We start from the raw sequence: 72,089 nt of genomic DNA on the forward strand, positions 1-72,089 counted from the left end.
CTTCATCAGTAGACTTGCACAGGTGGATGCTATTTATGCAGCCATTAGGGGCTTTTTTATGAAGGTTTTCCTTGTTAGCCTTGCCCTGTACATGTGCTTGCTAGTCACTGCAGTAACTGCTTTTTCATCAGTAGACTTGCACAGGTGGATGGCTTCATGCACAGGCTGGAGGTTCCTCTCTCTCAACAAAGTTTGCCGTATCCCGGGCAACGTGAGCTAAGGTTTCCCTATTCATCTTACATGTTGGGCAAAGTTCTATGTCCACCACATTCCATGTGGTGATGGACGCTAGAGGCAGCGTGCCAAAGCGAAACTTCATGAATAGAGCTCCAGCACATGATGGCTCTATCATGTCAAGGTGCCTCTCTCTCATTTGCAAGCCAAGTAATCACTGACCCGCGTGGCTCGTTCTCTACTTGGAATAATTCTGGCTTGGATATTTTGGTCATATGCTCTTTTTACAATCATTTTAGCACTGGGCCCAGTAAACCGTTATGAAGCCGACTATAGATGGCTTGTCATTTCAGCTTCTCTAATTACACATACCACCTGAAACCACCCGGATGGGTGTTATTACTTAAATAACATTTAACACCTATATAATTTACTTTAACATAACAAAACAAAACACAATGGGCCTCATTACGACCCTGGCGGAATGGGTTAACAGGTGCCGCTAATGGTGGCGGACCCGTTAAACCTATTCCGCCTCATTACGAGGTTCCCTCGTGGGACCCGATGTGGACGTCTGGTTTCACCAGACGTCCTTACTGGGTCCTGCGAGGGGACAAGGGATCTAACAACGGGCCGGTTGTAATGGGCCCGTTGTTAGGTCCTGCGCCCATTCCCATTGAGCCCTATTGGGGCTCAAATGGGAATGGGGAAGGTCCGGGCCCGGGTTCCCTGAAGGAGGAATTACCAGGCCCTCCGAACTCGGAATGGCCCAGTAATTCCCCATTCAGGGGACCCAGACCCGGACCCGGTTTTGGTGGCAGCTATGCCCTTATTAAGGGCATGGCTACCGCCCAAGTCGTAATGAGGCCCAATGTCTTGTATCACACTTGCAACATGCATAGAACAACTTAAAATAGGTATGACACAAACAATACATTTCAACACAATTAAACTTAGTGTAGCAGGACTGTACTTGCCTTTTCACAGCACCGCATGACTTTACATGACATTATTTCATGTAAAATTGGGTTTAGTTATATAATATAAAGTTACATTACTATAAAAACGACAGCAAAACTAAACAACGCTTACCATATTCAAATACAACATAATGTAGCTTATTACATAGCATAAAACAATATGAAATAACTGAACATAATATAACATTTCAGGAAAGATACCTTTGTGAGTTAATTAATTAATTAATTTAAATTTTTGATAACGCGCCAACTCGCCCAAAGACCTCAGTGCGCACAAGTTAAGCTCTGGCCTCCGATATAGTGCCAGCCTGAAGTTGAAAAGCCTATCAATGGGGTACGGCAGCATAAGCCCTTAGCCCACTTCACCCCCCCCCATAAAGTGACTTGACATGACATGGCATAAAGTCACATACCCTCTAAAGCAGCCTTCTCCAATATGGCCTCCCTCCTCCCCCAGTGTAGGAGAAAGTGGCGCAGAGGGCTCCCGCCTTAAGCAAGTGCCTCAGATCTTTGCCTGAAAGAGGGCCCCCTTCAGCCCTTTGGCTTTTGTTGTGCCAAGACAAACAGATCCCGGTAAGGACATTTTAATGCGGTGCCCTGCCGCTGATTAAGAGCTCCGCTTGTTCCATTAGAAAGGGGCTCTCCTTAATTACCGCCTAATCCCCTGGCAAAGCAGCACTGCTGGGTGCGCGCGACACAAAGACGTTTCCCGCCTGAGCCCCAAAAGGCACCGCCGCTCCAGGCCCCGCCTTCACTGGACTATGAAACCCCGAGGGCAAAAAAAACGCACACACCTACGAGCTGCTTTTATGGGCATTTTCTGTGATGAGGAAATGGCGAGCAAAAACACCCCTCACAAAGGAGAAATCGGGGGCGAGAGTGAGGGGGGAGGGATAATGGGGGCCTGTGTATTTTAAGGATCCACTGGAATGTCTGAAGAACGCTGTGTTACTAGGATTTGCTATAGGGCGGCTTTTGCCATCTGCAAGGCCTCTTGGCGCTTTGGGTCCTGCAAAAGCGGGGCTAGTATTTGCAGATCAGTGCTTGCTTGTTGTTTTATCCCTGCACGCGGCAGCCCGTGCTTGGTGGTGTCCTGCTTGTGCGTGCGCGTGCTTTGTGCGTGCTAAGCATTAGATCGGCAAGCCAGGCCACGTCCCCCTGCATGTGGTTGAGTCTACTGTAGGATGGGTCGAGGTGGTGTGAGTGATAGTGTTGGGGTGTTTAGCGAGTGCTTGATTTGTGGGATGTTTTTTGTGGAGGCAGGGAGGGGGGTGCTGTCGGAGGGTTTAGCGGGGGTTGGTCGCGGAAGCAAGCGGAGCGGTATCTGTAAGCAGCAGAATGGAGTTGCAGAAATTACAGTGGTCTTCAAACTGTGGGACTCGTCCCCCAAGGGGGCCAAAAGAATGTTCAGGGGCCACGAGGCTCTTCAAAAAGACAGTACAGTGACTGCTTTCAATGGAAAATATAGCAGCTAATGCACAAGGGGATGGGGGGGGGGGCTGTATCACTATTTATTCTCAATGGGGGCTCGAGGACAAGGTGGTGCACTGCATATAAAAGTTGGAATACCACTGCAGTCCAGTCAGGTTATGGACACCGTGTCAGTTACCATTTTTGGGGCCAGGGCTTGCCTCCATTCTATACCTCAGATCGCTGTGGTTTAGCGCGGACTAGTGCATCGCTGCCGGGAGCATGTTCCCACCTATATGCAATACAATGGCTCTCACTACAGTGTTGCGGGATACCGCCGGTAATTCTGGCGGGATAGCGGCAAAACTGCCTTACCGTTTCTGCCACCCAATATCCCGGTATTACTGGGATATGACAGGCGGCGGAGATGCCGGTAAGGTGCCATTCCATGGAGTACCATGGGACTCAATAGATGGGATTGCCGGATTTGCCGTTAACGGCATTTATTTGCTGATAGGGGCCTGAACTACTGGCAGGTCAGGCCTGCCGGTAGATCTCTGCCCCCATCGGCAAACTTGTGTTTCACCGGTCTGGAAAAAATGTTAGTGCAGGAATTACCGGGAATTTCTTCCAGACCGGGGAACTCACAATGAGCCAAATGTATTTTTCTTTGTTTCTTAAATGTATTAACAGATAGTGCTCGTAACGCATTCTGGGAGATCTTTTCGTGGGGGTTAGGGGAGCATGACACAACGTCCTTTCGTCGCAGGATGTTTTTTCGCGGGGTTTTTACCGCACATTTTTTTCGAAAAAACCCATCGAATTTTTTAGAAAATGTGGGTCTTGGGGGGGGGAATCCTGCGAAAAAACATCTCGCGATGAAATGACATGGAACCGGTGAGCATAACTTGAAAAAGGCATGTCGCGCCCAACACTGACATACAACCATTCAAAGCTACAGAACCCGGTTTGAACAACAGGGAATGTAAATAATATGCTTAATATGCGGTTACAGGGCCCCGGCGTTCTCAGGCTCATTTTGAATATGATGTGGTGTTTTGGCAACCTTGTTTTATTTGAACTGTCAGTCACTGAAGAAGCACGTATAGAATTGGAGCGAAAGGCTAATGATGATTGTGTTTAAAGACACACTTGATTGCAAGACACAATGAGTGTGATATTTTATGTTATGTTGATTGGAAGTTGTACATTACACATCTGCCATGGCCAGTGCATCCATCAACCAATGACCTGGTAGGAATTGCAGCTTTGACCCCCCCCTATATGTTGACACTACGGGGAGCAGCCGTGAATGGTGGCAACAGTCAGCGTGGAGCGCCCCGTCCTGATGTGTCACGGGTGTGATAGAAAATATTTCAGCCCGGGCACTTATTTTTTAATAAATTGAGCACCGACCACCAGGGTGTCGCCAAGGCCATGCCATATATGGGCCCATTGTGGACTCCACTGAGACCTTTGCACACTAACACTCTCAACTACCATGTTCCAACACACTATACGCATGCCAACCTGGTATTTAAATACCCCTTTCTGCATACCACAAAGATCAAAAAGCTACACCCTTGCCACCAACTTACCTATCCCATTTCTGCCCATTGCATTCTTGCAACATGGGCACACAAGGTGCCTCTGTGGACACAGATACCTCAATGCTCACAACACAAAGCACCTATGATATGATATGATACGCCATTTCCTGAATTGCCCTAACTCCTGGCTGCCCCCAGCACTTGCCTTGGTAGACCCTCCGCCCTAGAGGCTCGTACTTACACGCAACGCGGCTCCAGGCCATGTAGCACTCACCATACCATGCACTTCATCTGTGGCTCACCCACGAGCACAGACACTCCAGCACTTAACTCCTCTGCCCTCTTCCTTGCTGCACTTGCACGTTCTGAATACTCACAAAGCATAGTAGGTCTGTACTTTTTCCTTTTTCCCTCCACTGTTTTTAATATATTTGTGTTTCCTGATGTGTTTCACTACCTTGTTCCCTCTCTCTGCCTTGTGGGCACTTTGAAACAGTATGTACTTGTTGTATAAGCGCCTAATCAGAGAACAATACATAAATAAATACATTTATAATGCGCTTGCAAACAAGTGTTTCTAGGTGCGACAAGGCCACGGAGGAAAGACAGAGGGAGGACAAGACAAGCGATCTTACTAGGCCTTGTTTCATTCAGATCGTGCAAGTGCGAGAACGAGAAGTACAAGCGGAAAGGCAGGGGGGAAGTGCAAGAGAGAGAGGAGGGGAAAACAGGCCCGCAATGCTCTGAGTCAGCACGGCTCTGGATAGCGCAAGGAGAACAAGGGACTGCACGGTTACAGTTACAGCCCCTAAGTGCCTCGTAGACCCGGAAGGAGTGCAAGGGAGACTGATCAAGAAAGAGCCTGGTACCCAGTGAGACTCTGAGGGTAGCGAAGCAACCAGTCGTACAGCAGACGGGTAGGTCAGGTAGGTCAGCAGGGGAGGAAGAGAGAGAAAGCAGAGGAGAAGAGGAACTTTTTGACCTGCTTCCGAAACTTCAGGTGGACCGACTCACGTTTGAGTGGGGCAGGGAGGCCAATCCAGAGGGAACAGACCCACCCGCAGTACACAGGCAATTTTGAAGAGCAACCATAAACATAACAATAAGCCTTTCTTGCATTTTCTCCTAGTTTAATGAAACTCCCCACCCCCTTTTTCAAGATTCGTCAACGTATCAAGACACCATGTAAATGGCAGCGGAGGACAGTATAAAACCCAGCAACATAACATATTTGGTGGCTCTGCTGTTATTGAATGAATTGGTCTTTCTGCGTTGCATTCAATATGGTTTCACCAGAATCCTTTGCATTAGTGTTCCATGAATAAGGGTGTTTGTTGGCAGTGCAAAGTCAACTTTGCACCAGTGAAAAGTACTTTGCACCATGCAAAATATTCCATGAATCATATATCCTCTACCGGCCTTGGTCTTGTGTACTAATGATCCTCTTCTCCGATTGGTCAGTGCACTGAAGTTACGTGCACAGGCTTGTAGGAGACAGCGCCCTGGCTAACATCTGGGAAAAGGGAAGCCAACACCCTGGGAAATGGGCAGCTCTTGCCAATTAGCAAAGGTTCGATTGCAGTTTGGCATTGTTCTCAGTCTGGACCCGCGTCAACGTCAGAATGTCCGCGGAACAAAGGGAGTGTTACCACGAAGACACTGCGATGTCAACCCTTTGAGGGTAGGGATTTTGCTCAACTCCTGCTTCGCAGCAATTCCTTCCAGCGCTCCCAGAAAGAGAAGGTTGCCTGAAAAAAAAAAAGAACTAGAGACAATTTCAGTTGTAAGCATGTCACACGCTAGGAAGTAAGTGGTATAAGTAAATGCCCCCATTGTCGCCCACCAACAATATGCCCATTGCGCGCCAAAGTGCTTTGATGCTTTGTTCGGCGCGCAGGCCTGAGGATTATTAGCTATTGATCGGCGCACTCTCCCCTGTGATGTGTCACACAGATCCTGACAGCTCTTCCTGGCAGAGCCAGTAATATGCCCTGATCCACAATGGACGCCTCATTAAAAACCCTAAGATGGCTGAAGTCCCGTTGAGCGCCATTTGATTGTGTGCTTAGTTCAAGATCCCAGTGGTTGGCATTTTTGAAAAATCTGTAACCACTTGATCCTGGGACACGATTAAGTGCTAATTCGAAGCTGCCTTTCTAATCCCACTGGAATGGTTTACCGAGAGCCAGATGAAAGAGTTTGGGCCAACCCGGAAATCAGACTTCCAAAGAGTAACGCCCAACGGACGGGGTCCTGGAGAAGCACCAGCCCAAAAAACTCAGGCACAACGCTCAAAATGCCCAATTCCCTTGCATTTGGTAGTTGATAGAATGCATAGAGAATCGTAAAACTATTATTTCCACAAAACCTTTTCGTTATTATAGACAATGATGTTTTGTTTTTGTTTTATTTGTTTGTTTTAAATACTGAAGCAGGCCTGGGAATAAGCCTGCGAAACTTGTGGAAACTGATGAAAACATTAATCAATACGGTTATTACTTCAATATATTAGCAAGAATTCACCCAGTGCTCAAGTTAAGGAGACAGAATATGATTTAAAAAAAAACTGCTGCCTTAAAGGAGTAGAAGGATTAAGTAAGCCAAAGAACACAAACAGGTATTATAAGGGTTCTCTTGGAAGGGACTGTGTTTCCCCTCTGGCGCCTTGAAAATCAACTATATATACATAATTGATTAAAGAAAACACGACCACTTGTCACATTTCTTATTTTTACAGATATTTACAATTGCATAAAGGACTAAGGAGTGATGTGTTCTGGAAAGTGCAAGCGCAACGTTTTTACCCTGAGCCCCTCTCTATTATTGCTGGTACCCCCTCAAATGCTAAAACGGATTGTATTTTCTATTAGAAGGGGTCATGATGTTCCATTTTTAAAAAGCTTCGCGCACCCCCTCGACAAAGCTTTGGGACCACCTAGGGTGCTGCGCCCGAATTTTGAAGCCAATCGATCTGGGGGGAAAGGGGGAAGACCACTTGAGACACCGTGAATCCTTGGGTTACCTTTGACTTTTCTCCAGTCGGCATGGCATCGGCCCACCACCACTCCCTTTGCCTACGCCGTTCCTTGAACCCAAGACTATAAACCCATTCATTACATGTCTGAGCGCCCAGGGTCAGAATCCTTGCTGAGTAACTAGACACCTATTGGGTGCAACCAATCCATTGCGCTCACAGGAACCAGTGAGAGAAGATAGCCCCCTGAGCCTGGAGGGGTGGTGGGGACGGCCAGCCAACCACAGCCAGGAGTGTTGGAGGGTACCACTGAGTGGAAACCAGGTGAACGCTGAGGACATATTTTCGAGATACTGTTGAGATTAACCAATGTACTCACCAATCCACCCCGCTCCTGCTTCTCCGACACATCCCACAACCACTTTACACGACTATGGGCTAGCCAAACTACACAAACACACAAATGCCAGTCATTCATTTCCGTACTCAACTAACTTCAGAGACATTGGACCTAACCTCAGACGGAATGTACTTGTGAACACAATCCCTAAAAACCAAACACAAATGCACACCAGCACAACTCCCTCAAACATGTAGATAACAACCACGCCACTGGACCCTCCAATGGCTACAACAAACCGGTGCGTACGATTATACATCCACCCAATCCGCAAGCGACTCACACAACCAACATAAACACCAGTACACAACCGAGGCAATGAGCCTCACCCTCACGTTTATCACAAGTCGGGACGCTCAACCAACGCGCACACATGACAGCGCACACAGACACCAGATTCTCCTTTTTCTCAACGTATCCTATCATTCTATCCTCACTAACACAATGTATCCTATCATTCTATCCTCACTAACACACCCTGCCATCTTTTCTTGCAGAGCCAGGTGAGCGCCTGGAGACCGCCACTGGGTGGTAGCGGTGCACGGTATACATCAACACGACATAACATAGCATAACATCAGAAAAACCCAAGGCATCACAACGGGTACAAAAGACATTGCATCTCTGCGGAGTGTGAGGACTCAATCACTACTAAGTTAAAGTATGAGAAAATAGCGACCAAACCACAAGCAGTATTTGTTTCAACACAGAACCAGGGGTGGAAGTGGGACCCAAAGAATGTCTTGGTACGAGAGAAAAAAAGCGGACTTCACAAACCAACTGTGATTTGCCATCGGATGCGTATACTGTTTGGGTAGCACACGGGAGTACCCGGAAAGATACATTTATGCCTTTGCATGCCGTATTTCTAAAAAAAAAGGGGAAAATGTTCAAAACATAATCCTCTGTGTTTGTTATTTTGCAAAACCTCGTCTACAGTAGGGTGGGCAATGGACCGCCTGGAGACCTTGGCACTGGCCCAACCAAACCCAGTTTGGCGTTGATCTGCGAGCCTTAGCATTCAGAACTCTATATTTAAGCATTAGCACCTCAGGACATCCATAATGTACCTACAAAGTTCACCTTAATGGGCAGTCCTAATGGCGGGCATAGCCTGGTAGCTAAAGTTATTAGGTCCCATCTGGGGAAAAAGTTCTCATGGACAAGATGTTAGGAGACGAAATTGACCTGACACCAGGCAGTAATGGTATGGTGACAAGAACAAGGGCCTGATTCATGGAATTTTTTGCAAGCTGAAAAGTGACTTTGCAAAACAACTTTTCCTGATTCATGGACCGCTTTGCGTGTTATTCCGGACATTGCGCAGACCGTCACGTCTTTGCGTCAAGTCGAACGCTTTGTGCGAGACTCCACGCAAAGTGTTGGATGGACATATGCAAATAAATAAATAGGGGGCGGAACATGCTTTATCCCCATTCTCCCGGCAAAATGAGGAAGAACGTGGACTTGTTGAGGGATGGGCCATGCAGTGAAATCGCACGCCCAGTCAAGCGCAAACCTAAAACGTGCAACTTCATGTCAGGAAAAGTCACACCCAAAGCTTGTGAACTCACTGCTACATGATAGGGCCACAGAGCACTCTGCGTATAGGATCCAATGTGCAAAGGTAAAGTCTACATGGGAATGTAGGGGTGACGACACGTAGTTGAGGTGCAGCTTGGAGTTAGGGCTGATCATATGCAGATCAGCAGGGTGCAGCATTGAACTACGGGGGTTTGCATGCTGGTTTACCGGCTGCTGCCTTGAGTTACGCAAAATGGTATGCAGATTATCGGGGTGCCGTTTTGGTTTACGAAGGTTCGTACGCAGTGTCGCCGGGGTGCTGCCTTGGTTGTGGGAGAACAGCCTGCAGTATTGCCGGGGTGCTTGATGGTGGGGATAAGGTAGGCGCAAAGTTTGGTATATGTCGCTGGTTTTAGTTTGTGTCTGGGCGTGTTGTGGGCATTCTGGGCATATGATGCCCTTTTTGCCCCCATACTGGGCAACCTAGAAAACTATGATTCGGCCTCCATGTTGCGTGTAGCCTACCAAGATATGATGTCCAATGCTGTTAACAGCCTTGGCCCCCAGAAAAAAGATTGGGGAAAACGCAATCATCAAAAACGTGGTACTCCACTGAAATTCAGAGATTAAAATGTGATGAAAACAGAGCATTACTTCTCTGGAAGAAGACTGATTCTACAGAGGATAAAACCAACTATGGCTGTGCAGCAGAGGCACCCAAAATCTGCATGGCAAACAAATCTTGCTAGGGTAAAAGAATCAAAGAGGCAGCCTCCGACACAAAATTGGTGTACTTCCATTCAGAAATCAATGTTGCTTAAAACTGAAATAATTAAGAGAACCTACTAAAAAGGTCATGAGTTCTGTCATTCCACGACCCCAGTTGAAATTTAGGGAGAATGACGGAGCAGAAATATTGGTTATTCTTGAAAGAATCACACCTACAAAATTTAGGGATGACATCTGCCTGGCATCCTTTGCTACATCCTGTGCCGTACTACTCGTACCTCTCATCACTACATTTTCAAACATCTCCTCTCAAGGGAGCCACGTTCCTCCTGAGATCAAACAGGCATGGATCTCCCCCCTTTTGGAAAAGTCCATCCTGGATCCTAACCAGGCAGGCAACTATCCCCCCATTGCCAATACACTGTTCTTACTAAAGATTCTGGACAAAGTTGCCTATCTTCGAATCCAAGAATTTCTATGCCATAATAACATCTTAGGTCCAAAGCAAATAGGCTTCAGATGTGCTTACAGCGCTGAGTCCACTCTATTGGACCTTAAAGCAAACATCACGCAGCTTTTTTGACGAAGGAAAAACTGTTCTCCTGATGCTTTTGGACCTGACGGCGGCGTTTGATCTAGTAGATCATTCAATTCTTGTAGCCAGACAGCTGGACTATGCCTGCTTCTCCATCGAGGCTTCCAGATGGGCCTGTTCATTCTTGACGAACCGGACAGCCAGAATTTACCATGAAGAGGCCATGGCTGATGGATACGTGTTATCCTGTGGAGTGCCTCAGGGGTCCTGTGTGTCCCCCACTTTATTTAACATCTTTACCCACCCGCTTTTGGCGTTGTTGGACGCAAACGACATGGTGAACGCCAACTACACCGATGACGCACACAGTGCCTAATACCACTCACAAGCAATTATAGCCACAACACCATTACAATTAACAACGTCTACAACCATATCTATATATGGATGATTCACAATGGGTTGCCAAAACAGAGATTATGATTCCTGCCACAGCACCCAACATACATAAACTGACAGGGCACTGCCTACCGCTCCTTATGGTCGCAGATTGCTCTATAGCAACTCTTCCTAAAGTGAAGACTCTCTGAGTCATTATTGATCAAGAGATCAGCATGAAAGCTCACATCAGCAGCGTTGTTTCAAGCACTTCCTATTATAACAAGCTTCTTGCTCAGCTCAGACCCTTGCTCGACCCCTCTAGCTGTGCCACTCTAGCTGATGACATTATTGGAACCCGCCTTGATCAGGGCCAACTCAACCCAACCAACAAACTGAATGGATTACGTGTCTCAAGTCAAATTCAACAGCCGACTCGTTCCTAAAACTAGGTTTAATTTACTGAAACTAATCATGGTCCAGGCAGAAAGGCAATAGAGGCATGACCCTCTTCTCTCCCTGTAGTCTTGTAACATGAATGCAACATAACCTACTTCCTTTTGGTGTGCAGAAAATGTAACTACCAGTGAATGGTGGTGAATAGAAAGGCTATAGAGGCAACGGATTGATGCCTGTAGTAATGTTCTGCCAGAAATTCTGAGGATATCATTCATAATGTGGCGACTAACTATAATAAACCCGTCATCATTCTCATGTGAGGGATTTTGTTCCATAGGAACGCTGCAAGATGACAAAAGTATGCTACCTGAAAGGTTTTCTTATTATAACGAACTAAGGCAGAATTAAGGCTTCCAAGGAACAGATATGAAAGACATGACATGCAAGTTGGACAAAGGGAAACAGATATGAAATATGCAAAGAACTGTGTGTAAACAGAATGCTGAAATAGGTTATGTTGCAGTTATGCTTACAGTTATTTGCATATGTATAGACTTCACTGTAAGTGAAAATACAGAAAATGACATCACAGGGAGTGAACTCAGTATTTGTAAAGAGACAATGACCATTAATGTGCATATGTAATTTGTATAGCGCCTTTCACTAGAATGGTCACTATGCGCTGTAGGTTGAATGCCCTCAGAGGGTGGGTGGGACCGGCGTCCAGGTATGGGAAAAAATTCAAAGAGGTGCTAACATGCGTGTGTGCATATTGGCCAGTACGATGATATGAGAGGTGGCCAAGTCCCTGCAAGTCACCAATGTCGAGCTGGCATGTGTATTGGTGGTGATAAGTGATCTAGAGAGTTATGTGAGAGCGGTAGAGAGATTATGGGGGTCATCACGGGTTGGCCGGTTTCCCGTCGGTAAATCCACCAGGATAAATCCCCTCGCAAATAGCATTATGGCAGCCCAGTCCGTCGCTGTTGGCGTCAGATCCTGAGTTGCGGAAAGGCTGTAAATCCTCATTTTATTCAGTGTCCGTAGGACTCTATGGGGCATTTTTGGCACATTTACCATGGTGCAAACTGCACCTCTCTAAATGCGCCGAAACCTCCAGCTCAAAGCTGGAGGTGAATCTCCCAACTTTCTGCCCAATCTCGGGATTGGGTGGAGTGGTAATGCCATGGTAATAGCGTAACTGCCACATTTTTAAAGCTTTGCCCAACTCCTGATAAGGCCCAATGTGTGCAGCTACTTATTGAATTTTTCTCGCAAATTTTATCTGCATTCTTATGGCAGAGCTGTTGTGCAAAGTGTCTTCAAGTGGTGTACAATGGCTGATGCATGCGGGTCTGCGACTGTGCCTTCGGCTAGTTTCCCTATGCATGTAGAGTGAGAGGATAGATCTATTTTCTACATTCTAAACAGTGAACCAGGCTTCATGTGTTGGCTAAGCATACTTTAGAGGTTACATTCTACATGATCTTAGGTTCAGTACGAGGTTACTATCAACATTCTTCGAGATTCCACAACTGGGTGTACTCCACGTTCTTTCAGATTCAAAACTTGACTAAGGTTTTTCATTTAACTTAGACTCAGTGCTAGAATCTTCAATTAGCTTACATTCCATAAAGACTAATCTGCGGTCACCTAAATTCAGTGCAAAGGCTACATTCTAAGTTCGGAAAAAGGTTTGTGAGAACCGAGTGCACCAGCGCACTGGATATTTAATAATGTAGGATATTGGATTACGTTGAGTAAATAGAGCAAAGAAATGAGAAGTCTTGTCACTTCGGTTTGGTTTTTATTGCTGGTTTGTTGACACGCTAAAGCCTACACATGTTTCGACCCCTCAAGGCATGTGTTTGGGGTTCAATAAATGTGGGTTGGACAATGAGCTCCTGTGTGGTGACTCTGCTGAGTAGCAAGAGGTCAGGCCAGCAAGCCTTCTTTAACAAGATGAGTGAAGGAAACAAGTAGCATGAAGTAACGATACTAGATGGGAAAAGTGGGTAGTAGTGTGTCTGCCACTGCCCTCGGCATTTGGATTATTGCTTCCAAATACACTTTTAATTATGTTCACCCTCCTTGTTTAATGGAGTAAGTAGCTCTTTAGCCAAGTGGTAACATGCAGTGCCCCTCATATCTGCAATAATGTTTGAGTGATAATAACTGATGTGGTGGCAGCACCCTGGCTTTTGCATCTGAAAAAACTCTCACATAGCTTCAAATGGCTCCAAATGGCGACTAAAATCTATATCTTATCTCAAGGCAAATTAAATCTCTCGCACCCTTTCTAAACTGTCAAGTGCATTTATGTGATGTCTGATTGCTCTTTAGGAACTTCACATTTTCTTCAGAATCTGCAGAATCTTATTTTTAACATATTTGTCACACTTCGCCTCGAATCTCACCTGTTTATCCTTTGAAGTCTTGTTGTTCGGAGGTTTTCCTTCTTTCTGGTGGTCCGGGACTTGTACAGATACGGGCGAGCGTCCTCTGTCGCCAGTGTGCAAGTAGGGTACCAGTTGCGTAGAGATGCAGGCATTCAGTATTCCAGGGGGGATTAGGTGAGTATAGATCTGAGGCTAGGAAGAGATTGGGAACCAGGAATGAATCGGGAAGCTCGCAAGGCCTGCAGAGAAGTCAGAAGGATAATTCCACAAGCGGTAAGTGGGAACCAGGACCAAAAGTACCAGGAATTAAATGGGAACCGCTAACTAGGGGGAGCACGGGAGTAGAGGAAAGTTAGACACACACTTGCCGTAACTTCGGAAAGGTAGCGTTGAGATGCACAGAGCCGCGGGGCCACGTCTGCTTTCTAGGAAGTGGCAGGTCAGTTGAAACACTAGACAGGGAACTTGGTAACGGTGTCGGCCATGTTGGAAGTATACTAGAAAGGGTTTTACGTTGTTTGATGGACCATGTAGTCCAGAAGGGGCGGAAACAGTGAATCATGACAGCATGTGCCCTCTTAAATTGTGATCCACCAAGTTTACCTGGATGGGTTAGATGGAATAGAGCTGTCCTGGTGGTTTGAGAATAGTGTTTAAGCAAGGACGTGTGAAAAACGGGATGGATTTTCTTCCAAGATTCTGGTAATTGAAGTCTATATGCCACAGGAGTAATGAACTCCTTAATCACAAAGTGTCCATAGAATCGTGGAGCCAGCTTGTCAGGTCGTAGGTGTCGAGGCGAAAGTCTAGAGGAAAGCCGGACCTTGTCACCGATGACCAAATGCTCAATCCAGGAATCAACCGAAGGAACCAGGGTGGAGTGAGGCAGGAGTTTTTGCAGAACATATGGATGGAGTCCTTGACTGCAAAAGAAAGGATTGTCTTAATGGCAGAGTGGTCTGAGTTCTTGTATGCACATTCCGATACTGGAATGAAAACGGACCAATCATCCTGAACCTTGGAGGCAAAACATTGTAGTTATTGTTCTATGGTCTGATTTACTCGTTCGGTTAGCCCGTTGGTCTGAGGATGGTATCCTGAAGACAAGGCACGTTGAATACCCAACATTTGGGACAAGTACTTCCATAACTGAGAGATATATTGAGGTCCGCGGTCTGAAATGATTTTGGAAGGGAGGCCGTGTAGTCTAAAGATGTGGTTCAAGAAAATACCTGCCATTTCTCGTGCCGATGGTAGCTTCTCCAAGGGAATGAAATGGGCCATATGGGTAAACAGGTCAATGGTAACCATGATGGTTGTGAAGCCTTTGGAAGGAGGTAATTCTACAATGAAGTCAGTGGCAATTATCTCCCAAGGTCTATCCGGCATTGCAGGTTGATGAAGAAGACCAGCTGGTCTTTTATTGTCGCACTTGTTCTGACTGCAGACAGCACATGCTTGGATGTATGCTTTTATCTCATTGGCCATTCTGGGCCACCAAAAGCTTCTCTGGATGAGTCAAAGAGTAGCCATAATGCCCTGATGCCCGTAATGGAAGATATCATGACAGAGGTTTGTTATCTTGGTTCTCAGCGTTTGTGTAGGTATAACCAGACACTTATCCTTGAAGAGGTAACCATCCTTGGCAATGAGAGACCATTTGTTAGTCTTGAGGTATTCATTCCAGAGTTCAGAGAGGGGGGTCTCGGTGCGGATGTTATCCAATAGAGAGTTGGCCTGGGCAATAAACACAGATTCGGTAAACATCTTTGGAAAGGCACGGGCTTCATCAGGTTCGTAATCAGGTCGTCTGGATAGTGTGTCAGCTATTATGTTGGTTGTTCCGGGTACATGGAGGATGTGAAACTGGTATTGGGTGAAAAAGAAGGCCCAACGGGCCTGACGACTGTTTCTACACTCCAGTGACTGAAGGACCTGTAAATTCCAATGATCAGTTCGAACTTGTACAGGAAACTTTGCACCCAAGAATAGATGACGCCACTCTGTAAAAGCTTGCTGGATGGTGAGCAGTTACTTCTCCAGTACTGAGTAATGTGTTTCACTAGGATTCAAAGTGCGAGACAAATATGCAATGGGATGTTCTTCCTTGTCCTCAGATTTCTGTTATAGGACTGCCCCAGTGGTGTAGTCCGAAGTATCAGTTTCCACCAGGAAGGGTTTATTGATGTCAGGTTGAGCCAGGATGGGCCTTTGAGTACATTTTTGTTTTAGTTCTTGAAAGGCGGTCTCTTGATCCGTTGACCAGTTGAAGGGTATGTCTTTCTTCAATAATGCCACTATAGGTTGTACTATGGCTGAAAATGTAGGGATGAATTTCCTATACAAATTTGCAAGTCCCAGGAAGGATTGTATCTGTTTTACTGATGTAGGAGCAGGCCACGAAAGAATAGAGTCATTCTTGGCAAGATCCATTTCTATTCCTTGAGGACTTAAAATGAATCCCAGATAATGAACAGTGAGGACATGGAAGATACACTTCTCTGGCTTGGCCAACAGTTTATTCTCTCGCAAGCATTGTAACACCAGAGTCACATGTTCGTGATGTAGTATGGTATCACTGGAATAAATCAAAATGTCCTCCAGATAGACAATAACAAAAAGGAATAGCATGTCAGAAAAGACTCTGTCCATAAAGCGTTGAAAAACTGCTGGAGCATTGGCTAGACCAAATGGCATCACTAAATATTCAAAATGTCCAAAGGGTGTCCTGAAAGCAGTCTTCCACTCATCACCTTCCTTTATACGGATCAATTGGTACGCGCCACTCAAGTCAAGTTTGGTAAAGATGACGGCACCCCGTACTGCTTCCAAGATATTAGAGATGAGTGGAAATGGATAACGGTCCTTAAGGGTGCATTGATTATGACCCCGGTAGTCCAGGCAGGGTCAGAGTTCTTTGGTATCCTTCTTGGGCACAAAAAATAATGAGGCACCCACAGGTGACTTAGAAGGACAAATGTTTCCATTGGCGAGGTTGGTGTCCAGGTATTCTTGTAGAGCTCTTTTCTCGGGTTCAGAAAGTATAAACATCCTTCCAAATGGTACAACTGTAGACTTCTCAGTGTTGATAGCACAGTCTTCAGGACGATGGGGAGGTAGTGATTGAACAATAGCTGATGAGAATACATCTGAAAATTGCTTGTATTTCTCAGGTACCTGGGTAATGGTGGATAGACAAATGGATGATTGTTCGGAAGTCTGGGTTTCCGTGGATATAGGTAGCATCATATTCTGGGACAGACAATGGGATAGACAAAATTCTGATCTGAGAAACAAAGAACCGGTTGCCCAGTTGATATATGGATTGTGCTTTTGGAGCCAGGGCATGCCCAAAACCATCGGGTAATGAGCTACTTTTATTATGTCGAAACGTAGCGTCTCCTGGTGGTTGTTTATTGACAGTAGTAATTCCGTGGTTTGCTGGGTTATGGGTCCAGAAGATAATGGTTTCCCATCTATTCCTTCAACAGCCTGGATGATCTCTTTAGGTTCTCGGGGTATATGGTGTTTGATAGCCCATTCATGGTCCAAGAAAATACCCATAGCACCACAATCCACCAGGGCCAGGATGGAATGTTTCTCTCTATTGACGGTTGACAAGGATACCTGAAGTATCACCAAGTTGTTTGAATGTGGACAGTTCATGTAAGGAGAAGAATCGGAGCATGTTTCTTTCTCCCGAAGCTCGGCTCCGTTCAAGATCGGGAGCTGGCGTTTCCCGAACACCGAGGTGGGGCTATTGGACAGTTTCTGACGAGGTGTTTATCAGAAGCACAATACATACAGAGTCCAGTGTTGATCCTACAAGTCCTTTCCTGTGGTGAGATAGGGCCCCGCAAGGAGCCAAGTTGCATAGGTTCAGGATCTGGGGAGTGAGGAGTGGTTGTTTCTTTAGGGCTAGGATAATCCACAAGAACCTTTGGTGGTAATGTACATGTTTTTCTTTTCTCTGCCTTTCTCTCTTGAATACGGAAGTCGATTTGTAAAGACAAATCTAACAGAGCCTGGAAGGAACCAGGACGGGCCACTCTAGCTCATTCACCCTTGATTTCATCATTTAACCCACTCCGAAACAAGGTAAAACATGCCTCTGGGGTCCAATTAACTTCCTTAGCCAATTGCTTAAAGCGGGTTACATAAGACAACATATCTTGGTTTCCTTGTTGGAACTCCTACAGCTTCTCCTGGGCACTGTATGACATGGCCGAAGGAGGATCTATAGAAGATAGTTATTTTATACATTATTTTGTTTTGGGTGTTTTGTATAACCCTACACATATCTGGGGGCTTCTTATCCGATTTTAAGTTCCCTGTGGGTTTTCTGCGTGGCTGGTCTGGCGGTGATTGACTGTGCCTTCTATCTGCAGTGCTCTCCAGTAGCCACTCTGCCTGTTATGAGCAAAGACCAGGCAAGTATGCCCCTGGAGAAACAGCCAGGAAAAAACCCTTCCAAATAAGGGAAAACCCTTATCCGGAATATCAGGATGTATTGGAGGTTAAGGCTTAACGTGATATTGAGAACAGGATGAAACAAGGGCCCAAAGAAAGCAGCACGCTCAACAGAACCGAGAAGCAAAAATGAAGGTCCAGAGACAAGTCAGCAGCACGGTCAACAGAACCAGGAAGCAAAAATGAAGCTCTAGAGACAAGGCAGCAACACACACAGCAAACAAGGAGGCAGGGATAACACGGACAACAAGGCACAGGAAGAACACAAGAAACAAGGAACAGGAGGGAAGTCCAGAGGGACCGCTGAGCAAGTGTTTACCTAGCGTTGAGAGGCGGCGTGTGAAGGAAATACAGTGAATGAGCAGCACGCAAACCGGAGGTGCTGGAAGGATGCCGCTTCCAACAACTAGACCAGTTACTCCACTTCCTGGTCGACGCGTACAGCACCATCTTGGGAAGGAGCGCTGAGTACAGCAAACGGGGGGAGAGGTGCCAATCAGACCAGACAGACCAGGGGCGATACCTCATGATAGTATGCCCCTTCCTAAACCTTGATCCCCGGTTTTGCTACGATGTAAATGGTGGAAGTGGCGTAGAAGAAGTTGGGCATTGATTTTAGAAAAGGGTTCCCATGTTCGTTCACTAGCAGGATAACCTTTCCATTCCACAAGGTACATCAAACATCCACGTCGAAAACGGGAATCACATATCAGTGAGACTTTGAATTGCAATTTTTGTTTAGTGAGAACTGGAGAAGGGACTGGGTGTACAGAAGAAGCAGAATGGTAAGGTTTTAGAAGCGACACATGAAAACTGGGTGGATACTTTTCTGTGATAAAGTTAATACTAGGCGAAAGGTAACTGGGTTAATAATCTTTTCGATGAAAAAGGGTCCAAAAAAGCGGGGAGAAAGCTTTGAAGGACAGGGATGTTTTGGCAGATATTTCAAAGAAAGCCACACTTGATCTCTGACTGAATAAGTAGGGACTGGTTTCCTACGAAGGTCGGCAAAACATTTACTTGTTTTCTGAGCCTTGATGAGATGTTCTTTAGTGGTTTTCTGATCAGAAGTCAAATCGTTAATCCATTGTTCTATAGTAGGTACATGAGTTGTGGGTAAGCCAACTGAAGGAAACACCATTGGGTTGAAACTCATAGGTACAGCGGAACAAACTTATTTTCAGAGAAGTATGGATGGAATTATTGTAGGCAAATTCTGCTGCTGGTAAAAGGGAAACCCAGTCGTCATGTATCTGTGTAGAGAAGCAACAAAGGAATTGTTCTAGAGTTTGATTCACTCTATCTGTTATCCCATTAGTCTGACGAGGGTAGCCGGATGACAAGGTATAATGGACATCTAGGAGTTTGCACAATTCCGACCAGAATTTTGACACATAATGCGTCCCACAATCCGAAATGATAGTGGAGGGCAATGTAGATGGAATACATCCGTAAAGAACACGGAAGCCATTTCGGTGGGGCTAGGTTGTTTAACAAGTGAAGAGAATTGTGCCAATCTAGAAAATATATCTATCATGACCATAATGGTATTACAACACCTAGAGGTGGACAGTTCTACAATAAAATCTGTTGCAATCATCTCCCATAGCCGGGAAGGGAGAAAAGGTTGAAAGAGCAGTCCCATAGGTCTTTCATGGGAGGATTTATGTTGGGCACAAACACAAGCGTTTATATGATTTTACAGATTAGGTACATTTATCTGAGACAACCCAGCAATAGAGACGTAGAGACTATGAGATCAGAGGCAGGCAGAGTGAATGACAGCAGTGTGCACACTCATCTATTGGCCCCCCATTGGCAGCAACACTGCAAATGACTCCCTGGAGTGGCCTAGGAGATGGGAGTGGCATGCCTGTGTGCCTTCCACACTATATCCCAAAAAGTGATGGGTGGAAGGCTTTGAATAAATCTTAAACAACCACATTCTGTCGAAAATTGAATATTGCAGTGCCCTCTACTTAGGGACCAGCCAAGGGAATCTGAATAAACTACAAATTACCCAGAACAATGCCATAAGGGAAACCCTAAACATTCCTAGAAGCCACCACATTTCCGAATCCAGATCTAACTTACACTGGTTTCTTTTCAAGCAGAGAATCTCATTGAAAACACTCGCCCCTATGCACAAATACCTAACCAACAAGGCCCCCCCCTACCTCTGCAACCGGCTCTCCTTCCATTCTTCCACCCGACCTCAAAGAACTGCCCAGGTCCATAGCCTATCGATTCCAAGGTTCAAACTTCAAAAAGCAGGAGGCACAAGCTTCACTGTCCTTGCTTCTAAGCTGTGGAATTCCCTCCCTGTCACCATCAGATATGAGGACTCATTTAACACCTTCAAGCTGAAAACGAAATCATGGCTCTTTGGTAAGAATTGAGGCCCTCCTACACTTTGCGCTTTACGCCATAGCTTCACAGTCGCCTGCCTTGTCACCGACTACTCTGTTACTCTGTTAAATACTTCTAGTTTTCTATGACTATCGCTCCTCTTCTCTACTACGCATCCACCCACTTATCTCTGTGCGTTGTACTTTTTTATACCTTACCTTGTTAACTACCATTGTAATTCTTGTATATTTCTTTGTTTGCTTACTACCCATGTATATAACTATGTATGTATATAATCTATGTATGTATGTATATAAGTTCAAGCTGCGCCCTGATGCCCCCGGGCCGGATGGTGCGCGTTACAAGTAAACAAATACAAATACAAATACTGGCACTGCACCAGGCAACATTCCACAACACCGTTTATTAGCCCGTCTGTGCCATTACAAAAGGGGTCCAGCCATATGCAGATCAGTCAGGTACTGTCATCAATTGGAGCAGCCCACCCCGAACTGCCAGGCAGGGTCCCTTCTGCATGGAAACACTAGCAACCCCAGACATGTTTTAGCCTTGTTGGGCCTCATCAGTGAGGTGAAGCTTGGTTCCCTACAGCGCAGTAAGCAGGTAGGCAGCATCTACGTCCATCAGTGCATCATGTCAGAATGTGGTTGATCAGGTGACTCCACAGTACCAATGGCAACTTTATGTCAATCCCAGGGCAGGTCGTCACTGGATCATGGCCGTCGTCACCGGTCAGATGACCGCCAAAGCAGCTGGTCTGCCCACACTAAGGTAAACATGAAAGACCACCAGACTCTGTGTAATCTTTAGAAGTCCAGTTCTCACAGAGGTGACACAACCTTCCACACACACCTTTCCATCACTGGCAGTAGGACCAGTGTCAATTGGGAAATGCTAATCCAGACATGCTTGCGTCTTTCAATTGAGTGACTTGTAGCTCATGCTTTGTTATGCAAAAAGCAAAACTAGTAGTCCCAGAATGCAAAGAAAAGAAAGAAGAGAAATGAGGGAGCATCGTCCAAATGACACGGGGTTGCTCTTTCCTGCACCTGTAATAGTGGTATAGAGGGGCAACCAAGCACAGATGTCCATTGCTTTATATGGTCAGCCTTGCTTATGCTCAATGCACTTTGACAATGGTATCTATCTATCTATCTATCTATCTATCTATCTATCTATCTATCTATCTATCTATCTATCTATCTATCTATCTAAGTTCTTGTACACCACCATTCACCCATAGGCATCAGTGCGCTGAAGTGTGTAAGTGATCAATGGACATGCAACTCTGATTTTACTCATCTCGTTAAGTTGAAGGGTGTTAATATTTAGAAGGTGCATTTATATTTCTGTTTGCAATCAAATGTTTTTCACTATCCGCTCAAAGGAATTCTAACATTGAAACCACACCCTTCTAAAATTCAAATCGATTTCAGCCATACCCCAACGATTCACTTTTCCCTCCATCTCCTAAAAATCTACGTAATCTAAATACTTTTATCAGCACTACAAGTGTGGAGCGTGAGTGGGTGGCATAAAGCCTGTGCAGCTTCTGGTAGACTGGGGATTGGTCTACCAGGATGTAGAGTGGCATGGTCTGTTGCTCAGGGCTTAGCCTATTTGCATACCCACAATTCTTTGCAAAATTATAGCAGGTCATGTTTTAATTCCAATATGAATAAATACATTCCTAAAATAGTTCACCTAGCACTTACACATGTTTATTTCCATTTAACAATGTTAAGATCTTTGCACTACACAATTTCTTGAAGTCATCCTGATATTATTAGGGTCCTTTGATGCTGTGCACCTGCACTAAAAAAACACCTGTTAATTCAATAGTAAACCCTAATGGGTTATAAAAGGCCTGTGGTCTTTTTTTAGCACGGTGGATGATTTCAGAGTGGTAGTTTGTCTCAATGGAATACTCTGCACTACCGGCGTGCAATGTGAGCGTGGCGATGGCTGTTTCACCATGCAGTGCTCTTCTGGTGTAATTACTACTAACCATGACGACAGCTCGTGATACATGGTTTACATTTTGAATGAAACTGTTTTGACATTATCCACAGGCAAAAATGAAGAAGGGATAAAGAAACACGCCAGATCATCTAATGTCCCGGTCTATCAATGGCTATTCATGATTAATCAAACTCTTCAGTGTCTGAGACAGCCATGTACCACCAACGTACTGTAGACACCTTTAGACCCTGGTTAAACATGGCCTGACGCTGGGCCATTTACCGTACGTGTTTATCAATTCTTAACCTAAGACAACCATGGTTTGTACATGAAGTTTGAAATGGGGAGCACACAGACTCAGTGAGATGTTATCCTTTGTATTCTGAATCAAAGCAATATGTGGGGAAGGGAGAGTATGTCCGTCCAGAATTCCCATAAGGAGTCATTCTAGGATCCATCCACTTCTGCAAGTTCAGTGGTTAACCTGAAAGGAATGTACCTATTTGGCAGAGTTGAACATCTTTCCTATACCAACAAAACTGGTCACCATCACTAGGTCAATAATTGGGTCTAGATTGGACTACTGTAATGCCCTCTTTGCTGGGACCTCTGGCAAAAATCTAGCCAAACTCCAACTGGTTCAAAACAACGCTCTTACGGCTGCCACAGGCATCTCACGAAGGGACCACATCTCGGAGGTTAGAAGACTGGTCCATTGGCTCCCAGTCAAAGAAAGTATTGTGTTCAACATCCTTGCCCTGATGCATAAATGAGTCAACGACCTGCCCCCCCCCCACCTGGTCCAAAGAATCTCCATACCCAACCCTGCCAGGCCAACCAGAGCAGCCTACACCAACAGGATCACTGTACCGAAAACCAGCAGAGTCCGTGCGGGTGTGACCAGCTTCCCGACCATGGCCGCCACTCTCTGGATGGAATGCCCTCCCCTCTCACATTAGAGCTATTGACTCTCACTCAGCATTCCGCAAAGCCATCAAAAACAAGCTCTTTGTATGACATTGCACCTGTTCCTTTATCTATATGCCGATAGATATGCCTTTTATGCCAATAAGTAACCTGTACCAAGAAATGCTGTTGTTGGGCTATATTCCTATAACCCTGAATTAAGCCTTCTTACGCTCACAGCGCCTCAATGCCTGAGGGCTGTAGAGCGCTATGTAAATAAATAAATAAATCTGTATCAATAAAAGGGAGTCCCCAAGAATACGGTCATGGCTTCAGGAAAAGAGAAGAGTGATGGCTGGAAGGATCTGACCATATGCTAATCAGCCTTGGCGCTACCCCAAAAGGTGCAATAGTGCCTGAAGTGCTAAGTCACATCTCTCCTGCATGAGACCCAAGGCAAACCCAGACATGTTTCAGCATCATTCGGAATCATCAGTGAGGTGTAACTTGGATCTTTAGGCATAGCAAGCTCAGGAACGTCGCCTGGGCATAACCATCCCACGCAGGTTGACTCAAGCAGAACAAAACAGTAATGGCTGAAAGGTATTGAATGAATCATTATATGTGGCCATGCTCTGGGCAACCGTCCGGGCCAGAGCTTCTCAGAATTCCATGCCATCACAGAAGGGGAAAGACTGTGAGTGAATCAGGCTTTGTCCAACCCCCGAAAGGATGTGTTTGGATGTCCTTGAAATTAAGGATTCTTTTGGTTGGTGAAGGATGGATGTTTGGGGGTGGGGAGCACTGTTATCCCACTTTTGCTAATTCCACCTTGAAAAGAAGATGGAGTCTTTGCTGGTGGGTCATTGGCACAGCATGGGGCTGAGAAGAATGTAGATACAGTGTGGGGGTGCTTTGATGCGAGATAGAGTGCGGGTATACCGCAAAGCAAGATACAGATGTTACTGTTACCGTACGTAAATATAACTAATTGGATCTAACTTGAAAGGATGAAAGGGTGGATGTACAAGGTGGCATTCAAACTGTTACACACAGCAACAACAGGTGGTTAACTCACTGAGGCATCTTTTAAGCAGCACCAGGTAAATATTCATCTTAAATAATGAAGGATCACTGTTGCAAATACTTAAACATCTATTGAAGATCAGTCCAACAAATACATAGAACTATAGAATGATATTATGCACACATAAGTATAATCAAGTCCACTGTGCTGTCCATCCGGGTGTGACAATTTAGTTTCTAACTCGTCCCCTACCCTGCCTTGATCATCCTCTTAATGTGAATGTCCATTTATTTACAGAGTACCTAATACCAGTATTATGTATGTCTTTGTACACACTCTACATTTTTGTACTGATTGAAAGTGAGGAATGAGGAGATAACGTGGTTTATCAAGGAACATGCCATGAAGCCAAGAGGGCCTTCTGGTCTTAAAATGCAGGTCTTATATTCAGCCATGCCAGCACTCTGCACTAGCTATAATAATCCTATGATATCTCCCCTCGTTCTGTCCCAGAACATTTCTTAGATCTGGTAGCAATCGGTCCTCAATATATTCAGAGACACTAAACCTACGTCCGAATTCGGCCAGAGAGCATAATTAACCACATTTGAACAGGGGGAAATCATCTTACTCCTCAATCCCTTTTTAAATCATTCTCCTCACATGAATGCTTTTAAACATTGGGTCACAGGATGCCCTTTACAGCACATTTCTCAGAGGAAAATGGATTAACAATTAGTCCTAATACATGTCATATTCTAATGCTACAGATGGCAGCTCTGCCCCAATACTTATGAGCACACACTTCTCCATGGGAAATCATGTATGTGCCCATCAGAAAATTGTACTCATTATGTAAAGTCCTTATTCTAGACTGGATCAACAGTAGACAAAGATATGTGCCGCCTTACCAAAGAAGTGTCTGATACAATATTCCATTTCCACAGTAGAGTAAATGGCAATCATAAGTCATGTGCCAGTAGAAATGATACCAATTCTAGAGTATGTGCCAAAAGATACAATATCATTGTAATGACAGTTGTAATAGTGCCAGGTTGGATTTGTCCAGATAAGCATATTTTCATGTTAGTTTCAACATTGTCCCAGTCTATTATCATGCCAGTATCATTTGTTTCAATTGAGCTGGAAGAAAATACATTAATGAGACATGAGCAGTTTCACAAACTGTGTGGTCCTCTTACATATTAATCCTGTTATATACTTAGTGCACACGTTAAACTTAAATAGTTAGGCATATGCGAGGCATATAAATTGCAAATAACATGCCTGTAAATTGTTGTATTTTAATTATATTGATGTACTGTGCACAAACGAACAATTACAAATGACTCCTCAGTTGTTTTCCATGCAAGTCTGGCCTACGACCAGGTTATCATTAGTTTATGGCACACGCAAGGAGACTGTAAACTTAGATTCTGGCCTGGGATCCAGTGGCTGCTTTGTTTATATAAATAGCCCCTGATGTTCCCATAAATAATAAACAATGTTCTAATACACACCAAGCCACCGGGTGCTCTCCTAACATGGCATCCGGGCAAGGGCACGGTCAGGTATTCTCGGGGAATACGGTAAACATATTTACGAGGGATATTATTTTTAATCCACAGGTTATGTTAATGTTAATGTTAATGTTAAAGGACATCTGTACCGCGCACTATCACCACCGTAGTGGTCCCTTGGCGCTCTGGCGGCTCTGAAAGAGGAGGGGAGGTTGAGTTAGTGGGAGGAAGCAGGAAAAGTGCAAGAGAGCAGCGATGTGCTGTTGACAGCCTCAGCCCGGTGGGTCCGTTGGCTGGGCTTGGGGTGTTTTGTGGTCCGTAGTCGTTGTGTGCTGTTGTGCAAGTCTATGTGTGGTTTGTTTTGTTGTTGCATTGTTGTGAAGTTTGTGCGGATTGCTGCATTTTAGGTTTGTGGTTGTGTTTGGTTAGAGTTTGAGAGGTGTATGCAGAGGTATGGAATTGTTAGTTGGTTGGTTAGTTGGCATTGCTGTCCTTGCGATTGTGGGATTCCATCTAGGTGCGGCACCTGCTGACAGTCACCTCTCTATCTAGATTTGACGCAAGCTAGGGTCATAATTCTAAGTGTGGCGCATGCTAACAGTCACATTTCTATCTAGACGCGACGCAAGTTAGGTTCAGAACTCTAAGTGTGGTGCATGCTGAGAATCATATATGCTAATAATCACATTCCTGTCTAGATCTGGCGCAGATTAGGCTTCAGAAATTCCATCTAAGTGTGGCATATGCTAACATTGCAATTATGGGATTCCATCTAGGTGCGGCACATGCCGACAATCAACCTTCCATCCAGAAGCGACAGAAGCCAAAGTTCCGAATTCCATACGAGTGTGGCACATGCTAACAGTCACATTTCCATCCAGATGCAACGCAAGTTAGGTTCGGAACTCTAAGTGTGGTGCATGCTGAGAATCATATATGCTAACAGTCATATTTCTGAGATTCCATCTAAGTGTGGCATATGCCAACAATCATAATTCCACCTAGACGCGACGCAGGCCAATGTTCACAATTCTATCCAAGTGTGGACATGCCACATTCACAATTCTAATTAAGTGAGGACATGCTACCATTCACAATTCCATCTAGATGCGACGCAGGCCAATGTTCACGACTCCATCCAAGTGCGGACATGCCAACATTCACAATCCCATCTAGATGCGACACAGGCCAATGTTCACAATTCTATCTAAGTGTGGAGATGCTAACATTCACAATTCTATCTAAGTGTGGACATGCTAATATTCACAATTCTATCTAAGTGTGGACATGTTAACATTCACAATTCCATCTAGATGCGACGCAGGCCAATGTTCACAATTCTATCTAAGTGTGGACATGCTAACATTCACAATTGCATCTAGATGCGACGCAGGCCAATGTTCACAATTCTAAGTATTATGGCAATCTATGTTATTGGTAGGTAAGATAGAGTGGCAGGGGTTTTCGGGAGTAGAGTGATTGCTCTACTCCCCACCCATGCCACACTCACGGTTTTTGTTGGTGTCTGTTGGCTGCTGGCTTCCTTGGCGTCCCCTGCAGACACCTGCAGACACATCTTGGAGCCGCCAATGTCGGAGCTGCCCTTTGCCTTGGGGCCCTTAGCCACAGGGGCTGCCGGGCAGCGATCCAGCCAATGGCGGGTGGAGGGAGGGAGCACGGAAGAGAAACCAAATAAGCGGCATGCACGTGTGCTGGGGGCTAGGCCCTCTCCAGCATCCACAGAGCCTATGGCCAATCAGAGCCAAGGGGAGGTGGGACAATGGAGGGAGAAGCTGCAAGGCAGCTCCGGAGCCCGCGAGGCTCCAGCTGGATATTCCAGCGCCATGATGATGCAGGGGGGCCAGGGGACCGCATCGAAGCGCTTACCTTGGTGCCTGGATTACAAATGGCACGGCACGCACGTGTGCTGGGGGCTAGGCCCTCTCCAGCATCCACAGGGCCTATGGCCAATCAGAGCCAAGGGGAGGTGGGACAATGGAGGGAGAAGCTGCAAGGCAGCTCCGGAGCCCGCGAGGCTCCAGCTGGATATTCCAGCGCCATGATGGTGCAGGGGGAGCCAGGGGACCGCATCCAAGCGCCTACCTTGGTGCCTGGATTACAAATGGCACGGCACGCACGTGTGCTGGGGGCTAGGCCCTCTCCAGCATCCACAGGGCCTATGGTCAATCAGAGCCAAGGGGAGGCGGGACAATGGAGGGAGAAGCTGCAAGGCAGCTCCGGAGCCCGCGAGGCTCCAGCTGGACATTCCAGCGCTATGATGGTGCGGGGGAGCCAGGGGACCGCATCCAGGCTCTTACCTTGGTGCCTGGATTACAAATGGCACGGCACGCACGTGTGCTGGGGGCTAGGCCCTCTCCAGCATCCACAGGGCCTATGGCCAATCAGAGCCAAGGGGAGGCGGGACAATGGAGGGAGAAGCTGCAAGGCAGCTCCGGAGCCCGCGAGGCTCCAGCTGGATATTCCAGCGCCATGATGGTGCAGGGGAGGGCCAGGGGACCGCATCCAAACGCTTACCTTGGTGCCTGGATTACAAAAGGTTGTATAAAGAGAGCTTCTGGGAAGAGGAAAAGGAGATCACATGGAAATTTGAGTAAATAGATAAACAAGTCTCCCAACTTTGCAGTTTCCAAGCCACAGTGGTTATACAGTGTATATTTATGCAGGCTCCCTTGCATATCCATACATTCGGTTTCCCATCGCTTTTTCCTTACAGAACTTGGATTTCTGGTGAGATTGTGAATATTAGTATTCAGATGTATCAATAGTTTATTACATTTACTGGAAAGCTTGTTTAGCATCTTACATTTGCTGATTGTTCATTAATTGAGGTCCAACCATTGACAAGCGCATCGTCCATGGGGCCGGACCACGTTTTCTGGCAGAAATGTTCTGCACTGGCACAAATTAAGGGCTGGGAGGTGGCAATGGTCCAGATGGTGGGACCTAGGCCTGCCATGTCTAGCGAGGTGCAGCCCAGTGATCTAAAGAGGGGTAGATCAAGTCTGAGCACAGGATCTCAAGAATCAGGGAGCAGCATAGATTCACATGGCTCTAAGAAGAAGCTGTGCAAAACTAACACGGGCCACAAAGGGCATAAAACTAAGAAAGACTTGGAGGAGGAACTGGCTGTAACAACGGCAATCATCGGTCGGGCAGAAAGCATGAGCGACAGCCCAATTTCAAGTGAGGTACTTCCCGGAATGAGTATAAAGGAAATGTATGCTGCTCACGAGGTGGCCAGTGCAGCCCCCAAGGCCATGGAGTCCGAGTTGTTACCCAGCAAAGAGTTATTGGGTGAGTGCATCCAGGGCTTAAAAGAAAAGCAAGATTTGCTACTGGATTGGGTGCAGGCAGGCAATAAAGACAGAGGCGCAGACACTAGCCAGGAGAGCAACGCTTCTCCACCGGCGTGCAATGGCATGGTAGGAACTGAGGGCCTGAAGGCGGGAGCAGTTTGAGATCACATCGAGGTAGCAAAGAGAGTGGATAGGGGAAATAGCACAGTAGGAGGGGGGAGTACCAGCTCTTTGGGACAGAGTAGCGGGACAACAGTATCCACCAGGCCATTAGCAGGGCTGGATCAGGTGGGACCGTCGCCGAGCCTTGTCGATACCAACTATGTGAATTGGCACATACCCTTGGCAGTGAAAGAGCAGATATGGAACAGGTCATTTATTGACATATTTTTCCTGCTTGAACACAAGACGAAGGGGTGCGACACTTTACAGACATGCAGAGGGAGTGAGGTAGTAAAAGCAAGCAAACGGGTCAGACCTACAGAGAACGTGGGGAACTGGCTAGAGGCATTTAAAATGCTAGCGCACGGCACGGTCGAGAAATTCCCGAAACAAGGGCTAGCCCTCTTTGGGTACAGGAATTACATCCTTGAATAGTACAGAATGTTTGGGGGATCGGGATGGTTACTAAGAGACCAGAGATTCAGGATGCACATGGCCAGTGACTCCAGCCTTCAGTGGGAGCACAAGCTGATTGAGGAGTGGTATGACCCGAGGGTGGGAATAGAGGGTATAGAGCCGAAGAATAATCCACCAGGGGGCAGCGACAAGATGTCTGAGAAAGGTGGGAGCATGACGGGAGGGGAAGGGCAGAACAGGCAGGGTTCAGGAGAACAGCCCCCCTCCTCAATTACCGGGGGCCGCATGAGGCAAGGGGCTACGGTGCAAGGCAGATGGTCTCTGGGAGGACTGGCAGGATACGGTATACAAGGGGCAGGGAGCGCACAGGGGGGGCATAGTGGGCAGGACAGGATCAGAGGGGAGAGGGGTTCAAGGTACTTGGAGGTCCTCGAATTAGTGTAGACATTTCAATGACGGCCAGTGCACATTCGGGCATTCATGTCATTTCCTGCACGTATGGGTCAGTTGTGGTAATGAAGAACACAATAGAAAAATGTGTAGCAGAGGAGCTAGAAATGATAAAAAAGGAACAGATGCCGGGGGTTCTAGGAACTAAGGGCGGCCTGCCAATAGGAACCAGAGGCAGCACTAGTTAGGGACCAGGGTATGTCTCAATAGTTTAGGGACTCACATATATGATGAGCAGGAAACAGTTTGTTAACAGATGTATCTTCCTTTGTCAGGGGGGAAAGCTGGCTGGCGGGACAACGCATGCAGTCTTCCACAACATGATAAGTCGTGGGACGGCAAACTGCGGGGCATGTTAAAGTTACTTGTAGCAACTTTAGGGGGGCCGGAGTGGAACAAATAGGGACAAGAGGACCTGCGGGTTACAATCCAACCTGTTTTTTAAAGGCCCACCCCCAATCCAAGAGGAAAAGCTGTAAGGGTGGCTGTCTAAATACCCCTGAGTGACTGGACTTGTTGTCAGAAGGTTTCCTAACGGGCTTTAAAATACCATGCAGGGAGCCGCTGCAAGAGTTAAGGTCAAAAGACCTAAGGTCTGCTTATGAACAGCCAGCAGTTGTGACTGACAAAATCAGGAAGGAAATGGTCATGGTGAGGGTGGTGGGCCCATCCAGGGAACATCCACTAAAAAAACGTAATCATTTCACCACTGGGGGGTCGTGCCTAAGAAAGAGAAGGTGAAGTTCCGCCTGATACATCACCTATCTTTCCCGAAGGGGAACTCAGTGAATGACTGGCTGAAAGGGGACGGATGCTCGGTCCATCATGCATCATTTGACGAGGCAATGAAATTAGTGCAAAGGTCTGGGAAGGGGGCCCTGTTGGCAAAGGTAGACCTAGAGGCAGCATTCCGACTCTTCCGGGTGCATCCTGAAAGCTTTCACCTATTTGGTTTCCAGCATGGGGAGGACATCTTTATCGACAGATGCATGCCCATGGGTTGTGCAATTTCATGGCGTTCAGCTCATGCCTAGAATGGATAGTGTGTGAATTAGTGCAAGAAGGGGGTCAAACACATTACATGGACGACTTCCTAGGTGATGCTGGGTCGGACGCGTGCAATAGGCTTCTGGTGGGCTTCACCGAATTATCCGCTGCACTAGTGGTGCCACTGGCATGAAAGAAAACAGAGGGCCCCTGTACACGACTTGCGTACCTGGGTATTGAAATATATAGAGTGGAAGGGCTGACTAGATTGCCACTGTAAAAAGTCACTGCATTCTACAAGAGCATAATATCCGTTGTGAGCCAGGAAAAGGCGAGCCTGAAGGAGATACAGACATTATTAGGGAGACTGAACTTTGCAGCCACAGTAATACCGGCAGGAAGTATCTTTGCGCGCCGTCTAGCGGCAGCTACAGCAGGGCTAACGGAAGGGTGGCACATGATTCGTCTCAAGGCAGGCTTAAAAGAGCAGTTACGGATGTGGGGTGATTTTCAGAAGAACTTCAATGGTGTACGATTATGGCAGGCGCCCTGGGTTCCATGCGACCAAGAGAAATCATTTACTGATTCATCAGGTAGATACGGTTTCGGAGCGATCTTGGGCCAAGCATGGTGTGGGGCTGATTGGCCCAACAAGTGGGTGAAAAAGGGTTGGTGCAAGAACATATGTCTTCTGGAATAATTTCCCGTACTGGTTTCTCTATGTACTTGGTTGGACAAACTGACTTGTAAAAGGCTTACGGTATGGTCCGACAACATGGGTGTGATCCATGCAATCAATAACCAATCAGCACAGTGCTCAACCACGTTAAGCTTGGTAAGACGTCTGGTGCAGGTAGGACTCCATTGTAACACAGATCTGAGGGCCAGACATGTGCTAGGCATCCACAACACAGCAGCTGACGCTCTTTCTCATTAGCAGAGGGTGAGGTTCAGACCGGCTTGGCCTCAGGCAGAGAGGGAAATGACGAAGTTCGACGAGGGACTGTGGGGATTGGTGAAGTTGAAACAAGAATGAGGATGTTGGCAGAAGAAGCGCTGGCAGGGGGATCCAGCGAGAGATATAAAAATTGTATCAAACTGTTCGAGGAAGTATCACCGAAATCTGGGGCACAAGGGTGGGAAAACAGGGTGAATGTCTTCAAAGTATGGGCTAAAGACAATGGTAAAACCAAGATTTGCGTAAAGAACCATTTGGCAGCAATGGCATTTCATGTACAACTCCGGTGGGTTAGAAGATCCAACCAAGAGCTTTCACATCAGAACAGCAGTGAGAGGCTGGGACACAGGGAGGACTAGGATTAAAGGTGACAGGCTACCCATCACATTAGGGACATTAAATTTTCTGATGGACAAACTAGAGGGAGTTTGAAGCTCAAATCACAAAGTAAGGTTATTTAAGGCATGCTTCTTGCTGGCATTCTTCGCAGCACTAAGGATCAGTGAGTTGGCACCCAGATCCAAAACCATCATAGTGATAGGGCACTGTTGGGGAAGGACATAACGATGGAAGGGTAATCGGTCAGAGTAAGGATAAGAAAATCTAAGACTGACAACGCAGGAGAAGGCAAAGAACTGGTTTTAAACAGGTTGGGAGCGAACAGGTACTGTCTGGTATCACTTGACTCAGTATCAATTCAAGAAAGTACTTCAGATGACGCTGCCCAAGCCAGAACAACCCAGCGGGAAAAAACACTTTACACTCTTTTAGAATTGGTGCGGCAATAACAACACAGAAGGAAGGGCTAGGGGAGGACGAGATAAAGAATATGGGGAGGTGAAAATCGGACAGGTTTACATTATACATCCGGCCAGGCAAGTCAAAGTAGTAGAGGGCATGCGAATGCAAAAGGAAAACATATATATATATATATATATATGCACACACAAACACGTAATAAAAATAAACAACAACCAATAAAAAATAATAATAACGTTTTATGTGCACAAAGGCCCTTGGTTCATCATTAAGGGTGAAAACAATGGTACGGCGGCCATTGGGCTGCCCTGGGGGAGTGAATTGAAGTACACAATAAAGGTTGGGAATGAATGAGTTAAGTAATTGGTTCTTATTTATTTTCTCCTCAGGGGTGACAGTGGTGTTTGTGATGGCCACTCTTTTATAACAAGAGCGGCCCGAGGAGCCGGTGAAGGAGAGTGGAATCGCAATCTGGGGCTTGAAAATACAGAGTTGCACTGGTTGGGGAAGGGAGGCATGTTATGGGGGCAGCTGGAAAGGGAAGTTAGATACAAAGTAGAAAATTACGGGGCACCGGACATATTGGTCAAACACCTGGGGGGAACGATTAAGTGGACATGGGAAGGAAGGGGTTGTTGCAACAAATGAGAGGTACACTGGTGAGACTCGGTAATATCCTACGCATCACGGAACTAATATGGTCGGAAATTATACCACGGCAGAATTGGAAAAGGGCACACAGCCAGGGAGGGGTGGAGGAGTTGAGGCAGAAGTTGAATTTAGAATTCAAGACATTTCTAACGGGATGGGCAATCGGTTATATAAAGCACACGTTCATTACACTAAGGACACCAGGATATTTTGCGTTGGCCGGGTTGCACCTCTCAGGGTAGGGATGGGAATCATGAGAATGGGCACTAGGGAAGCGCTGGAAAGTTTGGGTTGCAAAAACATATGTAGGGCATGAAGTACCGTACAGTAACTGGTAAAAAACAAGGGGGTGAGTGGTCGCCGCAAAAGAAATTGGGGGTAAAGTATAAGCCGGCAAAGAGGACAAGGGGAGGCGGGGTAAATGGCAAAAATTGACAAAGGAAGGTAAATTGATCTAAGCCAATGCCACTATCCAAAAATAGGCAGGTGGGGGAACTCTTCGGCACCAAAAGCCGTCGAAGAATCGTGGCCGGGGTCTATGCAACTAGCGGCAGGAGTTGACAGGCACAAGGTAACAGGGTGCAGGGGAATCCAGTTAGTCGGGAAAAGGGGTAAGGGGCCCAAGGTACGGAAAAGCGACGCAGCAACTTGGGAAGTTGGTAGACGACTAGTGGTCGGTTAACATGGGGGAGCAAAAGAGGAGGAGAGTAGGGGGGGGCTGGGAACGAAGGCAGACATGAGTAGACAGAATGGAAGGAACCTAAGGGATGGGGGAGAGGTCTAGAGACCCGGGAACACAAGGAAACATAGGGGAGGACAACTGGCCTGGGAGCATAGGAGAAGGAAGCTACAACATCAGGGGGGGGGGGAGCCAGCAAGCAGCCCCCAGGAGAACGAGGAATAGTCAACAGGGGTAAGGGAAGGGGGCAAGTGCAACGTGGTATGAAGGAGAACAGGAAATCAAATGGGGGCATGCAAGATGGTAAGTTAAACAAGCAACAGGGAGCGAGTACTAGGCCGGGGAACCGGGTGGAAGAGCACTTACACCGGGTCAACAGGGAGCAAAAGGGGGGGCAGGCGACAGGGGGGAAAAGCTGTGAACGATTCTGCACCTGGAAAAAGTAGTAAAGTGGAATCGGCAGCAATGGGAAGCCGTTGCCGAGATGGGGAGTGTTTGAAGCTTGTCGGTTAATAAGTGGAAGGGCGTTGGCTGCGCACAACGAAGTCTGCCTGCCATCAAATGGGGAAGTGTAAGGGTTTTCAGCTCAGAGCAGAATCCTGAGGCTGTATTACCAAGTAACGGAGCACCTGTAAGCTACCTCCCGCTTAATAAAAGCAACTGAGGCCTGTCGATCCACAATCTGAGTCAGTGTGTTATTTCAGGGGTGGGGGTTCTGGGTGGTTGTCAGGGCAAAGGTGGGAAATATTTGGAGGGACACACAATAAAATGACATTGAAGTGGAAAGTGGACAAACCGAATGCAGGGCCCCTGGGGTGGGCCGGTGTGGGGTGTTGCGGCTATGCAAAGGACAGAGCAACATGGCACCTAGTGCTTCACCAAGGCCACCCCTCGCTTTGGATGAGCCGACGATGATGGCAAGAGATGCCTCAGCAAGTCCAAATAGTTTAATTTGAATTGCTATTCTGTGGAGTTCTCAAATGATCTGCATTCCCCCCCTTCTATTCATCCTCTATGTGAGCCCACAGGCAGCAAACACACGAGCTTACAAAATAAATGTGCAGATGTACTCGGATTACAGCAAATGGCAGTGCTGATTGACACATGCAACGAAGAGGCAGTGCATGATTGACACATGCGGCGAAGAGGCAGTGGGCCTCATTACGACCCTGGCGGAACGGGTTAAACGACGCCGTAAAAGGCTGCGGCGCCGGTCCGCCACATTACGAGGTCCCCTCGCGGGACACGTTAAGCACGCCTGGGAAAACCAGGCGTCCATACCGGGTCCCGCGAGGGGAAGAGGGAGCAAACAACGGGCCATCTCGTTATGGCCCGTTGTTTACTCCCTCTCCCATTCCCATTCAGACCTATGAGGGCTGAAATGGGAATGGGGATGAACCGTGTCCGTGTCCTCAAGTGAGGAATTACCAGGCCATCCGAACTCGGAATGGTCCGGTAAGTCCTCATTCCGAGGACACGGACACGGATGCGGTTTTGCCAGCAGCCATGCCGCAAATTGCGGCATGGCTACCGGCATAACTTGTAAAGAGGGCCAGTGCATGATTAACACAAGCGACAAAGAGGCAGTGCATGATTGACACTTGGACTAAGAGGCAGTGCTGATTGACACATGGGACGAAGAGGCATTGTTGATTGATACATGCTACGAAGAGGCAGTGCACGATTGACACATGTGACAAAGAGGAAGTGCATGATTGACACATGCGACAAAGAGGCAGTGCATGATTTACTCATGCTATGAAGGGGCAGTGCTGATTGACACATGCAATGAAGAGGCAGTGCTGATTGATACATGCGATGAAGAGGCAGTGCATGATTGACGCATGCGATGAAGAGGCAGTGCAGATTGACACATGCAAGGAAGAGGCAGTGCATGATTGACACATGCGACGAAGAGGCAGTGCATGATTGTATGAAAGATGACCATATATGGAGGAGGGACATACAAATAACCCTCAAAGGGTTCAAAAACAAACTTAAAGCTCTTGGAATTTGCAGATGTTGGGGCTCATTGAGACTATGGCATTGCAAGAACATGCTTTTATTGAAACGCTGTACTATGGGTTTGGCAGTAATACATAGGAGGTACTTCCACAACCTAGCTGGAGATATTTCATCCCCATTAGCATCACCAACTGGAGGAAATACCATAGCTAAATTAGCACAAGAAGTCATTCTTGCAAAATCCTCAGGGATTCCCGTGGCAATGCCATCTAACTTGTGATCAGGCAGATTTTTCCCAATTTCAAGTGGCCATAATGGTAAATGAGCATGGCAGTAATTCTTGAGTAAAACCCGTAGTGAAGCCCATTTGCCTCTCTTGACATGGCCAAATGCCCTGTCCCCGCCTCCAGCACCTGTGGCCAATGTCATCAATGATTAGCAAATCATGGGCTGTGCTATATCATATGATCATCAAATCAATTTGCTCAAATTAAGCATCACTTCCTAGTCATCGAGGCGCACTAATCTAGGCCTTTACCTGCTCAATCAGAGTGTACAATCAGATGCTTCAAAGGCCACCAACACATGGAAGCCAGGGTAGTTTTTGGGCATATTTAAGTTAGGCATCATCCCGCCCAGGCATGGCTCTCCAGGCTTCTGTAGCTCGTCAGAAGAATAAAGTCTTTATACAAGCAGATAAAATGATTCTGTTTGAGAAGCCTTTTGTGCACCTTGAAGCATCACATTTATTTATTCATTTATTTGTAGGGTGCCGAAAGCCTGCGGGCATCGGGCGCCAACGTAAAGACAGCATTATATCTGCTAGATGGAATTACCAATAAAGATCTTGGAACTAAATAACCGGACAGACTCAAGGAATATGGCAAAGTACTACTTTAAACATGGTATAAAGTAGGGCAATCTGGTGAACAAGGGGCTGTACTCCACCCACTCACACCCAAACCTGTTTATACAAATGTTTTATACTCCAATGTACGTCAGCTATGACGTCATCCTATGTGACAAACTATAAAACCTATTGATGGGAGGGATTGGTTAGGGGAACATATGTCCATACAGTTTATGTAAATGTTAGTAACACCATTGGCTGTTTCCTATCTATTTGGCACGCCTTAAACCACCTCCAAATACGTATAATACTAATTATAGCTGAAAAATGGCAGCAGGTTGGCCTTTCCAACATTGCATAGCATGCTGCTACATAAATCCTCTGATTGGTTGGCATGATTTCCCAACCTTGGTCTTTCAGCTCGTTAGCAGCACGCAAGCAGAATGCGCCCCAGGTGCACAGAGTAATGTCAGACCTCCCCACTTTCCCAATTAGTCCATCATCTCCCATCAGTCCGGATCTAAGCCAAGGCTTCTCCTTTGCAGTTGACCTTGCAGCTGTTCTTTATTCTGAGTCTTTTAAGGGAGTGTAGGTACACCATAATCTTCATCTGGAGCTGAATGAATAGCCCTTGTTTTCGACTTCTGAGTCACGTGTGAGGAGACCACTAATTTGTCCATTTCTACCTTTTATTTACTGCTATTTGATTCAATTATGCTGGGTGTTATTACTTCTCTCTGCCACTACGGACTTGCTCACTCCACCTTGCATAGGCTTTCCACACTTTTATTTTTTCCAATACTTGGCTTTTGCAAATGTTTCCCATTTACTTAATCTAAGAGAAATATGTCCTACGTACATTAATTATCCTTTTGACTCCCCTTGTGCCTTGCATTCCTTGACGTAGCATCCTTTATCCAGTGTCTCCCAACTCTGCACCCCACGGTCTGTCTCTGAGGGAGCTTCATTGGTTTTAACCCAAGTCCATCTTTCCATCATGGCCGCTCTAGCCACATTATGTTTTTATCCGCATCAAGCTTCTATATATCTTGTCTACCCAGCGGTCTGAATTCCCTGCCCCCTAAAGCAACTTTTGTCATGGTATACGATATTTGTATAGCAACTAACTGTGCTTGACATTACCTTGCAGCGCTTTAGGTTGTCTCTGAGTCTGGCAGAACATGATCTGAATATACATTTTTTATTTTTAATTTTTTTATTTTTATTTATTTATTTGTTACACGCCCAGACCCTCGGGTATCACGGCGAGGTTATAAGATAGCTTAGAAATTAGTCACATTCAAGCATTGCATTAGTTGCATTACATGATATAGGTTACAACATATTCACAACAATATACAGTGGCCTAAGTATTTACAACAGTATCCGATGGAAGGGGTCCTATCTTTGGGTGCTAATATTGGTTGAATAACCAGGTTTTTAGCTGTTTCTTAAAGATCGTGAAGGAGGATGCTTTTTTGATGATGATAGGTAGGGTGTTCCAGTGTTTGGGGGCTAAAGTGGTGAAGCTGCTGCCCCCTGCTCTTGTGGTTTTGAATCGGGGGGGGTCCAGGAGGAGTTTGTCGTTGGATCTCAGTAATCTTATGTTAGTTTTAGGATGCAGAGTGTTATTGAGGTAGATAGGTCCTTTTTTTGTAATGCATTTGTGGGTGATGCATAATGTTTTGAAAATGATGCGGGCTTTGATGGGAAAATGATGCGGGCTTACATGGCACATTGAATGCAAATGGTAATTTTCTATAATACTGGCAGAGACGGCCAGTGTTATATTTAGAGGTTGTATGTGTTGTGGTGTGTCAGAGTTTCTATATCAGTGAATATATGATTGCTGGTATGGGTCACATTTGGCTGGGGACTCAGCTAAAATAGGCACGGCGCACTGCAAAGGTGGAATGACTACCTATCTATCCCAAGAGGGCATTCCTGCAATTGAGGGCTCTGCAATGTATTTATTTTGCAATTTGTAAAGCGCACCCATCCCGAAGGCATCTGGGCGCTGTTCTTGACAATGCAATGCTTAGGATGCAGACTACATGCACATTTGGTGAGAATTATGCACACAATTGGCCAAAATTACATGTTTAAATGTGACATAACTTGCATGCATACTCGGCAGGCGCAAAATCGGCGACACAAAAGCAGCAAAAAAAATATGTTTTAAATGTAAAAATCACGTCACACTGTTCCATTGCATGGCATGCAGACTCAAGACCGGTCATTGCAGAGTGAGAAGCATAGGAGCACAGCTCAAGCATAGACAACTACCAGTACATAGCCGACCCACTACTTCCACACCTACTCAACAAAGAGCACAGCACATGCTACTCTTTCCACTTAACTGTTCCCTATAATTTAGCATTTATATAGCGCTACGAACCCTCAGGTATCTGAGCGCTGCATATTATTACCCTCAGTGTGTGGTGCTCATGTATCGACCTCGGAAGGATGAAAGGCTGAGTTTGGCCCTCCCAGGATTCGAACCTGCATCAGCAGGCTCTACACAGATGTCAACGCGAGGGCTCTACTCGCTGTGCTATCAGACCAAACAAGCAAGTGCGAGTTATAAGACCAGGTGGCAGGATAACCTGGAAGGTTAATGTTCATGCTGCCAAGAAAGGAGAACAACAGACAGGACCTCACCCTAGAAGAGTCAACTTTGATCATATTTTAAGGAAAAATACTTGAAAGGATCATATCAACATTTGCAGCAATTTAAAAGCAGTTGACAACATAACACGGTCAGATGTATTTATTTATTTATTTCAGATGCATAGAACAGGTACAGAACATGCAAGTGTTGGCGTCCCCATTTGCATACACGTCAAATGCAGCACCTGCTAGCAGCAGGAACAGAAACCTTAACGAATTAACATGGGGGAAATCAACCTGTTTATCAGGCGTTTCGCGGTTCTCGTCTGAAGAGCGATAGGTCCTGCAAAACACGTAAGACTGTTCACCAGCAAACACAATAGCGCACGAGAGGCTGCACGGAGTGCGCATGTGTATAGACAACTACGTCATTCCACAAATAAAGCAAGGAAACAGCCCTGCATTGTGGTTCCACCTGGTCCTTAATTGCTTAAGAACGCCTTGGTCCTGACTCGTAGTAGTGGGGTCGGCGGAGCTCCCACCACGGTGAGAGAAACCGTAGGGTGTGAGGGGGTGGTGTTTATTCGGGGAGGGGAAGTTGTGTTTTTTTTCATTAGCCAGGGTACAGAGCGATTACAAGGAAAGTCGAATTTCTTGTCTTAAAGGGGAGCAAGGGAACAACCGTAGCAAAAAAAGAACAGCACTGCATGTGTGATAGAACCGAGGGCTTGCCATACTGGGTCTTGGCATGCGGACCCACCATCCAAGAAAATACCCATTGGTGTATTAGGTACAATATACTTTTATACAATAGGGTTATGTCGCATGTACATATATTGGGTGCTTTGAGTGCATGTGAAGTTATGCAAAAGCGTTATGCAATGTGTTTTACAAAGAGGGACTCAAATGGGACACACACAAAGCATGTTAAGTATAAATTAGGCACAAGGATTGTGCAGATTTTTTGGTATAGGGTACCCACATTTGAGTTTACCTCTATCCAGACTCGGACTGGCCTATAGGGCAATAGGCCCATGGCCGAACCAAAAACACATAGTGCTGGGGGTCAAAGTCGTCCTCTTTTTTTTGGCCAATGTGGGCCCGTTTGATGAGTTAATTCTGTTAACTCGGTGGCTAGTAGTGTTGACCAGTGTTGCTGAATAAATATTCTTTAAAATACTCAATTTGCATCACACTTTATCAAAATACCTCTCCCTTGGGTACTATTCAAACAATGTTCACAAAAGAAATGAATTGCCATTTGCAACTGTGGGCCACTTTTTCCATTGGTGCTCGAGACAATTGTCTGGCCCAGTCCGAGCCTCCCTATCAGGTGAAGATGAGGCCAGACATCTGATTCCACGTGGAATGGGGTGAGCTTGGACCACGAAAAGTACCACCAACTCCTACCATAGCTCCTCGTCCATTCTCTGTCTCTCTGCCACCAGCCTCCAGACGTTATTACTGTCCACCTATATCACGGCCACTCTAAGGAAATGGCAGAGGCTCAGCCTATGACCTCAGCTGCCACGGGGGCTATTTCAGGGCGCATGAACCCCACCGCCTCTTAGGACACAGCTAGACAACTTACCGTTTGGCCAGGTCCTCTGACTAAAAAAGAACTGTACTTTCAAATAGGGCACATTTTTGGATTTAAAAAACTGTCAGACAGGGGCTTCTTGGACACTTCAGTGAAATAGGCAGATTAGAAAGCTTGGTAAACCAACAGAAAAAGCCACAAACTGATTGAAACCACAAAACACACCATGGCATGGGCCACTACTTATTCCAGAAACCTTTAAAATTGAATAGACCATTTTGAAACAATGGCATTTTTTGAGAACAACTTTGTACACGATGTTTGCAATAAAATATGAAAAAAACCTTTCAGAGATAGTTTGATCCGTGCACGGTGTATCAACCAGCCACAATAAGAACATGCTTAAGTCATAGGCCCCTACCCATGTTGACACTGAAGCTCATTTTCCCTAACCAAGAAAATAAATGATTGAACTTAAACATGAGTCATTCAACTCGGAACAGCAACAGTATCCGAACTGTCAGCCCGAAAATGCACTTTACTGCATCAGCTGCCCATGGTATGACATATACATCAGCATGACCAAATGCCCTGTGCCAATCTGCATTGGGGAGCATCGCTCTAAGATTCGCCCAAATAATCCCCAACCGTTTCTGGCCTCACACTTTTGGGGCAAACAAAATGTGGATAGTAAACTTACATGGACAGCCTGAATAATAAACTTACATGTATCATAACAGACTGTTCAATATGACAGACTATCCAGTCAAAACATGACTCTGCCAACCAGAACAGAACTGGATTCTCCGACTCTGTAGCTACCATACTGGCCTCAACGAATGTGTAGAATGGCCAGTATTGTTCATGCAACATTCAAATTCTTGACATTTGGTCTGCAGACCGTGTACCGTTCTTTGATGCCAGGTGTGTCTGGGTGCTGAGCCATGTGGGGAAGGCCCACATTCTCCACGGGGCTTATTAGGGTATAGTTCTCTGTTTGGAATTCCTTTGTCTAACTTTGTAAATTACCTAAAGTTTTGATGCCTTTCCTGGATTGTAGGTTTTCTTTCTGCTAACTAAAGAACTTGCACTGAAGTCTCTCTGTAGCTGAAACTCATTTCAAAATGTATTCCACTCGGTAGTAGTTAGGGCTAACATGGGTACTTCTTAAGAACTCCATTATCGTATTGGGTGAGTGCTCTCAACTAAAAGTGTGCAGCACTGTAGACTGATGGCAGCTTTAGGTATTGTTTTTGGCTACACTATCCTGTCTCTTTTAACCGTGTTAGTACCTGTAGTGGGTCAGAAGATGATGACAGACTTGGAACGTACATTCTGAAATTATCTTTATTTAAAGAAAATGGAAAACACCTGAATTTCCCTATGCTATGGGTTTCCCTACCTAAACAAATTAACTAGGGTGCTCGTCAGTCGTCTGTGAGTCCAAAAGGAAAGTCTATCTACTGTCCAAATGTTAACTTGACCTGACCTTACCACTAGCAAAACAACTAAGGCACAGGACTCCCTTCCCCCGTGGTTCCATTAAGTTCTCTTAAGACAGTGGGCCTCATTACGACCCAGGCGTTAAGGGTTAACGCCGTCGTTAACCCTTAACGCCTATTCTGATTTTAACGGCTGCTCTCAGCAGCCATTAAAATCCATGGCGCTAACTTGCCATGATGCTAATTACGCCACCGTAATTTACGGTGGCGTAATTAGCGCCTTCCCCACTCCCATTATGCCCTATGGGGCAAAAATGGGAATGGGGAAGGGAAAATGGGAAATGGGGATTTACCGCCCCACTCACCTTGGAATGGGGCGGTAAATCCGCCATCCACCATGGTGTAAACGTAGTTTACACCATGGTGGTAAAGTTGGCGCAATTAGCGCCTGGGTCGTAATGACCCCCAGTATATTTATTACTTCTTGTTTATCGGTTCACAATCTGGAAAATCTGTCTTGATTGAATGCCCAATCTTTACGTTGATTAGCACCACCAACACGTATCCAATTATCAGTGTCACTCTTCTTTGGTATTACCAACGCCTGCTCATGGTTCTAACTCGTGTTACAAACGTATGCCTCACTGGGATGAGTATGAGTAACCCAGAGATGTACTAATTGACCTTTTCACAATTGACCTCGGGAGGACTGGAGGCCAAATCTTTGAATGTGCACAGATGTGCATTGATGGCCCCAGTTACCCATGCCCCTGTGGTTGTGTGTCCTTAATTCCCAGATCTGTTCTTACATTTTCCTGTAAACCAGCTGCTCAGATTGACTGTTTCTGAGGTCCTGTGACCTGCTCGTATGGACAGGGCCCTGTGTCTTTGTCGATGCCGCTGTCTCTCCATGATGGAAGAATCCCTTGCTGGGCTCCTCTTCTGCTGACGTCTGATGTTGCATGCTGGAACCCCAAGCTTGCAGCCTCTGATACTCTCCTTTTTTTCTTACAACTTTATTTAAATCGGTTGCAAACACAGTGAAGATTCCAGCAATGGAATATGGCATACATTCATGTAAAGAGTAAACACGGTTAGGACTGTCCCTTCCGCATCACCCTTTACCTCCTCTCCTATTCTCTCTGAAGTCTTGTTCAGCCCTGTTGGAACAGCGACTCTGCCCTTAAACATCTAGCAAGAGAGATCTCGCCATTTGCGGTTTACATGTCTGCACCAGGAATTTTCGGTCATACTCCAAGATAGGGGATCAAAAGTCTATGAACTGATGAAGTATCCCCTCTCCAGCCACTGTGACCTTTTCTGCACCAAGATGTTCCAGATCTTAATCCACCATAAGGGTAGCAGAGGGCCTTCAGGAAAATGGCTCCATTATCAGAGCAAAGAGTAACGGGGAGAGCGGCCACCGCTGTCTTATTTGCATAAAGGCCCAGTCAACTTTATCGAACGCCTTGGTTGTGTCTAAAGTTAGCAGTGCCAATTTCTAGTGTACTAAGGCCGCTATTTCTACCAAATGTAGGGTTTGACGGATGTTGTCTCCAGTGTTTCACCTCATTATAAGACCAGTCTGATCTGCATTGATGATTTTAGGGAGGACATCCGCTAGCCTGTTAGCCAGGACTTTCGAGTAAATGTTAGCGTCATTTTTAAGCAACGAGATTGGTCTATATGAGGCACAATCTCTGGGTCTTTCCCCGGCTTTAACAGCAGGATAGTGGTGGATTCTTTCATAGAGGATGTTGTACAGGCAGTGTGTTGGAAGGGGTTGAACAGATCTGTGAGGGGAGTCTCCAGTTGGGCCTAGAACAGTTCATAAAACCTGGGGTTGAATCCATTGGGCAGATTTAATTACTGACTCAACTTACTTTGTGGTGATCAGTAATTCAATGACTTCCCTTTCTGCTTCCGAGAGGCCATGGAAAGCAGCCCCCTCAATATGTTGCCTCTGGGCAGTTAGGACACTGGGGGTGTCCAACATAGTGTCAATCAGGTGGGACGCTGCTAGCTGTCATTTTGCGTTTTTCGGCATATTGGATCGTCTCCTGTGGGTCTCGTGAGCTCACTATTGTGCTCTGCCACTGGGTTTTTGCCAATTTTTTGAACTAAGAATTTGTTAGCTTTATTGCCCTTGGCATAGTATCCCTGTTTCGTTTGAAGGAGGGTCCGAGCGGTTTCCTCTGCATAATGGGCCTTCAATTTATCATGAGTGACCTGCAAGGATCAGTGCGATTTAGGAGCCTTGTTTATGTTTTTGCTCTGCTTCTGTGACCTCCTTTTCCAACTGAGCCTGCGTCTCCAAACTATGCTTCCTGTAAGCAAACCTGTTTGCTATAAGCTCCCCTCTAATTACCGCTTTCATTGCCTCCCATCTGGTAGCTATTGACGTGGGCCCTATGGGATTCTCCCTAAGTGCCATATCATTCATAATTGGGTCATAAATCCTCCACCGAGGCCTAGCGGGGGGCACAGGGTCGTGAATTTTAACAGTTATAAGTATCAGGTGATGGTCTGAGATTACCCTAGTTCCAATGAACACCTCTTCGATGTATGACAGAAGTTGGGGGCTAGCAAATTGGACATCTCACCCTCCAAGAATCAACTACCCCCAGGGATTGACTAAGTGGAGCGTTCCCAGTGGAGTTTTGAAGTCTTTCGATGTCGGTAGGTGAGTTTTATCGGCATGGGGGTCTGGGACCCCATTAAAACCATCCTCTATTGACACTTGGCAGTCAAGGAAGGGGAGTAGGTTGGACTCAAGATCCAATAGGAAAGGCTCCTGTCCCTCATTAGGGGCATAAACAGAGATCAGGGTATACAGTTGACCATATAGTCTACCTATGACCCCTACATACCGTCCCTCTGGACTGTTCATCATCGCCAGTATTTTACGAAGGAAATTCCCACCGCTTGCAGGATCACTGGTTTGCCTTTTTTAAATCCGCTGGTTGCCAGAAATTGTCTTGGGAAGGCTCTACTACGCATGTGAGGAAAGTCAGCCACAATCAAGAGGGTTTCTTGGAGAAATACTACTGAGCTTTCCAGGTCTTTCAGGTTCTGTAGGGTCAGATTTGCATTTGGCCAGGGAATGTAGGCCCTGCACATTGAGAGTCACAAATTGAAACTTCTGGTGAGAGGGAGGGGGTTTCATATTGAGAATCTGCTTCCACACTTGGGGAGGGGGGAGCCGATTGAAGTTTAGTTGTCATCTGGTACCAATCTCACCACTGTTATTCGCAGCAACCAGGTGTTTAACTCTTTAAACCAAACTTTGTATTCCAACTATGAAACAAAAATGGTGGTGGGCTTATCATTACACGCCTATCCTGGCGTAGACCGTGTGGAGCCCGGCCCCATCAATTCTAGTGCTGTAAGCTGCCGGTTCGCTTAGACCATGGGTGTGCTTTGGAGGGACTTCACCGGGGATCTCGCGGGCTTGACTCATCTGTTGCAGGGAGGTTCTGGGTTTCCACCCTTTTGCCACTTTCACCCATGTGTTGCCACTTATTTTGGGGCAACCCTTTTCGCAGGTATGGGGGAATTTGCCAGAGAGTTCCTGCTCGTGTTACGGTGACCATTTCCCAAGATGCCTTCTGCTTCCTCCAGGGAGCCAATTGTCCATGTTGTACCATCAAGCATAAACTGTAGCATAGCGGGGAGCAACCAACGTTATCAGACTTTACAGCCCTGCAGGAGTGTTGTTAATGGTCTTCGTGCCTTTTGCCTTTGCACTGTCGCTGCCACTAGATCTTGATACATCTGTAGTGGTGCACCCTGGTATGATAAGTCTCCTTGTGTTCGCCTCACAGCTATGATCTCCTGTTTAGTTGTAAGGAAGTGGACATGAGTAATTACGTCCGGCGGAGCCTTTGTGGATGATCCCCTGGGGCTCTGAAGCCTATGGGTGTGGTCCATTAGTAGCATTGCCTTGTCCAAATGTGGCAGGAGGGTTTGGAAGAGTCTACTCACATAGTCACTCAAGGCTTGATCCGGGATTGAGGAGGGATCTGGTGTTTCTACGGCCTCTATTCTCTATATCTCCTTGTTCATATGCCACACATTTGCATTTCTCTTCAAGTGCCTGGATTCCGCGCTGTGACTGCGCCACCTTTTTGATTGTTTTGTGGATTGGCCCTCTGCCTCTCTGAGCCGTTGTTCCAATAGTTCTGATGAATTGCCATCGGGCAAGTGTGTTATTTGTATTAGATAATACAATGATGCAGGTAATTCCATCTATGAAAGAGAAATCTGCAAATCAGAGACACCTTTCATAAGCTTCATGCCAAAAGCATAGTGTGTACTCGAGCCCTGCTGTGTCAGTGTCCTGATTGGCAGCACCTGCTCTACTAGTGGCGCAGAGCAGGTTCAGAGGCCACAGGTGCCCTCTTGACAGCTGCAGTGTCACCCAAGTCTCTGCAGCGCTGGGCCTCAGTGGAGTAACTTTGCTAAAAATGTTTGGGGGGACATAACATCTAATTGAAAGGGGCCCCTGCCAAATGAGAGGGTCAAAATGGTGTGCCACAAAGGTTGTCGGGGACAAACACCCTTGTCCCCCGCTAAAACTACGCCCATGCCGGCCTGCATTTAAATAATGCACTCCTGTTCCAAAAACTACATAACTCAAGATGTTGTCCTGATGGCACATCAAACTATAAATATAAGGCACCACTTTATAATTATAATTGTTGATTTATACTGCGCTTAATACAAGAAATTGGTTCTAAGTGCGAAATCGGGATTCGAATCTGTGTTGCGCTGCGTCGTCTTACTTCTAAGACACACACATTGCTCCTGAGCTATCCCCCCTCACCTAAATGGAAAAACAAGAAGTGCAGGTACTCACCAGTCTAGATCTAAGTTGGCGGTATATTTTGCCCTCCAGGATCTCTAACCATTTCCTTCTTGATTTGGGAAGAGTGGTGATACCTTATAGTATACCTGGAACTATACTAGTCCTGTATATAGAGATTAGGCCCTCTATATACAGCCGTCTGTGTTACTTATGAACCTTTTTAAAACTAGCCATTGCCTTAAAGAATTGGTCATGATAAATTCACCATAAAACACTTGTTTAGGGTGAGACTTGATAGGGACCCCAAGATAGATATAGCTCTCCACTACCTCCAGGTGTACACGGTCTAACCTCCAACAGAATGGTCCTTTTCTCCAAGAGCTGGAACCAATTATTACAATCTTCTTTTTTGCCGATGTTAATTTTTAAATCATTGGGCCTCATTATGACCCTGGCAGTAAGGCAACAATGGCACGGGTAGTGCTACCGGCGCCGTTGTTGCCTCACCGCCTCATTACGAGTTCTGCTCGCGGGGCCACCCTGTACGCCTGGTCAGACCAGACGTGCAGAGCGGCACCCGCTAGTAGAACAGGATACTAAAAACGGCCCCGTCATTAACGGGACCATTGTTAGAATCCTCCCCATTCCCATTGAGCCCTCCGGGGCTCAAATGGGAATGTGGATGTACCAGGTCCGGGTCCCGCAAATGGGAATTACCGGGCCCGCAAAGGTCGGAATGGCCCGGTAATTCCCATTTTTCGGGACCCGGACCCGGGTTTCAGGGTAGCCATGCCGCTAAAAACGACATGGCTACCTCCAAACTCGTAATGAGACCCATTGTCTTTAGTATAAATGGACAGTGCGTCATTGGGGCAACGGAGACCGATTGGGGTATGATCCAGCAGCACGGTGGCATCAGCATATCCAAGAAATGCTACTGGATCGCACCCCGAATTAGGAGGAAAGTTACGCACTACTCAAATCGCCAAGGCCAGGTCGGAGATATACAAGTTAAAGAGTGGTGCAAGAGCACATCCCTGTTTCAAGCCACAGTTTGTTGTGCTAGGTTGAGTTACCTGTCCTTTCTGATTTAAAAGCACCCTAACTGAGATAACCATGTGTAGTGCTTTGATGAAATACAATAATCTGGCATCGATTCACCATGTATGTAGTTTCCCCCAAAGCCCAGTGCGAGGAACTAGGCCGAATGCCTTGCTAGAGTCAATAAAACAAATATACAATTTCTTAGCTTTAGGATGCGCTGCCTCAGACATTAGGCAATGCAGAGCACAGATATTCAGGGTAGTTGCATTTTATTTTCTAAAACACGTTTGTAAATTATGCAGCGGCCCTTTTTCCTAGCGCAGGGGCGACACGCTGGTCATGGAAGCAAGACCACGCAGAGCAACAGAGGTTTGAATCCCAGATGCACGCTTAGAAACCGAACTCAGGTAGGCTATTAGGTGCGGTATAAAAAAACAATTAATTCATTCATTTAATTAACCACTTCAGTAGCATCATGGCATCCATCCTTTGGCTGCTATCCATCATGGCCAGGTGCCTTTAATAATCGGGGTTGCTCCTATCCCCCTTCTTAAAATGCAGGAATTCATATGGACATCTGCCAACTACCAGGGATCAGGCCCGCAGCCATGATAAATTGCAAAACAATGATACGTAATGACAGCATTGGGTCATGACAGGTAACAATTATAGTCATCTGTAGATGTGGTGAAAGATGATGTAGCATATTCCCTCACCAGACTCTCTACTTACCGGATCATCGCTGCTGGAGGAAAAACCAGCTCCTACGCGCCAGACCTCGCGCTCGATCCTGGAGGAGGCGGAGCGCCCTTGCGCTCACGTGACAGGTCACGTGTCTCTTCTGCTGGCCCAAAGAGGAGCACAACCCGGCTGAGCGGCGCATACTCCCTCACCAGACTCTCTACTTACCGGATCATCGCTGCTGGAGGAAAAACCAGCTACTACGCGCCAGACCTCGCGCTCGCTTCATGGAGGAGTCAGAGCGCCCTTGCGCTCACGTGACAGGTCACGTGTCTCTTCTGCCGGCCCAAAGAGGAGCACAACCCGGCCGAGCGGCGCATACTCCCTCACCAGACTCTCTACTTACCGGATCATCGCTGATGGAGGAAAAACCAGCTCCTACGCACCAGACCTCGCGCTCGCTTCCTGGAGGAGGCGGAGCGCCCTTGCGCTCACGTGACGGGTCACGTGTCTCTTCTGCCGGCCCAAAGAGGAGCACAACCCACCCTTGCGGTGTTAAGCCCGACGGGGTAAAGGGCGCCGGCTGTTGTGCGGCTGTTTGGCGCAGTGGGGCCGCAGAAACTTTGCTAGCTTGCTTGACACCGACCAGAAAATGATCGCTCAATCAAGTCATGGTGGCCCCGTCTTAAGGCGTAAGACCATTCAGCAGCGCCGGATGCAAAATCCTTGGACTGCCCTCAAGCCTGACGGCTCGCCCTCTACCCTCAAGAAACCAAAGGTAAGCGAACCAAGTTGCTTGCTTTCATCTACTGCCTTTAATGACCTGCAAGTAGCCTCACTAGCTACTACGAACAATCTTGCACCACTTAACACTTCTGAAGTTACAATCTCTGGCACCGAGTTAACCTCACTATCCTCAGCTGTACGAGAGCAAATATCCATGACGACGGCCACGTCCGGTTTGGCGGACACAACCCTCTTGCCGCTCAGTACACAGGTTATTCCATCTGACATCTCCGCTGAGTTTCCTGTAACGTCAGGAGAAATACTAGACGCAGTTGCAACAACTACAATAGATAACTGCCTGATTGGCCATCAAGAAGAGCCAGCGGCAGTGTCTAATCTTTCAGTCCATTTAGAAGCCACTCACAGCACAAAATTCCAACCTCAAATGCGTTTACTCTCCTTAAAAGACTTACCTCTGATCTCTCGCTTACTATCGACTGAATCTCCTCCTTTGACAAAAACACTTACAGCGCAGTCGTTACTAACCACCGAGACTGTTGACGAATTTTTCTCACCATTTGACTTCACTGATGCCGAATTAATGGAAGCTTCTCAATGTGACGAGAACACTGAGCCACAAAACAATTCCCCGAATACCGGAGTTGAAACTGAAAAAGAATTGGATGTTGTCGTTGATAAGCGGCAGGTGACCATATTAGCTGAACCCACTCCTACTCCTACTCCGACGCATACAGTCCCAGACGCTACCCAGCCTCAAATAAATCACGGGAAAAGGAGCACTTTGCACCATCCAATTGCACATGTTCACCGGTCACTGAGCTCATCAACCTGTCACTTAGAGCCAATAGCCTCGTTGCAAACACCAAAAAAACAGCAAATTACTATAAATAAAAATGACATGCAACGAAACATGATGCGACTAGATGACACCCCCTCCATTTTGTCAAAAAACAGATCAAACTTGCGTTCAACGCTCTACGTTGAAAGAGCAGGGTGCGACCTTACAGTATCAACACTGCAAACACCGAGCTTGAAGCCATACGCATCTCAAACCGGAAAGAAACAAGCTAGCACGCCAATAGTTCCATCTGCTCACACAAACTCAGTACCTTTATCAAAAGAGAACATCTGTGCTGCACCAGATAACTCTTCTTCATGTAGCGACCTGCAGTCAGAGACATTAAATAACACACGTTCTTCTATCGAAGAAAATCCAAGAGGCAATTCTAAACCTAGTCTCTCCTCCGCCGCTGCCATGCAAATCTACAACAATGTTTTAGCAGCTTCCTCAACAGCCCTTCTTCCCTTTTTAAAAATGTACAAATCCCTTCACGAGTCCTTTAAAGATCAGACAGTGCTCATTATAAATATAAAAACCAAGATGGAAAAATTTGAAGCAGTCAACGAGGCACTACAGACGCAACTGACTCACGAGGCCGAACAAACATTAAGATGGCAAGAGCGGCTGAGTGATCTCGCCGCACGTCACCATTGTCAAAATGACTCTTTAATGGACGGGCTACTGGACGCAGTAAAATGGATGAGGCATACAACAGACAATGGTAAAGTTTCAAACTCTGGTGCCCCTTGGTGCTGTCCTGAACCTCACTCGACAACTATTAGCGTGACACCAGAGGTTGTCACCGTGATCAAGGATTCGTCATTGCAACTCACGGAATTCAATAACATAAGGAACAACAAATCGCACTCGACAATCAAGCTTCCAGCAGTGGCCGACATTTCAGTAGGGGTGTCATCACAATCCACAAAAGGAGTTGCAGAACCATCACCCTTGAACGGAAAGTTCGCAGACAACTTTCAAAAATCAGTTGCCGATCAGGCGGATGAACCGACACCTCTAAGACCTCAAACTGCAAAAGGAGTAGTTGCAATTCAAAATCTCTCGTTTGGAATCTTTTCAGGTACCTCCAAATCAATACAAGTCAAGAAAGCAAAGAATTCCACTCAAAAAGGAACACAAAATGTTAGCAATAAGACGAATACAAGCACAAATAATCCTCTCCTGAAAAGGTCACTTTCTAATGGCTCAAAGAAATTTATAAGAAATCTGACATCCCCTCCACGCCCTGTTACCACCAAAACAAGTGCACTGAAATCCAAATTGGAAAAACCGCAAGATAAGCATATCTCCACCAATGATTTAGATCGCTTACCAATTCCATCTGTTAAGCGCAGACGTGAAGAGTCAATCCTCTCAGAGGACTTGTCTTCAAACACTTCAACCACCTATGCAACCTCTCTACTTACTCAATTGACGACGAAGATTGTATAGCAACTGTCATCAGTCTGGCTGACGATTGTCCGCGGCCACGGCGCAATACACATGGCGACAAAGCGGCGCGGAACTCATCTAAACATTCGTTCAAGCCTCAGGAATCCACAAGTCCAAAGAATAAACAAAAAGAAAGACCGTCGTCATCGTCCAATATGGCTCAGCACCCGAAACCTTTAATAAAGTCAACTTCAAAGGTAGTTGAGTCTCCTGCTTCAAAGCTTAATCCGAAGCAAACTGCAGCGTACTCGACGAAAAACGCTCAATCTGAGACCAACTCAAATAATCGAGTACCTGGACATTCAAATTCACGATGGTGGAAATTGGAACTAGAAAACATCCTTGAAGAAAAAAACGATGTAAATCTGAATCGTGCCAATATAATGAAGCTGCTGCACTATATTCCAGCTCTACGTATCATATCATCTGACGACATAGCAATCGTCGAATACAAATCAGAACGTAGATCTGATTGGGTCATTCGTCACATGAAATCTAGACAAGTAGCGAAACCACTGCCTGATGCCAAAGATGACCTATTATTTTATGGATTCGATCTAACGATATGTGACGAGCAGTCTTCATCCAATACTGTCAACTCAAATTCTTCCAAAACCACCGGCCGCAATATGTCAAAAAGAGACGATCTGTGGAATCAGCTCAGAGAGCAGCCTTCGCACTCATCCAACACATACAACCGGAACAAGCGCGATTAGGATAACGTTGGGTCAAATTGTTTGACCCCTTTGTTAACCTCATGGAACACAAGAGGATTCACACATTTGTTTCAACCAGGATCAGCGGCAGACCTAAGAAGCCCAATAATTTGCCTGCAAGAAACTTGGCTCCGTGATTTACCTGTGTGTGATGGATATTCCGTGGCCCTAAATGCTTCAGGGAAAAATCAATTTGGCAGACCATTTTCAGGGCTACTCACACTATTAAAAAACACATTCGAGTGGGCCGTGATCGACAGTTCAAACCCAAACTTGTTCGTGCAAGCCATAACCCTAGAATCAACATGTGAAGCCCACTTTGAAAAGAAAAAACATCTCTTGATAATAAACACTTACCTGAACCCCGCAATGATTTCAGAACTTGAGTACTTAGCATCAATCATGGCGCAAATAGATGCCAGTTTTGTGCAGTTTGACAACCCTTTCGTCCTGATCTGCGGAGACATAAACTATTCTTGGTTCAATCAAGACAAAACACGCGTCTCTCGGAATCAGCTGAAAAATCCTTCTGACCTTGCCGATCGCGGTCACAAATGGGAATATGAATTAAGTTTGCGACATTGCACAATGCTGAACGGCTGTACCACAGGCGACATTCCAGCAGCCGACACCTGGCATAGAGGTCAACTAAGAAAAACCTTAGACTATATCTGGGTGTCTGATAGTTTACACCGCCACATTTCCTTGCTGTCCATAATAAAATCGGCCAAGAGCGATCATGATGTCTTGAGGGTATTTTGGGAGCTGAAAAACAAATCTAACCAGCCAAGATACAAAACATCCCTAATTATAAACACTGCGCAAAACCGACTAAAGATAAACAGCCGTCAGATTGACATCCTGACCGCTGACTTTTGTCACGATAACAAGCTGGGCAACGCGAATAACTACACGCCGTTGCTGTTGCAATTTTCTTCATGTTCAAACAGGCATAACATCAAAGTGACAAAAAATAAACATTCTTTCAGTGAAGAACTATCTGAAGCCAATAAGTCGCTAAAAAAGGACATTCGGCAGTTAAAGAAACTAGCAGAAGGAAATGAACATGAACAAATTGCGAAGAGACGTTCACGTTATCGAAACTGGCTAAAATCACTTAACTGCATTCATGACCAAGATCAAGCTGAACAAATGTTGCGTGTAATAATACAAAAAGATAGCAAAAACATATGGGAACTAATTAACAACGGCCATTTAAAACAGACGTTTGCATTATCCAATGGTGTGTCTGCATCCTGTTGGGTAAAACACTACACGTCTGTATTTACATCTTTGGACGCTGTGGAAACTGGACCAACGCTGTCGGAAAGCCGTATCTGGCATACAACTGAATCTGTGGAAGATATCGAAATTGCTATTAGAAAGCTCAAGAATTCAAGGGCGGCGGGCCCGGACGGCATATCTAATCTAATGCTAAAAGCTAATAGCAAACAATGGGCAACTTTCATCAAAGTACTATTTGATCGAATAGCAGCAACACAAACCCTTCCGGCCTCATGGACTTCAGCAGTAATTGTTCCAGTGTTCAAAAAAGGCAATCGCGAAGATCCGGCAAACTATCGCCCTATCGCGTTGCTCGATACTATGGGCAAAATATTTGCCACATTTTTACAAAAAAAACGTGCAAGTTGGGCTGACGAAGCAAATCTGATCGATGAAAGGCAAACTGGCTTCACAAAAGGAGTGGGAGTGGAATTAAATCTACTGCTTCTTAATCTGGTAAAGCTGGACGCCCTGAACCGCAAGAAAAGGTTGTTTCTTGCATTTGTTGACCTCAAACAGGCCTTTGACACCATTAACCGACAACTGTTATGGTCAAAACTCAAGGCCTGGGGTTGCCCACCACAACTACTGTCGCCCTTACTGGCACTTCATTCGAACACTACCATTCGTGTGCGCACGAACGCAGAGGGAGACTTAACAGACGCAATTGTAACAACAAAAGGTGTGAAACAGGGCTGCCCGTTAGCCGCATTACTATTCAAACTGTTCATCTCAGATCTTCCAGCAGCCTTGTCCGTAACAAGGTTGTTTCCACCGAAGGTGAATGGCAAACAGCTCAGCTGGCTATTCTATGCCGACGACATAGTATTACTTGATTCCACCGAAATTGGCCTACAAAGAATTCTGACATCCTTACAAGTCTATGTAACTCAAAATCATCTGGCAATAAATGCTATGAAATCAAAAGTTATTGTCTTCGGCCAAAACACGCAGGATAAGAAGCCAGTCTTCACCTGGAAAGTTAATAATGAAGCGCTAGAAAAAACTGCTGCAATTCGTTACCTTGGAGTGTTGTTCAACACCTCTATCAGAGAACAGAGCTGGACCCTTGATGTTCTATCCCGAATGAAGATTCTCGCTCAACAAGGATCAAAACTGCATGCTAAATATAGAAAATTTACTCTGCATCCACTAATAATCTTTTACTTGCAAAAGGTATCTCCGGCAGTAACCTTTGGAAGCGAGGCAGGATGGAACATAAAAGCAGAATTTTGGACTCAAATCGAGGCGTTCTTCTGGCGAAAAGTTCTGAAATTACCCCGCTGTCTCTCAATGGTTGCAATTAGATATGAACTGGGCCTTGAGTCGCTATATAATCTAGTGGTCTGGAAGTCGCTTTCAGCGCTTCGAAAAATGCGTCTATCAGCACCAGAAAAAGCATATGAGATCTTATCTGAACAGTCTAACGATCCATCAGCAGGCCTACTAAACAAATGGGAAGCAAAACTGAAGTCAATTCTACTCGACGCTAACATCAACATAGAATTGTTGTTGTCGACTCCGCAGATAGCGAAAAAAAAATTTCATCAATGGAATTGGATAACAAACATGAACAAACTAAATGCTCTTACTTCATCATTAGATCTGGGAGTCTCATCAAAGAGGCTCGGAGATCTGCCAAGATACCTTGAGAAATTTCCCTCTAGACACCACAGAAACCAATTTCTAAGATTACGTCTAAATCTCTATAAAACTCGTGAGGTGCTGATGCAAAGAAAAGATTTGTCCACACCGAGTAATATCTGCCAGTTCAGTACGAAAGATGTGGAAACGAGCAAACATTTGATAATGGGGTGCCCAGCAATCGCTGCCCAACGCTCCTTGCATTTGGAACGTTTTGCACCCAAGAACGGAAATATGCAGGACTGGTGGAGTTACTTAATTTCCGGGACAAACACCCAACTAACCTGTGCCACCATTGATTTTATGGATTCGATTCTTCCTAACCTTGACGCGTTATAAGTCATTAAGAGTTGGAATTAGTATATTCCCGTGTGTTTATCTGCCTACACCCCTCCGCTCGTTTTTAGTATCTCACTTTTATCATCTTACTTTTATCATCTTACTTTGAAACTGTTACTTCATTTGTAAGGATTGCATTACGCAAACATTGGAAGGATTGACAAAAAAGTTTGTTTTTTATTACAAAACTAATGTCAATAAAAAAAAAAAAAGATGTAGTGAAGCTCTGCAAAGCTACTGTTGGCTGTAATAGGATGCAGCACGCTGCAGCTGGTAGGATACATGGGGCCTGCTTTACAAAAGTGTTTTTCAATGGAATATCCCATTGAGAAATACTTTGTAAAGCAGGCCCATGATGGTCATACAGCATGGCAATACTTCAAACACAAAGAACGTAGTGCAGCCTGACAATGCCACTAAGGGATCTCGAGAAGTTTGCCATGACATTCACACCAGAGCCTGTGTTGCCCTGCGTAACCTCCACATCCCTCGTCTTCATCCCAGTACTTATGTTACTCTATGAAGGCTTCCTTTAGGGGTGGAGGGTGCAAGGGGTAGAGCCTACATTAAACGTAAGATTTTTGGTTGGATAAGGTTGTCAGTAAAGTGGCATGTCTTCATAGTTATTGAAGTTATGTTATGTTATTTGGCATTTATATAGCACTCTATATATCATTGCTATGACCTCAAAGCACTGGTAGGTTGAACGCCCTCAGGGACAGCAGTCCAGTTCAGTCGAGACAGTAAGGTGTAAAAGGGTGCTTGTGTGCACCGATTATGTGCACAGCTGATGCGATTGTGGGATAAGTTGTCGGAAGAGGTAGAGCAGGACTAGGAGTAATGAAGATTACTGGTAAGCCATCAGGGACCCAGCTGACTGGCAACCTCTGGCAAACTTTATCCTGATTAGAATTCTTTATTATAGCATTGTGTGCGGTTGGTAGTGAGCACTGATAAAGTTACAAACAATACAGAAAAAAATTACAATTAAGCTCAAATTCAGGCACGATAATAATTGCCCAAAACGTGCACTGCTTTTACGTATGAATAAAGGAGACATTCACTTCTGTGCTTACAGTCATAGGTTTAAAAAAGAAAGCATATTTTTACTCACAAACAATACCCTACATACACAGCGAATAAGCTTGATTGAACATATAGCAGACCATAGATTCGGAAAGACCAAAATGAGTCCTTGCAACAATCATCTGCTCAAAATGAACCCAGACTTACCATAGAAGTGAAAGCAAACCACAGACCTGTTTGTTTATTTATTTATTTAAGGTTGTTTATAATGGGCCCAATAAGAAACAATTAGTATGTGTCCCAAGAACCTGCCCCAGACGACATGTGGAAGATGTGTTAAATTTGGCTGCAGCTGTTTTATTCCCAACTTTTGTGATACAGATTAGCTGTCAAGGGGGCGAGAGTACCATAAAGAGGTAAGAGGAGAGAAGGAGAAAGGGTCAAGGTTGGAGATCCGAGCACAGTGTGAGGACATCCTGAGGTGCCCAGGCTGGTGCCGCCTTTATTATGACTTAGCCTCCTAACAATGTTAAGAAGGCAGACATTGGAACTTGGGCTTCCTGGAGGGTGGGGTCGAAAGGAGGCATGGAGGGATGCAACACTGATGGTTGCTATCGAGAGGAGGGGAAGCAGGCACAACTTTCCATACACAGTAAAGGCTGCAGTTGTTATCGCGCACAGTGTTTAAAAAGCTTTCACTTTCACACGCACCATATGCTTGAGCACCAGTACTCCCCTTTAGCATGGAAAAGTCCTGATACTCAATTGTGAGAAAAATGAGATGTGTCGGCCCTGAGAGCAGGATAGGACCGGCCCATTTAAAGAAATGATATAAGCCATGCCTGACTTAGGGTATGGTGGCCAGTATCTCTCACAATTATCCCAGCCACATTAAATTGATATTGAACATGTGTCGTCCCTGTGGGCCCAGTTCAGCGGTGGAAGGGATATGTGTATTCCCCCAGAGTGGCTGGAACCTGCCATACTGGCAGGAAGGTAGCCTGGTGCGGTGTCTCTCTTTGTTTCTTTGTAAGGGCATGTAACACCCTGTAACCCAGGACAGCTGCTCCACAGGACCTGGAACAGGAATCAAAGGGCACACCCATTCACAAAGAGCCACGCCTCACACCAGCAGCTGCATTTCTAAAGGCCTTTGTTTCTATTGAGAAGGGAAGAGAGTGGAGTTAAAAATATTCCAGGGAACTCTGTTTATGGGATGGAAACCTACACCATTTTGAATCTCTCTACCTCTCTTTCTCTTTTCTGTCTCCTCCACTTCCTGTAGTTGTCATGCGTCATGGTCATGAAGTCAGGGGCACAGGCATGCAGGGGTCGCATGCACAAGAGACCTTGGTGGACACTTCCTGGCACCTTTGGCACCAGGCTCATGTTTAAGGACATCCATTTAACATCAAAAAGCTTTTATTATGGGCATAGCACTTCAGATGCATTAACCTTGAACATTCCATCCATTAAGCAGGATGCATTAACCTTGAACATTCCATCCATTAAGCAGCCCCAAGTGTATTCTTGGGTGTGGCTGCTAATGGTTTGCCTTCACACGTGCTCACTCTCTAGAATTGGCAGGGTGTGGCTGGTAAGCCGGCCCTAATGGGCGTGCCCACAAACTCACCTATGTAAGCTGCCCTGATCCTCTAGACAGATGCATCGCGTTAGTCTGCACTTGCAAGCAGCGTAATGCTCACTGTCGCCTGAGGTCAGACTTACCTTTGAAGATCCTGCTTCCTGGACATCCTGCTTCCTGCCAGCATACTTACCAACTGGGGGAAGCTGTTCTTACCTGTACATCTCTTCGGCGAACCAAGTATTAATCTTTACACTTTCCGGAATGCCGAAATCTTCATCTTGGCACCACAGCATGACACGCTCCAACATCGACAGCAGCGCCTGCAAGGAAAAACAGAAGACAAGGTTAGACATAGAAAAAAAACGTCGGTTTAAGGTTGCGCTTCGCCATACTTTGCACTTTCTTTAAACCATCACTTACCTGCTGTTGAACATTGCGGTAGTATCCATCTTCCATCCGGCCACGTCTCGCGTCTCACAGCTGCATTGAGGCCGCATTTCCATCTAAGGGAAGAAAACAGAAGAGAGACATTATTGCGGGCATAAGGAGGAGCAACATATAAAGACATTAAACAGAACGAACAGCATCACAAAAGCTCAAGAAAGACTTTCCAATCATAAGGAGAAGCATAGTCGCAGCTCGCAGCTGTACTGTACGAATCCTTATCAGGGATCAGTGAAGGAACTAGATCCCTTCAATGCGCCCCTGCCAGAAGTGTCAGTCTAGAAATACGGATACCTCTACTTTGAAACCGCAAACGCATTTTGGTGGCCGTGGGCCAACCGTCTCATGCACGATATGACAAAATATAGGTTTTCGAGTTTGCTAATGAACGGCCATTTTGATGTAACAAGAATCGCCATTTTGTTTTCTAACCATTGCTCATTGCTTTCTGTTCCTATTGCTTCGCAGTATATTTTCCGCATACACTGCTCAACTGTGAAACATTGTTGTCTGTATGTGAAAAGGACAAGGCCGCAGGGCCGTGAGGATAACAAGAGTTCGCTGAAACACAAACGTAGGCAGCGCCAGGAAGAATGCCCGGCTCCCTCCAGAATGTAGCCTTGAAGCAGAGCTGCAGGGCATTTAATCATTTCACAGCTGCCAGCCTGTCTCGTTATATGGTAGAATATGTTAGAATAATACCGCTAAAGGCTTGAATTATGCTTTTCTTACGGCCCCCCGTTGCTGAGCCCGATAGAGCATGTTGGCTCCCAGGACGCGAATAGTACCTGATAGATAGAAAGGTCCGGAATGCAACTCCCCCGTATGTAGTTCGCTTCCAAGAACAGAAGCGCTGTGTTCTATTCAATAACTGAAAGATGCCTTCGCACTCACAAATTGCAAATTGTTACTACAATAGATGTCATAATGGTCGGAGATGTCCATCATCACACCAAGTTCAAAGAAACCCAATAAAGGGGGGTGTTAAACATGTCATAGCTGATTGTTTGATATGCATTTTGTATATATGTAACTGATGTACGTAATTCACTCTCTTGTGTCCCTCGAGGTCTGGAGATACATGTCGCGGGGCGTGAGCCCGAGTTGGCCAACTGAGACTTTTGCTTTGCAATAAAACCCTAGCTTTGGGAATACAACCTTGTGTCTGGCGTCTCTATCATGTGTGGTTACTCGCCTTGTTTCCATAGACGTCAGGGGCCCCTAGGGGCCCCTTTCAAGATGGCACCCGAATAGGGACCCTCCCCCACTTGTTCCATCGCGTAACATTGTAATTGAAAAAGGCAGAGAACAGCGAGGACGGGACGATCGAGCCGGGATCAAGAGGTGTTCGGGGCGCCCTGTAAAAGTGATGAGAGACTCCTTTGCAGATCTGCACACATCTGATCCCTGATCGACGTGCCTGGCTAGAGAACAAGGAGGCAAGGGTCCCGAAACGAGGCGGAAACCAAGAAACGCAGACACAACGTCCTTTGGTCCGTCAGTATACAGACGACTTGATTTATCAGGTGAGTCATTCCCAGATTCAAAGTATCCTGATATTGGTTAAGAGTTGACTTTGCAAAATCAAACGCCCTAGGTAAGGTTGATTAACCAGGGGGAAGGTTCAAACATGCCTGGGGTATTGTCCACCCTAGCGGGGGTTTTCCGCTGTCGTAGACAATCTTTGGAAGATGGCCAAATTGTACCACCTGGGGGAACGCCGGCGTATGAGATGTATGTGAAGTATGGAGTGGGTGCGATAATATTCTGTGAGACTTGGCATAGGCAAACCAGAAAGCAAGAAGACCATCAGTGGCTGATTAATGGTAGTTTTGAGATAGCGAGGATAGATAACCTGGAAAGGGTGTTGATAAGAAAGAAAGCGCGTCCTGCAGCATTTGAGACTTTTAAAGACTGGTGAAAGGAAGCAATGCTCCAATTTAAAAGCAGAGCAAAGCATGCGCGCAGGCATAAATTGAAAGGTGAAGTAGCGGAAGAAAAAGAAGAGGAGGAGTGGACTGAGAGTCTAAGAAGGGCAGGTAGGCGTGACCAGTTGAATATAGAAAAGATATACCCACAACGAGAATTACACATAGCAAATGAATTGATAGAAAATATATTGACCCTTACAAAACAAGGCCCAAGATCAGAAGTAAGACTAGACACGTCAGCAGCTATTGCCCAGACCCCGCCCGTAGCTCAAGCTCCCCCTCCGGTAGCTCAAGCCCTCCCACAGCCACAGACCGTGCACGTAACACTTCCTATTAGCAAACCAGGCCTACAACAGACACTCCCTGTTCCCATTGTCCCATCCGCACCTCCCGCCTCAGACACAGACTCGGTACCGTCCGTTCCTCCCGGGGCTGAAGTTGAAACCACGGGGGCAAGAGGCGGGACTGACCAACGGGGGTGCACGAGGGTAACCCGCAGCGCAATCAGCAAAGAAAGGAAGGTGGAATTGCAGCAACAGGCAAAGATGTATATAGACGGGAATGATGGGACGACAACATTGGCTTCGATATATGACTTCCGTAGAAGCAACGAAAGACAGGTAGTGTTGGAATGCATGGGTGAATATTTGGTGGAGAAATGGAAACAGCTAATTGGGAAATTACCACCGCAGCGATTGTTAGATTTGAATGCATTAGCACGCTGTAGGGAGAGGGATGAAGAAGTAAGAGAACATGTATATAGACTTTTTGAGCTTAAAGATGAATTAGATAATGATTATGCCGAAATGTTTGCTACGCCTGGGTACAGGAGTAGAGATATCGGGAGAAATAGGAAGGAAACTGTAGAGCCATATATACAACGACGACATTCAATGTCGTCAGTACAAAGGGGCGACAAGTTAAAAATATGTATGCGAGAAGCGTTTAGATGGATGTCAGATCTTAGTATTCCCACAATGGAGATACACAAGATATTTGATGAATATTCCATGCCCATGAAAAGAAAAACACTACAGTCGATGGGTGAACATCTACTAGACAAAGATATAAAAAACGATAAGGCCAGCCCACCCGAAAAAATGGCAGTATATAGAAGAGCACTAGAGCGAGGGACAGGAGAAACAGCCCTATCGTTGGATCTGGGAATATTGTTACATCTAAGAGAAGGAGGGGGGACGGTAAGTGGGGCATTTCCTATGAGAGAGGTCCCACCTACCTTTGTGCCCAAAGTGGAGGTTCCCGCAGTGGGCAGTGCAGCGGCGCAGGTAACACCAGCCCATTACACCGCCCAATATGTGCATGTCCCCTTTTCCAGACAGGAGGTGAACAACATAAAACAGACGATTCCTGATATAAGAAAGAATCCTGCAGGGTTTTACAAGGAAGGTGAGTCCTGCCTACAATCATCCGTGCTTACCATGGGTGATATAGACCTAATATTCCCGGTGATCATGCCAGCAGACATATGGAAACAAATAAGGAAGGTAGATGACCCAACAGCCTTTGGCGCCACATGGGCGGACTTGGTAATAGAAGATAGGAATAAAGCGGTTGGAGGGACACCAGAAGCGAATCTGGCGGCGTTACCAGCACGTATAGTGCAGAAGTTAAAAGCAATTGTCCCAGAGAAAAGAATTCAATGGGACAAATTGACTGCATGTGTACAAGGCAAGTATGAGTTGGCTACAGATTATTTTAATAGATTTGAAGAAGTATTCATAGACTTCAGTGGGCAGGATGTGGGTTCGGAAGCAGGAAAGAGGTTATTTGTTGACAAATATGTGAGGGGGTTAAAACTTCCAATTCAGGATCTAATAATGACATCAGAGAGTGCATGGCAAGCAAAAACGTTGGGAGAAGTATTACATATGGCCCAATATTATGAGCGCAGAGTGACTGCAGGAAAAGAAAAAGAAGAGAGGGATAGTGTATATCTAAAGACACAAGTATTAATGCAGCAAGTAGTGGGACATAATAAAGGGCGAGGGAATGCACAAGGAAGGAGTAATTCGAATATGCATGGGGGAACAGTGGGACCGAATCAGTGTGCATATTGTAAGGAGGAAGGACATTGGCGAGCGCAATGTCTGCATCTACAGAATAGAAATGGGTCTGGTCAGAGGAGACAGCATAGAGGACACCCAGGAGCAAATGGACCAAATAGGAATAGTATGCAGCAGCATCATAATAACGGAGGTAATCAAAACAAAGGCCAAAACCAAAATGCCCCAAAACAGAGACAGGGACAGCAAAATCAACAATATGGAAATCAGAGTGGGGGAAATAGAGGGAAGAGTGGAAATGTTTTCGATACACAGCCAAACACGTATTACAGTAATAGTAATGATTACACATCGGACGATGTGTTATTTTCCCAATAGGACAGCCCAGGACAGGGGTCGGAACCAGTGTCTATTCCCGTGAATCAGAGAGGACCCTACGTAGAAATGAGAGTTGGGAATGAGGAGCACCGCTTTCTTGTAGATACAGGAGCACAGAAGTGTTCAATAGACCATCACTTGGTTCCGGATATACCACTGTCAGGGCAAAAGAATATTTCCGTAGGGTTCGCAGGTACACCAGTCATAAACCCAGTGTCCAAACCAGTCCCAGTTACCATAGGACCATTTACTGAACATTGTCCTTTCCTTCTAACAGAAAATTGTGGAGAAAATTTGTCGGGATTAAACTTGTTGAAAAAACTAGGTTCTGTTTTACATTGCACGGCAGACGTAGTGTTTCTAACGATATGGCCACACGATGCCCCTGTGTCAGAATTCATGTCTGAAGCGTTACCAGGGGAACTAAGTAAAGTACCAACCTGTATATGGGCAATGCATGACAACGATGTGGGATGTTTAAACATAGAGCCAGTAAAGATTATTTTGAAAGAAGGTGTTACCCTACCGCGAATACCCCAATACAAAATTTCGGTTGAAGGTGAGAAAGGATTGAAGAGTATTGTTACAGATTTGGTGAAATTAGGGGTAATCGAGGAAATCACAGGCAGTACATGCAACAGCCCGATTCCTCTGGTTTATAAAAAAGGAGGTGATGAGGTACCATACCGTTTCATAATTGATCTACGTGCATTGAATAAGGTAGTAGATCCGCAATTTCCTCTAGTTCCAGACGTCACTACAATATTGACAATGATACCTGTTTCAGCAGAATATTTTAGTGTAGTAGATTTGAAAAACGCATTCTTTAGTATTCCAGTGGACAAGGACAGTAGATATTTGTTTGCGTTCACATTAGGAGGATGATCATTTACATTTATGTGGATTCCGCAAGGTTACACGGAAAGTCCAAGTATTTACAGTAGAGCATTAAAAGAGCAGCTAGACATGCTGGAATTACCCATGGGTTGTGTACTTTTGCAATACATAGATGATCTATTGCTAGCTGCAGACACAAAGGAGATTTGTAAAGAAAGCACTGTATTACTACTGTCACACCTAGCGGCACATGGCCATAAAGCTAGTTTGAAGAAATTTCAGTATAATCGAAAGGAGGTAGCTTATTTGGGCTACCTACTTTCGAAAGGAGGGAGAAGACTAACGCCAGAACGCATAGAAAGTATTTCTTGTATGCCTATTCCAAAGACACAAAAAGGAGTCAGAGCCATAATAGCCATGGCTTCATATTGCCGACAATGGATTGTTAATTTTGCGTTAATTGTGAAACCAATAGTGAATTTAACTAGAAAGGATGCAGTTATGCCATTGCAGTGGGATAAGGAATGTCAGAAAGCATTTGATGGATTGAAAACTGCATTATGCTCGGCTCCAGTTTTGGGTACGCCGAGCTATGAGAACATTTTTAGACTATTTGTGTGTGAAAGTGAAGGATATGCATTGGCGGTTTTGACACAGGAACAAGGTGAAAGGAATAGGCCGTGCGGCTATTTTTCTTCTGCGCTGGACCCTGTAGCGTGCGCACTACCACGATGTTTGCGATCTGGCGATCTGGCGCGGCGGCTGCTGCATCAGTGAAACAAATGGAAGGAATGGTATTGGGGCACACTTTAATTCTGATGGTGCCACATGCCATAGACGTTCTATTAAATAGGACACAGACGCAACACCTCACCTCTGCTAGATTGACAAGCTATGAGATTATCTTGTTCGCGCCCCATATCCAAATTATGAGGTGTAGCGCTTTGAATCCTGCAGAATTAATGCCACTAACCATAAAAGAAATTGGGGAGAATGAATCACCCCCCCCCCACGATTGCGAAACAAACTGCCAAAGATTTGAATACCAAGATGAAGAATGGTTTAGACAGAGGAAGTCCCCTGTATGATAGAAGATGGAGTTGCGACTGTCAAAGAAATGCAGGCCGAGGCTACGGCCAATGAAATACAGGGCCGGGCAGAGGGATCTGCTGAGTTGGATCTGGAGGGTTGTTGGGTGGACAAGGGAACTAGAAACTGGATGTTGCCAAATTCATATGTGACTGCAATGGTCACAATGGCCCACAGCCCTACGCACATCTGTGCGAAGAAAATAATACAGCACCTTTCTACAGTTTGGCAGAATGTGAACATAAAAAAGAATGCAGAGAGGTTGGTGCAGAACTGTATCACGTGTTTACACACAATGGGCCTCATCACGACTTCGGCGGTAACCCTTAAATCCGGCGGTAGCGCTATTACCGCCGGATTTAAGGGTCTGCCGAATCAGGTCTTCGGCGGATTTCGCCCCCGCTCTGAGCTGGGGGAAAATCCGCTGAAAATTCGTGCTATTACCGCCAGCAGGAAATCCACCAGCGGTATTAGCGCGAAGATTCCTCATTGAGCCCAATGGGGAATGGGGCATTCCCGAATGGGCTCAGTGGGGAATGGGGACTTACATTACTGCCGAACTCGTGATCCGGCGCTATTAGCGCCGGGGAGTTCGGCGGTAGGGCTAATACCGCCCCCGCTAATAGCGTTACCGTTACCGCCCAAGTCGTGATGAGGCCAAATGTAGGGAAGGGAACGGTGACTCCAACAGGCAGTTTTGGCCCGCCCTCCATGCCATTTGAGGTAATTCATTTTGATTTCATAGAGATGGAGAGGTGCCAAAACTTGAAATACGTCTTGGTGGTGATCTGTGCATTCAGTAAGTGGGTGGAGGCATATCCTTTGAAAGACTGCACAGCAATGAGTACGGCAAAAGTAATGTTGAAGGAGTACTTTTCCAGATTTGGCTTGCCCCGAGTCCTATGGTCTGATAATAGACCGCATTTTGTGGGTGCAGTGGTATTACAGATATGTGCTGGTCTCCAGATTGATAAGAGATTCCATAGTTCAAGGCATCCGAGTTCTGCCGGTCTTGTGGAGAGGCACAACGGGATTCTTAAATCAAAGATTAGCAAGATTTGTGCGGGAAGCAAGTTGAGTTGGGTGGATGCATTACTAATAGCACTATTATGCATGCGTACGTCTGTACAGGCTAAAACTGGGCTCTCCCCGTACAAATTTGTAATGGGGAGGCCGGCAAATGTTTGGTGCGCACCTCAGCCAAAACGACTTAGTGAGATAGAACATCCTGTGCTTAGTACTTATTGTGGCCTTTTAATGCAGAAATTGCGTTTGATTCATCAGCAGGTGCAGGAGGCATTACCAGTGAGATACACCGGTCCAGGGCACGCGCTGGAGCCAGGAGACTGGGTGCTGCTAAAGAACTTTGAAAGGAAGTCATCATTAGCACCTCGGTGGCGCGGGCCCCATCAAGTACTTTTGGCAACGCAGACGGCAATACGGGTGGGTGGAAGGAAGTCGTGGATCCATGCCACCCATGCCAAGAAGATTCCAACTGCACTGAAAGACTTGCCTGACACGGATGACAAGAAAGAGACAACGGTTCCAGAAACGAAAGAAACTGTTGCCAGTAAACAGACACCTAATCTGCCAAAACGAGATCTGCCTAATCTGCTAATCTGTGAAACTCGAAACAAAGCCTGAGACGATTGCCAAAGAGGGGAAAGGGCAAAGAGTGCCCCAACGTTGCCGAGCAGAATCGACATCACTGCTGACCGACGCAAAATCTTCCTTGCAAATACCAGCAAAACCAAATTGTGTACCCCTTTGGTGCCCACCAGCACTTACCAGCACACCAAAGAATGGATCTGCATCATTGGCGCGGCGCTCACCAGCACCTGCAGTAGCGCCACAGGCTGACTTCAAGCCTGAATCTGGAAGTGCACCGGCACTGTTCACGGATCATACAATACCAGGAGCAAGGCGATACAACCTGCGGCCTCGGAAGACAAAGTGATCCGCAGTTCTTTTTGGTGTTTATGTCAAACCTCTGGTTCAGCTCATGGACGGAGAAGGAACCAGAGGTGTAGAGGAGAGAAGCGTGAGAATTGTGCAAGTCGGACAATTCAAGACCCGTGGCTCCTCGGTGCGATCATAAAAAGTACATGTGTCCGGAACCAGAGCGGACAAGCTGGGCGCACATGGTACTATGGCAAGTGAGATAACCGATTAACAGTACATGTGTCCGGAACCAGAGGGGACAAGCTGGGCGCACATGATACTAAGGCGATAAGATAACTGATCGAAGGTCCTCTGAGCAGTATAAGAGGGGACAAGTGATCTCGCCTAAAAACGAATAATCGAATCCAGGCTAAGAAAAATAAAAGGACAGGCAGAACTGAACTGTGACAATTCCATTGAACTTATTAACATCAGAGCAAGCGCGACGAAGAGAGATATCCACAACAAACTATGATAAAAAAGAAGAAGGATGACGAGAAACATGCCGGGACCGGTTCCAGCCTCCTCCTGCACCACCACCGCTGAGAATGAGTCAAATATAAAGACTATAAGCTTAAGAAAAACGCATGGTAAAACAAATTGCATGCTGGTACTAACGATAGTAATGTGCTTTATGAGCGTGGTAACACCAATATCGACAGCCCTAATATTATGGTGGGTAGAAACAATACACCCATTGGAAATGTTTTTACCAACAAGTAATATATCCACTACTGAAAGCCCGGTTCAGGTGATCACTTATACCCTACCCCCAATGGAAGAAAAACACAGGGAAGGTTTTGGAAATCCGTTCCCTTACCTGTACATCTCTTCGGCGAACCAAGTATTCATCTTTACACTTTCCGGAATGCCGAAATCTTCATCTTGGCACCACAGCATGACACGCTCCATCTTCGACATCAGCGCCTGCAAGGAAAAACAGAGTACAAGGTCAGACATCGAAAAAACAGTCAGTTTAAGGTTGCGCTTCGCCATACTTTGCACTTTCCTTAAACCATCACTTACCTGCTGTTGAACATTGCGGTAGCATCGATCTTCCATCCGGCCGCGTCTCGCGTCTCACAGCTGCATTGAGGCCGCATTTCCATCTAAGGGAAGAAAACAGAAGAGAGACATTATAGACATTAAGACATTAAACAGAACGAACAGCATCACAAGAGCTCAAGAAAGACTTACCAATCATAAGGAGAAGCATAGTCGCAGCTCGCAGCTGTACTGTACTGATCCTTGTCAGGGATCAGTGAAGGCACTAGATCCCTTCGATGCGCCCCTGCCAGAAGTAGCAGGACGGAGAGCTTATCTTCCATAATTCACAGGTGAGCTTTATGGGCCGGCGTATGCTCACAGAAACTGTACTTTGGGGTGAAGGGTTCGAGAGGTACAACAATCACAGAACACCATGTACTACCGCTCACAGTTTTTCTACTGAGGAAGAGGCCTGATGGGGGTGATTCAAGTTTAGGGAGGGCTGCAACTGTGCCCCAATGCCTCCGCAGAGACCAGGTGAGCGTAACAGAATGCAAAGCCTCTAATACTCTCTGCCTGGACGTTATGGAAACTTCAGAAACAGATCAGTTAGCCCTCTTACTAGGGGAATTACGGGCTGAAGTACATGCTTCAAGACAGGAAACCAATGCATTACAGAGGAATCTTATTGTAACTTGGGAAAGAACTGACGAATTGGCAAGACAAATGCTACAAGCACAAACAGGACAGGCTCCACTGCCTGGAGTGACTCATTCTTCTCATTCTTCCACACCACAACAATCAACTCTGGTTCAGGTGGTTCTTCCAGGAGCAGTGGCTCTATCTCCTCCCGAACGCTTCATCAGCGACCCAAACGAGTTTGCTGTATTTATGAACCAATGTCCCCTTCATTTCTTGTGCAGACCAGGAGCCTTTCCTAATGACCAAGCCAAAGTGGCATTTGTACTCTCGTATTTAGGAGGTAGTGCGGTGGACTGGTCTATACCTTTGGTAGATCAAGATTCCCCTTTACTCCAGAACTTTGGAAATTTCCAACATGAGATGGAGAAATGTTTGCCTGTCATACTCATGGACAAGCTTTGGACAACAAGCTGTTGTCATTCAGATAAGTGAGTCAAGATCTATTAACCTATATTGAAAACTTCAATCGTCTCATAGCCCAGATCAACTGGCCAGAAGCGAAGAGGACAACACTCTTTAACCGAGGGTTACGTGGAGAGTTTAAGGATGTGTTGGCGCAAGTGGTGAATCCCCCTGAGAGGTGTGCGGACAACGTAGACCTGACGGTGTTAAAAGGTAATTATATTGTGCCTCCTTAGTTTTTATATTGGCCTAAGCCTATTCGCACTACATGGAAATCTGCGTTGCAAAGTTCTGATTTTTGGGTTCACTTTGCCGCCATTTTAAGATTCATCTGCCATTTTGATTTCTACTCATGTGTTCTTCATTCTAAAATGGGGGACTATGTTTTCGACTTGCAACCAAGCCTTCCAGCCTTTGAGTTCTGTTAATGTTTAGGCTGTCCGAGAGCCGACTGTTTAGACTAAGCAATGAGTCCTTGTGCTTCACATGAACTATCATTGAAGTGTTGTCTGCACTTACAAGCCTCATCCTTGTATAAACATTGGGACAATAAAGAACAAACCTCCAGCGTATGGGTTGGCTGTACTACATTGAGAAGGAACTTAGTATAAGGCTTACCGCGGGATCCGAGAACATACATCACTATTGTATCTTCGTGGAAATGAAAACCTATGTAATCCTTTTCATAATATTGTATAATATGTATGTGAACTAGTCACACACTCTAGACCACAAATTATTAACGTAAAGAGAGGCTGGACAATATTACATAAATTGTATAAAAGCATGAATGTTTGGATGTTCATCTCTCTCTCACCTTTCCTTGTCGGCTGGTACACACTGCGAGGTGTTAGGAGCCAGATAGCTATCTGTTTTGCTTTGTAGACTGTACAGTAAAAAAAGATCTGTGAATCTTTTAGCCTGTGATTGGTGTATTCCCTTTGTGGTACTCAGCCTCGATATTTCTTTCAGATGGCGCCCGAATGGGGACCCTCAAGATTGATGCCACCTCATTGAAGAGTTGACACAGCTATCGGACCGGGATCGGATGGTGAGAAAAGGGGGCCCATTTTTGGATGAGACGCGACACCTCAACAGTACTGCACGATCCGATCCCTGGACGGTGAGCACGTGGTCAGAGATGGCATCTTGACGAGGGTCTATATATTGAGGTGGGCAGTTTTGCAGAAATCACCAACCAAAAGGGTCCTTTGTCCTTTGTAATCCGATCAGACCTCCTTTTGTCCTTTGAATCAGGTGGGTCATGCCCCGATTCCTAAGTATCCTGATATTTGGTTGTAGCATTGTACTCGCGAGCACAATAGACGCCAGGTAACACCAGTAATCTGATATGCCTGGGAAATTGTCTGCCTGTTTCAGGGCGTTATTCCGCAGAGAAGACAATCTTTGGAATTTGGCTGTCTGGCACCACAGGAGGGGTTGCCGGCATTTACTATGTACTGTAAGTACGTCATTGGTAGTATAGTATTCAATGATATTTGGCACAGACAAACTAGATATGCTCCCGAAATTCAGTGGCCAGTCAATGGTAGTTTTGAGATTGCTCGAATAGAATATTTAGAATCCATATTGTTAAAGAAAAAAGCTAGACCTGCAGCATTTGATGTAATACAAAATTGGAAAAAGGAAGTGATTCAACAACTTAAGAGTAAAGAGAAGCATGCATGTCGTCACATGTCAAATTCTGAAAAGGCATTATTGTATGATCAACAAAAACAGTCAGAGTCTGTTAGAAACATGGATAGAGCTTTTCAACTTAGTATACAGAAAATATATCTGTCTAAAGATTTTCATGTCTCAGATGAGCTAACTCTTAAATGAACGTAGGCCTGGTGCTACTGCACCACCTCCGTATATACCTCTTTCTGCTGTCGTTCCCCCTCCCGTAGCAATTCCTGTTCTTCCTGTTGCTCCTCTCCCACCAGTTATTGCAGCGCTTCCTGTTGTAGTTCCTCCGCCTGTACCTCCACCTTTACCGACTGTTACTGTTCCAGTAAATCCGTCTTTATTGCCAGTAGTAGTGTCTCCACTACCTGTTGTACAGGATTTGTCAACTCTCTCTTTCCCAAGCAGTTCTGCTCCGCTTGTAGCTGATAAAGGGGTGAGTGCTGAATCAAAAGTTGTAATGCGGAACACAGTTTCTAAAGCGAAGAGGAGGGATTTGAATGCATGGGCTAAGCAATGTATAGAGAAAGGTGAACAATCTGCTGTCTTAGCTACACTCTCTAATCTAGAAAGTATTCCCGATAAGAATGTCTTTATTGAGGGGATGGGGATACATTTGGCTGTAATGTGGAATACATTGACGGACACAGATGTCCCACAAGGGTTGAGGGATTTGAATGTTTTAGCTTATTCAAGGGATACTGCGGAGAAAGTGCATGAGCATGTAGAGAGGGCTTTTGAGTTTAGAAGGGAGTAAGAAAGTTTACAGAATGATGACATAGATGGTGATAGTTTGGACGCTTTTTACGTGCAGAAACGGTTCCTTCCTCCTTGTAAGTCAATGAGTGAAGAAACGGGAATTTGCACAAGGGATGCGCTTAGATGGATTTCAGATATGTCGATATCTCCCGTAGAAGTATATGATACATATAGTCAGTATACTCCAGAAATGCAGAGGAAAGTATTACAGGTAATGGTAGAATACCTGCAGGATGAATGTGTAAA

The sequence above is a fragment of the Ambystoma mexicanum genome, chromosome 6q (assembly GCF_040938575.1).
Source record: "Ambystoma mexicanum isolate Mex_15411 chromosome 6q, UKY_AmexF1_1, whole genome shotgun sequence".
Taxonomy (NCBI): Eukaryota; Metazoa; Chordata; class Amphibia; order Caudata; family Ambystomatidae; genus Ambystoma; species Ambystoma mexicanum.